The sequence below is a fragment of the Cryptomeria japonica genome, chromosome 10 (genome assembly GCF_030272615.1).
Source record: "Cryptomeria japonica chromosome 10, Sugi_1.0, whole genome shotgun sequence".
Classification (NCBI taxonomy): Eukaryota; Viridiplantae; Streptophyta; class Pinopsida; order Cupressales; family Cupressaceae; genus Cryptomeria; species Cryptomeria japonica.
In genome coordinates, this window is record NC_081414.1 from 625,823,939 (window position 1) to 625,896,027 (window position 72,089).

Sequence of the window (72,089 nt, forward strand, 5' to 3'; positions counted from 1 at the left end):
CAACATATGTGTCAGTAAAGAAGAAATGTGACTTATTACCACCAACTTAGGGTAAATGCATGATCTTCAATTATTTGCCTTACCCCTAAGGATTATTCCTAAGTTGGATGAATAATCTCCTGTCGGTGCAAGATTGCTTTGTTCTGCCAGTGAAGAGACAAAATCATCATTCCTATGATCTCTCTTCTTGATCCATTGTTTAGTGAATTCTTGCTTGATTTCATTCACCTTTTCTTTGCCTTTGTCATTAGATTCTTTGTTGTTTGTCAGTACATTCTTGCTTCTACAAAATTTTGCAATATGCCCAATCTTGTTGCATGGATAACAAGTTACATTATTTCTTTGAATAGCTTTTCCATAACCTTGACCGGTTTGAGTTCTGCATTGATTAGATAGATGTTCAAATATACCACAAACATAGTGTTTTACATTCATTCTACAATTGTCTGAGCTATGACAATTTTTATTGCATTTGGAACATTGACCAATGGGTAGGTTTGTATTTTGATTATTCTTAAATCTACACTGATTTTCTCTATGACCAAATTTATTGCAATTAAAACATTTGCCATTGAATTTATAAGAATTAGGGTGTCTTACCGGTTTGCTGTGATCATTATTGTTTACAGTTCTAGAACTTTCTCCATGTTAAAATCCAAGTCCAATTGTTTCTCCATCAGGTTTTTGACTTTTCTGCATATCATCAAGCTTGTTTGAACTCTTCTTGAATTTGTCTTTGTATTAATTTGTAGCGACCAACTCACTTTCCAAAGTACTAACTTGTCTCATAAGTTCCTCTTTGTCATGTTGCATGTGAATCAAATATGTTTTAAGCATATCATTTTCATAACTAAGCCTTAAAGATTCATCTGATCTTTCATTAAGTCTTTTGGCCAAATCTCCCTCATTTCTCTTTCTATCTTCAATATCCTTACACAGTCTCATGGTTAATCTTGCATCTCACTCCTCATGTTATTGTTATCTTGTCTCAGTTTCTCTGCAATATCTCTGAGAGTTTCCTTTTCTTCATCATCTTGGTTTTGTAATTGCACATGTAATTCTTTTGTCTTATTCTTTGCTATAACCAGGTTTTTTTGAAGTGCTTTGATGAATTCCCAAGCAGTTCTGAGTTCATCTTCTAGTTTGATATTCTTGAATTTTTCTACATCAAAATATTCAAGAGCTCCTTCCAACTGTTGTCTCAAACTTTCCATCGGTACCGGTTTCAAAATCTTCCTCAAGATATTACACTTCTACAAATAGAGGACTAGGCTCTGATACCAATTGTTAGATATTTGGTTAGTCCCAAAGACATGAGAGGGGGGGTGAATCAATGTCTAACCAGTAGATGAAAGATTTAAACTTATTTGCAACTTTATAACCCAAACTAATATATCGGTAAGCAAATAATAATGCAGTAAAGAGAAACAAAAGAGTAAGAATCAATGCACACGATAACACAAATAATTTTGGCGAGGAAACTCGGTAAGGGAAAAACCTCTGTGGGATTTGTGACCCATAATATTTACTCAGTGGCCAATATGAATAAATATTACTTAGTAAAATAGGGGCCTATGTATGCACGAAGGCTAGCTACCTAGAGCTCACTGCTCAACAACAAAATGGAGTCCTACTAACTACAATTGGATGGTTAAATCCAATAACAATGTACTACTCAAAATAGCATCTGCAATGCCGGATTTAGTACCGGTTTAAGCTCTATCTGATACCTCTACTAAAACATTTCTTTTCTCTGCTCGACTCTTATTCTGTCTTAAGATAAATACATTAGAGTGCATGAACAATTATTCACTATCATAACCTATCACATATTACCACTTCCTTATATTACCTATCATATCATATTCCTTGCTTACAAAATGATCTACAAGATCTCATACATATATGAGTCTTTACAATACACCATCTCGGCCATACAAATAGTTTTACATTACAATACATTTTGCATAAACAATATTATTTCCAAGTCGGCTTGGACTGCTGGTATAATCTACTGCCAGTGTGATTGGATGTCGGTGTGAATAAACCTTGTAGCGACTACTGGTGCCGATAGGTGAAGTCTGATGCCGGTATAACCTTTGAACCCTGTTACAAATTGGTTGCCATCAATGACAACATCAACCATTCTGATTTGAGTGTATAATGCCAACAAATTTCAAATGGTCTACTCCTTCTTGTTGTTGGGTGAAGGTTAATTTTGATGGGGTGGCTAAGGGGAATCCTGGGCCAACTAGTTGTGGGGGGTGTTGAGAGATAATTTTGGAAAGATAATTTTGATGGTGGCACTCCCATTGGGAATCGGGTCAAACCACATGGACAAAGCCTGAGCTGATCTTCATGCCATCAAACTGGTGAATGAACTTGGCTTCTAAAAGGTTTGGTTAAAGGGTGATTTTTTAAACATTATTAATATTTGAAAGGGCTCTCATTCCCTAGGTTGGTCCATTGAAGCTTTGATCAAGGATTCCTTAAACATCATTAAGGATTTTGATAATGTACATATATATCACAAATCCTTAGGGAAGGTAATTACCTTATGGATACTTTTACAAATATTGGTGCATTGCGGAGTGAGGGTTTTTATTAGAATGGGATTGACCCTCTTCCTCCTAACGTTGATTATATGATTAAACTTGAAATTATTCATGGGGTTTTACCTTTCTTGGTATGTGAGGGTGTTTATGTTTTTCACCCTATCCTTTATTGATATTTTGATATGTTTTAATTATTATAGTTGGGTGGTTTTGGTCTTGGTTCTTGTCAATTAATCATTTCCATATAGATTGTCGGTGATCTTTTACTTCTAGTTTCCTACTTTTTTAGATTTTCTTGTTTTACAATGTGATTTTTTGAGGGTTATGTTTGTGACTGTTCCATTAGGGGGTCTGCTAAAGGGTAGGTATTTCTTTAATATTTTGGTTTTTGGGCTCCATCATGGGTGGCAAGAGACATAAACAAGAACCCATTTCCTATGATGACATTCATAGAAATAAGGAAATTTGGAGGATTTTGATTAATGGTGGGGTTATGCCCTATGTGGAGCGTCTTCATGTCTACAACCCCAAAGTGACTAATCTCTTCTACAAAGGGTGGAAGGATGGAAAAATTTGCATTGGCAATAATTTTTTGGAGGTCACAAAGAAACTAACTGTAGACGTCACTAGGCTTCCAAAGGATGAACAAAATAATTTCAGGGAGAGAAAATCCTCTGAGTCCATGCTGGATACTTTTCTCAAACACAAAGAATAATTGGAGCTTGTCAAGAATTAAAATAGAGGCTATTAGGTAGATTCTTTAAACCCCTTCGGGATGGTGTGGTTAAGGTCCTTATGCAATATTTTACCTTGGATGGATGGTTTACCACTATTCATGGCTATCATTTTTCATTTCTTAGTCACTTTATGCATAAGCTTTTGGTTTCATTCCCTTTGTATCTTTTATTGTTCTTAGAAACTACTATTAAGTAGTACAATAAGTAAAAAAGTAACCCTATTCTTCATGAGCACTTGATTATTCTAATTATGGAACACTTTAGAACCCCTTCATCTCCCCCTAATGGGAAAGGACATGGATCCCCCCTTCCCAATTAGAAAATATTGGGTCTAAGGAGGATATGGAGATGGATTTTGTGGAGGGGGGTGATGATACATAGGATGTTTTTTAGGAAATAAAGGATGGGGCTTCATCAAAGAAGAACATTGTCTCAAAGGAGAAAAACAAGGAGAACAACTCTATTATGAATGATAAAGGGATATTTGTGAAGAGAAAGAAGGAACTGTATCACTCTATTTGTCAAGTTAATGAGGAGTTGGATGTTAATGAGTCTAGTGATAATTAGACTATGGAAGGGGTAAATATTATGGATGAAGGAGCAAATATTATAGGTTGACAGGAGGGATCCTTGGGAGTGGCTCCTTCCCCTCCATTATCTAATTATGTTGATGATGACAAAGCTAGTTTACCTCCCTTTATAATGGGCTTTATTATGGATTAATCCTTCCTTAGGAGTAATCATAAGAACCCCTTAAAATTTACAGAATTGCTAGGTATACTTTTGTTGAATAGTTTAGGATTTCTCTATGGTTGTTTCTAGAAAAAAATCAAATTAATGTCAACATTTGGCCCATAAAAAATTAGGACAGTTGATTTGGAGCAAGGAGATGGCCTGATAGCCTTTAGGGCTCACGGCGGGAATGTGATTTCTGATGAGGAAAAAACTAGGATGCTCTTTATGCTTTTAAATATGGCCAAAGACGGTGATCTCCTTAAAACTAACTATGAAGGTAGGTTGGGGGTTCTTGAAGCCAATATAAAGTGAATTGATTATAACCTTGCTAATCTGGTTAACATGAGTTATTGTATAAGTCACACTAGCACGAATGGGATCAAAACCCTTGTGAATCAGTGGTAGAATGTGCAGGAAATGAAGTCTAAGGGCAATATTGTTGTTGATATGGACTTAGCAGAGAAGGGTAAGCTAACTTATAGTGAAAGTGGTGGTTGATTAGCATGGACTTGTCAATGTATCAATAAGACTAGGGAGAAAGCAAAGATCTATTAGAGAAGAAGAGGTGGATAACGATAATAGATGCTTCCAATGAAGCTGTAAATCAGATCTAATAGTGTTTATTAAATGAAAGAAATCGGCTATAACATCGAAAGATAACACCACAAAACAATAAACACATAACACCATGATTATGTGGAGAAACACTTTCAGGAAAAAACTTCACCAAGAAAAGAGGGAAAATTTGTATTACTCTTAAAAGAGATTACAATACAAATCATTTCCCTAATCTTCCATCAATTTGGAAACATATGTGTACTTGTAAAACAACTTACTTATCTCCAAATCAACACCTCAATATCTAGACCCTTGGGGGCTTAATTTTCCACCATAAACATTACAATGGGCCAAAACAAGGTTCTTAAAAACATGCTAAAATTACATTCGACCCCTACATGCCAAACATAGCCTGTTACATGACATAACACCTTCTTATAGGTTGTCATAATAATCCCCCAAATAATAAGACATACTCTTACATGCATCATAGACTATTAATAACAAATGTAAGGATTCTCTTACGCATACATCATAATAACTTATTCCAATATCGAACATGATTCATCCCACTTTTATCCCTTACTATTATCATAGAACCTATCATAACGTCCCTAAAAATAGGCCTTAGATGCTATACCACTTGATGGGAATCTTTGGACAACTAAAAAATTGATTTTTAAGGCACCAACATGTGGGAAAAGTGCCAACTAATAAAACCCACACCCCTTATACTGGAGGACAATTATTTGATGACATAAATGTCAAATAACCATGTCAAAGAATAACAATACATAATTTGGAATTGCTAAGGTTGAGACACCATAATTCCCAACATTATCCCACTTGTCAAATACCTTGTTCAAGCTAGGGGAATCACACCATCATGGAATCAACAAGGAAAAAGAAACAAGGTCTGTGGCCTTACTGCACTAAGTAAAGTTTTTTGTTCTCATAGGTTTGGTTAGATAATCTACAATGTTCACCTAAGTGTCAATTTTCTTCAACTCAATATGTCCCTTTGCACTCAACTCGTGAACAAAATGGTATTGTACATCCACATGCTTAGTTTGTGCATGATACATGGGATTTTTAGCTAAATTAATTGAACTCTGCCTATCACAACCAATCCAAACTATTCTCCAATCAAAACCAGTACCTGCACACAACCTATGTAACTATATTGTCTCCTTAGAAACATGGGTAGCAACCATGTACTCTACTTCAGTAGTGGATAAAGCAACCGTAGGTTGCCTCTGACTCATCCAACTTACAACTATTCCAAACAAAGTAAACACATACCCACTTGTGGACCTTGAACTGTCCAAGTCACCTACCTAATATCTACGTAGAAAATCCCTATATCATGTCCAATGTCTTATCCACATTGTTAGACCGAAAATATTCTAAACGAAAATTAGAAGTTCCTCATAAATATCCAAACACTCTTTTAATATTATTCCAATGTTCTCTTCTAGGGTTAGACATAAATTTTCTTAAAACTCCCACTGCTTGTACAATATATGATATAGTGAAAACCATTGCATATATTAAACTTCCTACAACTGCTAGCATAAGGAAAATTAGATATATCCTCTAAATTGTCATCATTCTTAGGACACATATCTAATTAAATCTTAGTTCCAACCTGTAAAGGAATTCTTACGAGTTTATAATCTTGCATACCAGATCTGTTCAAAATACTGGCAACATTGTTACTCTATGACAATCAATGTTTTTTATTTACTTGATCTCTTTTGATTTTCATATCGTATATACTTTTTAGCTCCCAAATCTTTCATATCAAATGCCTCTGAAAGTTGACCAATAGCTCACTAACAATTTCCTTACAATTAATGATAAGATGCATAACATACAAGACACTTATTTGAATATGATCATCAATATACTTAACGTATACATAGTTATCTTCTTCACTTCTAACAAAACCCAGTTTCATGACAATTGAATCAAATTTCTAAGACCACATTCAAGGAGATTGTTTTAAACCATAAAGAGATCATTTTAACCTTTAAACCAAATGTTTCTTTCCTTTTACCTCAAACCCTTTAGGATATTGGATATTGTAGGCACCTAAATTTTTTGAGTCTAATTAAATAAATATTTTATTTATTTAATTATTTTAGCCTAATTCTTCTATTAATTGAATAAATCTTTATTTATTTAATTACTTCATTTATCCTCTTCTAACCTTATTTCTCATTTAAATAAATACTTTTATTTATTTAAATTATCCTTTTCTCTTAAATTAAATAAATATTTTATTTATTTAATTGATCCCATTTTTTCTATTAATTAAATAAATATTTATTTATTTAATTAATTCATTAGCCTTTTCTACCCATGACACATGTCATTAATCTCTTAATTCCTACACTACCTGCCCTCTCATTATTTTCTTATTTCCTCTACTTACCCTTTAATCATAGCCAACCATTTATCTTTTACACTATTCTCCTCCATTATTTGTTCTTAAAACCTTGATTTTACAATTCGTTTACCTTTCAACTAAGGCCTTAAATTTTTAAAATTAGTGAAAACTTTAGACTTATTCCTTATAAAATATAACCATGTATAGAAACATCATGAATGAAGGAGACAAAATATCTAGATCTTCTTATTGACTCAATGTCCACTCAACCAAATACATCTGAGTGAATAATTTCCAATTTACTCTCAAATTTACTACTCCATGAAGGAAATGGTTTTCTATTTTGTTTTCTAAACACACAATGTTTACAAAATTCAAAACTGTCATTAGAATAAGAAACTTCGTAATGATATCTTCTATCTATTCCTTTGTAGATGCATACTCCAATCTCACTTCTTTCTCATTCATCTTCTCTCTCAAGAAATCAAACTTGGTTGATATATATTATGTCTTGGAATGCAACACCAAATTCTTTGAGATATTGATAACACTTGAATTATCATGGTATATAGCAATAGGCTCCTCATAAATAACTCATATGTCCTTCAACATCTGCTTCATCCAAATTACCTAAGTACAATTGCTAGCAGCATCAATGTATTTATCTTTTGCAGTAGATAAGGAAATAACATTCTACTTCTTACTTGCCCAAGAAACCAACTTTTTTCCCAAAAAGAATGCACCACCTATACTACTTTTTTGGTCATCAACATCACCTACCCAATCAGCATCTATAAAAGCACTCAAAGTAAAGTCATCATTCTTAGAATACCACAAACCAAAATCAATTGTTCCTTTCAAATATTTGAATATCCTTTTTATAGCAGTAACATGAGATTCCTTAGGATCATCTTGAAATCTAGCAACATGACACATAAAATTCATTATATTAGGTCTAGTTTGAGTCAAATACAACAAACCACCAATCATAGATCTATATCTAGTCTAATTAGCTTTCAGAGAGTCATCATATTTTGTCAGGTTACATCTGGTCACAATAGCTGTACCAACATGTTTAGAATCTTCAAGACCAAATTTCTTCAACAATTCCTTCACATACTTAGACTGAGATATGAAAATACCTTTGTCCAACTGAGTTATTTGCAATCCCAGAAAGAATTTCATTTCACTAATCATAAACATCTCAAATTCATTCTGCATTTCTTCAACAAATTTATTACATAGATAATCATTTCCTCCAAAGATAATGTCATCAACAAATACTTCAACAATCATGATATTATTCTGATCAATCTTGAAATAAAAATTTATGTCAGTAGTACCTTTATTGAATCCAAGGTTCATCAAATATTTATCCAATCTAGCATACCAGGCTCTAGGGGCTTGCTTCAATCCATACAATACTTTATTCAACCAACAAACCATGTCCTTTTCTTCTGTTAGCTGAAATCCATCTAGTTGCTCAATGTAGACTTCTTCTTCCAACTCACCACAAGAAAGGTTGATTTGACATCCATCTGATAAACCTTGAAATCTTTGTGAACAACATAGGCAATACATAATCTAATAGCTTCAATTCTATCTATCAGAGCAAAGGTCTCCTCATAGTCAATTCCTTCCATATCGGAATAACCCTTACAAAGAAGTCTACCATTATTTCAAACAACTTCACCCTGTTCATTCAACTTATTTTGGAATACCCAATTAGTTCCAATTACATTTTTATCCTTAGGTATAGGAACAAGAATCCATGTATTATTTTTCTCAATTTGATTCAATTCTTCTTCCATAGCTTTAATCCAGTTTTCATCTTTGCATTCTTCATCAACATTCTTAGGTTCAATCTTAGAAATTGAACAAATTTCTTCAGCAAGTCTTCTTCTAGTCATCACAATTTATTCTCATCACCAATAATATGATTTTTTGAATGATTCAACCTCACATACCAAAGGGTATTAGGATTTTCTTGAATTCTTCATTCTCGACTACCATCTGCACCTTCATTTTTCAAACTTTTTCAGAGCAATCTCAACTTAACTTTGGGTTTGTATTTTCTTTCCTTTATTTGAACTGGCATACTGATCATCAAAATCATATCTGCAAGCTCTAATCTATTTCAAATTTCCTTCATCAAAATTTATATTACTACTTTAAACCATGTTTCTCAATATTTTAGTATAACATTGATAGGCCTTACTTTTAGTAGAATAACCAAGAAAGATTCCTTCATCACATCTAGCATCAAACTTTCCAAGATCTTCATCTCTTTTGATATAGCATGTACTACCAAAAATTCTAAAATATATAATCGTAGGAGCATGACCAAACCATAGCTCATAAGAAGTCTTACCAGTATCACCTTTAACATTTACCTAGTTAAGAGTGTATACTACAGTACTCACAGCTTCTGTCCAAAATATATGTGGAACATTTCCTTCAATTATCATGGTTCTATAAACTACATTAAATCTTCTAGTTTTTCTTTCCACAACACCATTCTATTGTGGTGTCCTAGGAGGAGATAACTATCTCTTAACTCCATGCTCTTCATAGTATGCACTAAACTCACTAGAAGTGAATTTTCCACTATTAGATCTCAAACACTTTAGCTTCAACCTAGTCTTAGTTTCAACTCTAGCCTTGAAAATATTGAGCTTCTGCAATGCCTCAGACTTCTCTCTTAAGAAGGTAACATAGATCATGTCCTTAAATAGTCATCAATCAGCAACATGAAATACTTGTTGCCCTACAAGCTTCTCACCCTAGAAGGACCACACAGATCTGTATGCACAAGATCCAACAATCTATTAGAATTATATTGTTTTCTCTTATAAATAACTCATGTATACTTCCCTAATTGACATTCCTTACATATCGGAGTAGAAGGATTTATTAAATTTGATAGATCTCTCACTACTTAAGTATAACTTCTCTTAACCATGCAATCAAAATTTAAATGACACTTCTTTTTAGGCCATAACTAACTTTCATCAATCTGAGAAATCAGGCAAATTATACCACCAGTATTCAAGTGAAATATATTACCTTTAGTCTTTGTCCCTAATGCAATCTCAGTTTTGAAGCTATTCAAGATCTCACATTTACCCGATTAGGAGTGTATACCAAACCTTACTATACCACCATCATACCTTTCCAAGTTTACAAATTTACTCTTATCACCTATCATATAATGAGAGAAACCACTGTCAATTACCCAATCATATTTCTCCTCAACTTTAGCAGCTATAACTTTCTCCTCATTAGTCCAGCTTGTAAAATCTGTAGTTATGGGATCATCCTCTTTGATAGAACTGAAAAACAAATCCTCTCCTAAATTACCCTTATCCGACTCATCATCTGTCTCACCTTCATCAACAATATAATAACACTTCTTCTGATATTTAGGATTATATGTCTTGAATGTCTTCTTAGGATTTCTCTTTTTGGATACCTTGATGCAAAATATCCCATCCTATTACATGAAAAACATATAAGAGGTAACCTCCCTTCATACTTACCAACACCTTCAGGCAATCTTATGGAAATAAGTGCTTCAAGCTTCTCAATCTCACTTTCTTCTTAATCCATCTCTTCCATCTCCTTCTCATATTTAGATACTCATGTAGAAATTTCTCCCTGACATATCTCTACTTCCCAAAAATAGTAGCTTTGAATGCAGATTCAGTCTTAAGAAGAGAGTCTCCAAACTCACTCAGCTCAAAACCAGTAAGTTTACCAATCAACATGTCTCTTGTCACAGTCTGGATCTCATCAATATCAACAGCTTTCTATTTTTAAGCAGGAGGTAAGGATCTCAACACTTTAGCAACAATCTCAGATTCTTCTAAAATTCCATCAGCGCATCTGATTCCACACACAAGCTAATTCACTTTCTGCATAAAAGAAGTAATGTTCTCATCTTTACTCATCTTCAAAATCTCATATTTACCCTTAAATCTCTACAACTTATCAATCGTCACATGACTATCACCTTCATGAAAGGTCTCCAATTTTACCCAAATCTCATGTGCGGTCTCTAAGTCCAATACATTAGTCATTTCACAATCTGACAAGGCACTCAACAATGCTTCCTTGGCTCTAATATTTAATTTTACTTCCCTTATCTCATCTGAAGTAGTAGGAGTACCATTCTATAGAGCATTATATACATTATTAGTAATCTTCTCCAATGCATCTCAAATGACATTGCATCCAACTCTTCTAGAGAGAGTAGTTCATTCCATCAAATCCTGGACTATCCTTCTTGAAATAAATGGTGGTCATCTTGGATCTCCTCAAGTGATCAAGATTCTTCTAGGAGATCTAGCTCTGATACCAATTATTCACAACATTCAAGCAAACTGAGAGGGGGGGTGAATCAATTTGCATAAAAACTTACAACAACTTAAACCACAAAATAGGTCTGATAATTAATAATTAAAGAATGAAAAAACACCACATCAATAGCACACATAACACAAAAAAATTTGACGTGGAAAACCCGATTAAGGGAAAAACCATGGTGAGATCCTACCCACAATGAGATAATACCCTATTAGGAGTAAATGTGAATATTACAATGGGGAATGCACATGCATTGAGGCACACTACCTAGAGCTCACTGCTCAAACTAAGAAACCCAAAAAGGATACAACCTTAAGGGAAGTCTTACTGCCTTACAAGAAGTCTCACTGACTTAGAAAAAATTTGGAGTACAATCCGGATCTCATGAACTATGAAAATAACATCTTCATATGCTTCAGTACAGTTTTAGTTAAGCACATAGTCTACTCTGCATCACTTCTCTTCTCCTCCACACTTGTTCGCACATACAACTCAATCATAACATCGCAAATACAAAGTAGACATTCGCAAACATACATCTTGCATGATTATTACATCTATTTATACAAACCCTCAACTTTAATTTCAAGGTCAGCTAAAGCCTTAATACAAATAACAAGATAATATCTTTACATGCTACAATAATACATACGGACCAAAGCGATGTTGGCTAAGACATATTCTAGATCCAAATCAATATCGCAAACAGGCAACACCTTGAACAATTGTGCTTCGATCATCCGCAACACACTACAACCATCAACAATGTTGCATAACACGAAGAACATCACCGAACAAGGAAAATATTCAATAACGCATACAATAATCAATGTGGACCACCAATAAAAATATAAAATAGTCTAGAGACATTCACAAGCAACATGAGTTGCATCAAAACAATTGCAACAACTTGGATTATCAAAATCATCATCATGTCTATACCGAAGCTCAAGAACATCAACATAACTATCTGTCAAAGTGAAATATTTCCTTGTGGATTTCCAGATCATGAACCAATAAAATTGAGGACACACATCAACATCCAAAATGCATCCCACACATCCAACACATCTGCAACTAAAGATATTGAAATTCCAGAGCAATACAGAGCACAAACCAGAATACCAAATAACACAAATAACTATATAACATTCACAATACCGGATCTCATAACTCGATCATAAAATCATGTGGACCTTTGCAAATGGGAATGAACCATCTATATATAGCATACCAAAAACCCTTTTAACTACATTAGCTCAACTACAACACACAGGCTAAACCAACTTAGGTAAAAGTATGGACCTATGTCCCACTTTTGGCTAAGTGGGAAACCAAAAATGAGTACCACTCGGACAAGTAGGACTCGACCGAGTGGTACCCAGTTGAATTTGCATGTAGATATGGAGGCTAGGTGGTAGGGGGGGCTCAGCCGAGTCCTACTCGGCCGAGTACCACTTGGTCATGTCCTCCCTTCATATATACCCCCCGCGATCTCTTAGCCCCTCATTTCCACAATCTGAAAAAATTGGAGTGGGTGAGGGGCTAGGAAAACCTTCGGTCGAGTACCCGCCTTTTTTTTTAATAAGTTTTAAATGTTATATATATATATATATATGTGTGTGTGTGTGTGTGTGTGTGGGTGTGTAAAATATAATGTTTTTTTCATGTTTTGTCAAAAAAAAATTATTCTATACAATCATTTAAGTTAAAATTTATTATTCTTTCGAATATTAGGAATAACTCAAACTTCTTGAAAACTTAAAACTTCTGCAACAACTTTCCCGTGGTCGAATTATACAAAACATAACTTGGATAGAACATGCATTTAAACCCCTTAATCTACCTCTTTGACCCCTAATAGGACCTACTATGATATTAAGACCCCTTAATCTACCCCTTTCACCCCTAATGGGACCTATTACCACATAATAGGCCATATTACGACATAATAAGTCCTATTATGTGATAATGTTGGTATTTTGGTATGGTTTTGTCATTGATGTTAACACCTACTATCACTTATCAACTCTGGCACTTTGAAGAATTGGCAATATTCACCGGCAAGCAATTGACTTATGCATAGTCACCGGTATCTAGTACACCGGTAGGATATAATGTTCATAGGCACCTCGAATGGAATGGAAAACACCTGGTTATGTCGAAGACATCGTTTGGACAATTTGTCTTGGAGATTTGTTCATTTCCATATTCGTATTTGCATATTTGCTGTTACCGGCAAATAGGTCTAGATCATTCACCGACAGGCTTATCTATTCCAAATCAGCACAACACGCTATGGAGATGTTTTATTAATGTTGTAATTGCATTGAGCCGACATGTTGAATCGGTTATTGCATCGGATATTGTTTTATTTGTAAAATGATTTTATTGTAATATCCTTTAGAGCCGACCTACTAAAATTGGTCTTAGGTTATGATATAAATGTAAGATCTTATTTGTAAGATCAGTGTGGAAAGTGAAAAAGGAATTGTGTGAAGGTATATGCGAGAATAAGCAGAGCTATACACACAGACATAATTTGAAGGTTGAAGAAAAGTTTTGTGAAGATAATCCGAACTACACCGGTACTGAATCCAGCATAGTAAGATGCTATTTTAAGTAGTACATCCTTATTGGATTTAACCATCCAATTGTAGTCATGTGACTCCTATTGTGTTTGAGCAGTGAGCTCTAGGCGCTTGGCCTTTCTGCATGTGCAAACCCCGTTTGTATACACATACTATCTATAGTAGTATCATCTGATTGTGGGTAAGGTTTCCCACCGTGGTTTTTCCCCTTACAGGGTTTCCACATACAAATATTGGTGTTATGTGTTGTGGCTGTTATTGTCTTTCTGTTTTATGCATTAATCTTTACCGATATTGTAATTAACTGATAAAAGTGTCTACCGACATACAAGTCTGGTTCACTGGTATTAAAAATTAAAGTTAGTTAAGTTGTTTTGGTTTGAATTTATTTGACAACTGATTCACCCCCCCCTCTCAGTTGTCCCCATGACCTAACAGTTAATAGGTCCTATTATGTGATAATACGACCTATTATCACATAATAGGCCATGTTATGTCTTAATAGGTCCTAGTATCACATAATAGGGCCTATCATGTTGTAATAGGACCTATTATGATATTAAGACCTAGGTTTGACCCCTTAAGACTACTAAGACCTCTTTGAACCTTTAAGACCACTATGACCTCTTAAGACCCCTATGATTGGGCCTAAGACCACTAAGACCTCTTTGACCCCATGTAAGACCCATAATAGGACCTATTATCACATCATAGGCCCTATTATTTTGTAATAGGACATATTATTATATAATAGGTCGTATTACAACATAATAGGACCTATTATGTGATAATAGGTCCTATTACGACATAATAGGCCCTATTAAAACATAATAGGCCCTATTATGTCGTAATAGGTCATTGCATCACATAATAGGATTATAGGCCCTATTATGTTGTAATAGGACCTATTATCACATGATAGATTGCATTACAACATAATAGGACCTATTATGTGATAATACGTCCTATTATGACATAATAGGACCTATTGTCACATAATAGGCCCTATTATGGCGTAATAGGTCCTAGTATCACATAATAGGCCCCATTATGTCATAATACGACCTATTATGTGTAATAGGACCTATTATGGCATAATAGGACTTATTATCACATAATAGGTCCTATTACAACATAATAGGTCCTATTACAACATAATAGGTCCTATTAAAACATAATAGGACCTATTATGTGATAATAGGTCCTATTTTAACATTATAGGACCCATTATCACATAATAGGCCCTATTATGTCATAATAGAACCTATTATCACATAATAGGGCCCATTATATTGTTAGACTCGTTAAGACCCCTATGACCCCTTAAGACCACTATGACCCCTTGAGACCGCTAAGACCTCTTTTAACCCTTAAGACCAAGTTATGACCCCTTAAGACCACTAAGACCTCTTTGACCCCCTAAGATTGTACTATGACCCCTTAAGACCCCTATGACTGGGCTTAAGACCACTATGACCCCTTAAGACCAAGTTATGACCCCTTAAGACCCCTAATAGGACCCCTTAAGACCCCTTTGACCACTAAAGACCCCTTTGACCCCTTAGGATAGATTTGTTTAGAATGTTCACTTAAAAGAACATACTTGACAAAGATCCAATACTTAACATTCTTGAAATGTCAATGAAAAATAAAAATATATTTTCTAAATCAAGTAATATAAATAATCATTAATAAATATGAATAATGCAATTATGACTAGTGCCTTGTTATTATTCAAGAAAAAGTCTTGAGTTTTAAACTACAAAAAATATGTACATAATTTCTTAATCAAGCAATATAAATAATTACTAATAATCTAATTCAAGTAATATAAATAATCACTAATAATCTAGTGTGACAAAGAACTAAATTTGCATGTGTGTGAGCTCATGAAAAATAAAATAACAATGTATATATAATTTGGCATGTGTACTTAACATAAGGGGATCTAAAGTTAGGACCTATTAGGATGTCTTAAGGGGATGTATAAAATAAAATAATACATAGAAAAGGTTTTCAACCAAGCATGCATAACAATTTATATAATTTAGCATACTTAACATAACGAGATCTAAAATTAGGACCTATTAGAATGTCTTAAGGGGCTGTCCAAAGAGGATGTCTTAACGGGATGGCCAAAGAGGATGTCTTAAGCGGATGTATAACATAAAAAAATACATTTAAAAGCTTTTCAACCAAGCATGCATAACAATTTATGTAATTTAGCATACTTAACATAAAGGGATCTAAAGTAAGGACCTACTAGGATGTCTTAAGGGGATGTCCAAAGATTATATATTGCATTTCAACCAAGCATGCATAACAATATATGCAAAACATTGTCCACCATGTCAAAAAAAAATACCTAGATCTGATCCAATATTAAAAAATCATCTATGTGTTTTAATATGGTCCAAATATATATATATATCCAGTCCTAGTTCAAATTAAACATGAGTTCAAACTCTAGTTGAAATATAAAAGTATGAGCTACAAAAATAAGTTAGACAGCCTAAGTTAGATCTTGATACATATAGTTTGGATCCTCTCTATCTTTTATTATCTCCAAAAAATTTCATGTTCTTCAAAAGGTAACGTCCACTTTTGGTGTCCACATCCTTTTTTTGGCAATTTCGCAAATTGTAGCTTTGTCGCTATAACCAAGCCACTGTAATATAGAACTATTTTTCCAAGCATGTATTCAATAAATTGAACAACATTTTTATCTATCTTTTTTTTCTAATAATAGGTGCCTTTTATAACAATTGAACCAATTGGATATGATTGACCATCACCATCTCCAGTTACTTCTGCTAATTTGAATTTTGCCTTCATGCATCTTAGTAGATATTAATCTACACCTTCCACATTTTCAGGATCTGCAACCATAACAAAAATATCACCTACGTATCTACATCCATATGACACCATATAAATTTGAAACAAAATTAAGATGTAGATTAAATTTGAACATCACTATGATCTAAATTAAAACTAAATAAAAAAACATGTATGCACGCACGCACTTGTAATGACTAATTTAGAAACATGTTCATAATCAGCTGAATATGTAGAATCATGAATGTCTATGTCATTATCATCATCTTCATAAGGAGACATTTTGATTCTCTTTCATATCCCATTGTGAGACATTTCCATTTGCAATATTTTCACATGGACTCATTGGATTGTCTTCAACACAGTCAATACAAAAACATTATTTTTCTCTTACTTGAATAATGGAGGCTTGTGGTGTCCTCTAGTCATCACTTGATACAAAATTCTAATACCAACAATTGTTTGACAATTGTAAGGATTAGATTGATCAATACCTATTACAAATATGAAATAAAATTTGCACATTTTAAGATCAACAACTTTAGGATAAAAGTGAAATGGAACTGATGAAATTTTTTAAGAATTCTTCAGAACAAAAATTTTTTACCTTTCACTTCCCAAAAATAACGTTTGTTGTATGGCATGTCTCGACTAGAAAAATAACTTTGACACCATTCAACAATTATTTTTGAATTCTCTATGCTATTACCTACATAAAATAACTTAGAGATGTTGTTATGTGCACTTCTTTTTTAAATAAAATTATATTAAGAAATAGATACAAACAAATTAAAAACAAAATTAACAGTACCTACAAGTTCATGTTGGTGAAGTGCACTCTTCACACATGCTCCTGCTCATCATGCTCTCCTTTTTCATGTCCACTTTCAAAGAAGTTCCACAAAAACTTAACATTGTGTCTAGCATGTTGCATGGATAGCCAATTAAAGGCTTTTGTAAATTTAAATTGTCCTGCTTCATAAAGTCGTATGTCATGTACATGTACAATTGAACATTTAAAATAAAATTTATCAAATTGAAATCAAATCATGTACAATTGAACATTTAAAATAAAATTTATCAAATTGAAATCAAATACAACTTTACATATAAATGAAAATGAATTGAAACTTATTTACTCACCTGCAAAACCATCTAACCAAATCTAGTGTTGTGAAACATTTATCCCACGTTTCGTAAGATCTTCAAAAAAATTGTAAAACAATGAGCTATATAGCTCCTATCATGAAACTTATCATCGCTAATATAGAAATGAACCTCCTTGATGATAATGCGTTCATTTAGATTAGTACAATTTTCTACCCCATCAAGATCAAACCGTGCGTGTCTATAGGTCACTTGCACAAATATTGCAACTTGATCATAATGATAATATTGAGCTTGAATCTATGATTGAGGGGCAAATATATAGTTCTCGGAGAAATCTACAATTGAAAGAATACAACCAGGCGGAAAACAATTTTTGGAATCACGAAAATTGTTTAGCTTGCCATCGTACACCATGACAATGTTGGATATGTAGATAAATCATAGTACAAAATCTGTTCATAACATCAAGGTCGGGAAATTCACTCTCCTTCAATGCAATTTTTTTGGATTCATCTCTTGTCTTAGTTCGATATGTATCAGATTGAAATCTCTTCCACAAAATTGGCATTGAAACATCAATATTCTCAATTTGTAATGGAAATTTTTGCAAATCTCCACAAACAATGCATGTACTTTTTATACATTGTACATTGAAGTCATCTAAATCTTCTGATTTATCACAAAAAATTGATTTCACAAATTGTCTCATACTTCAAAGGATGACCATATCTGGATTAAGTGTTGCCATAGCTTTTTTATGTGACTCTAGTATAGATGAAATTCAACATGATTTTGAGAGAAACTAGTTTCATGTACCTTATTTATGCGTACAAAGCAAAGGCACAACCTCTCAAACATTCTCTGACATATTTTCACATCTAAAAATTCTTCCTTGAATGCTTCAAATAGTTCACTTTGTGTCATATCTACAAAATGTTTAGGATGTGAAATATTTATACCGGTCTCTTCATCTTTCATCTATATAGTGTCCCTTCTATTGGAAGAAACATGGAAGTGGCTGGTCCAATATTCAATGACCAGTCTTCTTACATCTTCACATAATTTTGTCTTTTCGAGGAAGTCTACAAATATTCACCCAATTTATTTCAATGTTTTTATCTAACATATTTCTCCTCCTAATATATCTTTGAATAGTTTTTATAGATATATTTAGTAATTCATAAATTGCTTTAACTTGTCTTTTATGTGACAACCTCTTACTAGAAATCGTAGTCATCAATGTTGTATGTGCATAACTTGAATCAGCTCCTCGACTTGTGGTATTAATAAGGTTCAATGCATCCTGCAAATTTTCAACTATGATTTCTCTTACATGACCTCATGAGCTTTTCCTATTATCGACACCCAACAACTGCAAAACAAGAGTCAATTCTCTTTTCTTGAATAAATTGGCAAATAGTTGTGCTCTCCCAACCATAGATCTTTTCAAAATATTCCTCCCATATGTTTTTTCAATGCAATTTAATTGTGCTTTCAGGTACCATGTGTTCAGATGAAATTTGACTAAAAAGAGAATCCTCATTCATCTCCATCAAATTTCTCATGATAAAAGAGATATTTATCCCTTGACTACTACCAATTTCTTCCCATACTTGAGTTTCATCTTCTTCAACATCAACGGGATCTTCTTCAACATCAACAAGTTTCTCTTGATTACATTTTGTATGGCCTTTAGTTGTGTCATCCCTTATACGATCATACGTTTTTTCTCTATTCCTTTTATTCCCCATTACACAAATTACTGAAATTTTCTCTCCAAAAATTGCTGCAATACTCCTTAAGAAAAAAAAAAAATCACCTCCTTCGAAAAAAAATCGCTTTTGTACTCCTTCAACTTCAATAAAACTTGATTTACAATAATTTAAATATATTATTTTTTTATTTTTTTGTATGTTAAAAATAAAAAAATGACCTCAAATAAATATAAGGCTAAGGTGAGTGATTGCATACCAAGTGGTTGCCTACTCATCAAAAAATACATTTTTTCAGAACTTTCAACTTCTGCAATGAATTTCTCAGTAAAAACAAAACAATCTGATAAAACTGAAAATACCCTTTTGTAGATCTCGGAGTCAAAAATATCGTCATATACTTTTTATAGTATTTCAATAAGAATTAGTATATTAAAACTATAAAATACTGCGAGTAGGTATAGTAACATTGGAGAAGACTCTGATTCAGAAAAAACATAAAAAATAGTAAATCATATCTAAAAAACATTAAAAATTATATATTACACTAGAGGAGAGAGTCCTCTTCAAGAATATATAATTTTTTTGGGGATTGGTATAGATTTGATAGGGGAAATATGGTGGGAGACGAAAACTGTCGATTTCATGTAAGTTCGACTTTGAATTGTTATAACAGTGAAAATATACATCAAACACAAATATTTCTTTTTTTTTGCACTGGCTATGTATGTCATTTAAAACATATTTCAAAATAAGAGAAAAAAAAATTATTTACATATACTTTTTTGGTGGGAGGTGAAACCCCTGATTTGCAGTATTTTTCAGCAATTAAAAAATGGACTTTAAAAATTTAAAAAAACATATCCAATCTTGTTCAATTAAAAAATAATAGGCATAAACGTCATCCAGTTCTACACATTTCATCAGTTTACATCATCTTCAAATATGAAATAGAAATGCCACTTTTGTGTCATTGAATTTGAACAGTTTTAGTGTATGTTAGCCTTTTCCTTTATAAAAGTGGGACATAGGTTTGTACTTTTACCCACTCATCCAATCAACTTGCAATACTGGAATACACAAAAAACTTTCCAACAATATCCTCATCAGCAATCTCCACGTATGTTGACATAAATGACAACATATCAACCAATATCCAACAATCTGATCATAGCTATAGAAAAATAAGCAATGCACAAGAAGCCACAAGAGCAGATCGACGAAGATCACAAACCATTTTCATGATATTTTTCTATTAGGTAATCCACCCATGTTGAAAGGGTGAAGTAATTTTGAAGGCAACAATGTCAAGCCTACTTTCAATGCAGAAGCCACCTACTCAATGGGGTGAAGTCAACTCTCAAAAGTGGAGATTACAGTCTGGCATAAACTATAAGCTTAAAACCACCTCCAAAAAGGTGAAGCCCTTTGTTTATACGATTTTTTAAGGAGAAAAAGACAACTATCACAAATCATTAAAAATATTGATTTGTATGAAGATCGTGGATCTTGTAAATGCCAAAGAATTAGTCAAAGCCACCAACATGAAGTTGTGTGAGGAAGCCCAATCATGGTCTTTGAAGAGGCCATAGTGTTTTTTGGTCAAAAAAAGGAGAGAAGATCACAAATTTTATGAAAATTGGAAAAATGATTTTAAGCCACTAATATGAAATCATGTGAGAAAGTATAATCCAAATCTTAGAAAAGGATTGAAGGAGTTAAAATTCAAGAATTTTTAGTCCATACAGAGATCATTGCATGATGGATTATGGTAGGAGTTAAGCCCGTTGAAGCCAAAGGAATATAAAATTGTTCTTTGTCTTACATCGATTAGTAGTTGTTCAATTAAGGGGGAGATTGTTGGAATATTGTTTAGTGATTCCTCCCACTTATATATTTTTTATGTTTTTTTACTCTTTAGCTTTATTTGGGATGGCTACAACAAAAACTGTTTTAGTTTTTTAGTTTTAGTTTTTTGCTTTATTTCCAATAATACAAGTTTTCCAATATCTAGATGTATCGAATACCTCTATATAATGAGGTAGTTGTAATTAATTCTCTATTAGTTAGTTTGATCCTTGATTATTTGATCAAGAAGCTTTTGTAATCTCTTGAATCAATAGAATAGTTTATTTGTGTTCCAGTTTTATATTTCTTTCAGGTTTCTCTATATTTGAAATCTTCTATTAGTCCTATGTAGCACAATGAATCTTATAATTTGGGTTGTCATATCTAAAACAAACTAGTTGAGACATATGCCACAACAATAGGAAACATATTGAGAGGACCTATCTCCCTAGTACACCAAAAATTATCAGCATTGATCGAACTAAACATGGTAGAATATTTTTGTGGTTATTGCTATGCCCTTTTATTATGGAAGATTTTAATTGAATAGGTTTAAGTTTTTGATAAAGGTAAATGGGTTTTACATGGACCTGAAACCAAAATTTTTACAACAACCGGCCATCAGCCAAACAGACATGGACCAACATCAAAATAGGGGAGCATCCCCGAGAAGTCACGAAAACAAAGAAAACACAGACAACCAAGACAAAACAAAAGAAAAAACTCTCAATTAAGAGAGAGCACCAGATCTTTGTTCTTCTAGATGGAAATCCTATTGATTTCCTCCAGCTCCTCCATAATGAATCTGGAGGTACCCTTATTACTGCTTCTGCTTCTGGTTTTGGAACTGGGACCAGTGGTTTTGCTGTCACCAATAGCCATATCTTCCCCTCCAAGATCTTTCACCATTTCACTATGGTAGGATCTGTTATCAACAACCATGGCATTAATCTTTTCAAGCCCCTCAATACTATTGTTCATGGCTTCTTTGCTAATGTCAACGTCCTGGGAGAGCATTTTGGTCATAATCATGAGTTTCTCAGGTTTATTGGGCTCAGGGGAAGCAATGAAGATATCAATAATCTCTTTAACCTCCACTTTGAGGGTATCAATTTCACGCTCAACCCACTTCCAACAACTTTCTTGGCTTCTGGTGGCTTCCATAACCAGATTCATCAAGTTAACAGTCCTCTAATTCCCACTATTCTCTTTGTTGGCCATGGTCCCCTGTTTTTCTTTCTGGACATTGATAGGGATGTCCAAATTAATTCCCTGCTCCATAATCTTTGGACTATGGTCCTTGGTCACCAAATTTTCCTTTTTAGAGAGGGGCTTGGCCTTAGAGATCAGTTTACTGGTGGTTTTGTATTTTCTAGCCACCAATCTGGGAGGATTCTTGCTCCTAAACATCCTAGGGGTGACCATCATCTCCCCTTCCTCCGTAGGTTTATAGTCAGGGTCATCAAAAGGAACCCCAGTTTCTTCCAAGTCCATTTCTGAGTCAGAGACCTCATGGATATCAGTCTGATGGCCATTCTTAGAAGGAGGGGGCACAATTTCAAGGGATTTAGCATACTCCATGATGAGCACAATGAGTCCCTCATGGAGAACAGGGTTGTTAGGATTCTCCAGGCTATTTTCAAGAGAGGAGGCCAGACATAAAGGAAAATAAATAATTTTACCATGCCTAAAGTGATTTAAAATGGTGAAATGATAGGAAAAGATGCTGCCATATCTGCCATCGAGCATAATATACCTCATTATGAACTTGGTCATGTCAGCCTAGGGAGCCATAATATACCATTGAAGAGGTTTAAGTTAGTATTGGATTTTGGATAGGTTTTGCTTAGTATTGGAATATAAATTTCACACTTCATTTGAAATTGAAGCTATAGTATTTGTAGCCTCATTTATTGTTGGAGGTATAAAATCTATTTAGAATATTTGTTGTTAGCATTATCATTTGAATATTAATTCAAATGAGGATCTTGAAAAAATATAATTAGAGGAGTTTATAATAGTAAACAAATATAATTCTATTTTAGATCCTTTTTTTTCTATCTTGAGGTGGTTATTCATATCGATTTTGGTTTTATAATAAAATGGCATTTCATGTCATTCTTAATGAAATGGTTTCATAATCAAATATATTAATTGTAAAAAAGAGTCTATTTATGAAGTCCTCTAATTATCTATAGGCACATGTATTTTACATATTATCCCAATAGTATTATGTGACAATAATATACCTAAGCTACAACATATTAGTAGTTTAGCAAAGAAAATTGAATTCAAATAATCATTTTTCCCTCTTATTTTATGCCACGTTGTGTTGATGAATTTAATGTATGTTTCTAATATAAAGTTTTGGCTCTTTTTTTTTCTCTCAATCAGCCAATACCTAATAGAACACTTTCTTATGCTACATGCTCCACTCAAAACATCCACAAAATATTTCATAAGGCATTCCTTACATTTGAATTTATCATACATGATTTTTTCTCTAGGATAGGACTGTATCTGTCATCTCTTCTCACAATATTATACATGTTTCATATTCCATGTCAAAAATCTTGGACATGAACATAAGTCATGAACATGAGTACCAACAAGGTTTGAATTGTGTGTATAGGAAATAAATTTAAATAAATCATCCTAGGTTATTTTATCATCGTTTCATAGGACATCATTTTCACATTTTATCTCTAACATGGTTCATATTCAACACAACAACTCCTTTGTCTACATTAATATCCAAACAAGAAATTAATTTTACTTTTGTTGTATATTTAGTCATGATGTTCATCTAATGCATAGAGGAGTTGTAAAGTTCAATCCTTTCAAGCCATGTCCCTTGGTACTCCTTAGCACCATCATTGTTTTCCTTACCTTAGATTTTATCAACTAAATAGGTATTGTGTAAGTGTTATAATTCAATTTTACTAAGGAGAAAATAAAATTAACTAGGATAAGATCATACTTATAAATTAGCATAAACTAGACTCTTAAATTTATTCTTGATCCCATAATGTAACATCAATTTATCAATTTACAAATCTCTATCATGACATAAAATCATTTAGTGCACTTCCCACCAACTTAAAATACCAAACCCAAACCTATATTATTTCCATTTTAACATGTATTCAATTATAACCTAAATAAACTTATCAAAATTAATTTATCACATATTCAACTGCTATAAATGTGTCACTTATATTTCGTCAATCATCCACTTCACACATTTTAAATATATTTGATGGGTCATTTACTTTCACTCCTTTTATAGTAACAAAGTTGGCCCGAATTTATAATTTACGGTACGCGATCACCAAGACAATTAGTGGAGAAGGAAGAGTCCACGATATTTCAATAATTGTAACCACATATAAGCAAAGAATAAATTTCTCAAATAACCTTTATAACACGCAACCCATACAGCGGCAACAGCGGCGTACTCAAACCAGAGTTGAAATATAAGAGCAGGCTGAGACTGAAAACAAATGTGTCTCTACCAACATTCTACAGATTATTTATCACTACATTGAAATACATTTATTTTCTTCTTGACCGAACTCCTACGCAAACAACATAGGCTATTTTTTAAAAGAAAAGCCAATGTTAACGTAGTACAATGCAATAGAGCAAACATGAGGCGCTTAAGTGATGGTGGCTGCATTTTCCTGCTCCTCTGTATTCTTCCTTCATTCTGTGCAGGCATTGAAACCATTGATGGTAATGGCAAAATCCCAGCTCTCTTCACATTCGGGGACTCTCTCGTAGATCCAGGCAACAATAACTTCATTCCCACCTGGGTTAAGGCCAACCATCCACCATATGGTCAAGATTTCATGGGTGATGAACAAAATGGTCGCTTTTCTAATGGAAAACTTGCAACAGATTTTATTGGTAAACTTGTTCACCATTACTTATTTCTGTGTAAGTTTGATTAATTGAATCTGGGATTGCAGCTTCTGGACTTGGGGTGAAGGAACAATTCCGCCATTTTTAGACCCTAATCTGAACACCCAAGACCTTCTCACAGGCTTAAGTTTTGCTTCCGCTGGGACTGGATACGACAACCTCACCTCTGCGTTTACTGTGCGTTATTTTTTCTCTTCTAGTTTAAATTCCTTCAATGTTCTATTTAACTCCATATTATTTAGTAAAATGAAAATTTGTAGTTAGAGAATAATTTAAAATATATATTCGAATGTTTGTCCTCGAAATTGTATGAATTTTTTATTGACATTTTGAAATAGATTATAATTTTGAAAGAGAATTCAGGCTAATGATTTAGTGGTGATGTGGAAAGTTTTAGAATTAGTTATGACAGATAAAGTTCTGCTGAATTTAAGACAGCAATATCCTAAAGGATGTGGTCAAGATTCTTTTTAATCTTTGATAGTTAAAATGATAATTTAAATTTATATAAATTATTATAATTTAAATATAATAAGTATATTATATTTATAGTATCATAATGATAAGGTTTTCATTTTATGTAAGTGGGTAAGGGTACCAACTCATTATAGATCAGATTAGGTATGTCAAAACAAAGGACAAACATTACAGTTATATCTTAGAAACTTGACAACAAAGCTAGACAGTTGAAACAAAACAAAACACTCACAAATAAACATTAGAATTAGGACTAAGGAGTGAGCCCAAAGAAATAATCTGAGATTTTTGGGTCAATGATAATGATTCTTTTTCTTTCACCTTACAAAAGTCCATGCGGAATTCTTTTCTAGAGAAACAAGAGGAGAAGTGATGGCAGAACCTTTTCGAGCACCAATATAGTTTGAGAGTTGAGTTGCCAAGAACAACATGGGCACTTGATAGTCTAGAGAGAAAATTCAAACAAAGGAGGAGATCAATCTTGTAGTCGACAGGGACCTCAATGGAGCTGGAAGCATGTCGACATAATGCGAGGGATCAACAAGAGCCGGAGGATTTGAGGAATGAGTAGCACCAATTGTAGAAATAGGAAGCAACTGGGTAGTGGTCATAGGGGTTAAGCAACCATGAACTGTAGAAGTTGGGGCAGCCAATAGGCAGTGGGACTCCAAAGTTGAAGACATGTCTGAGCCCAAGACCATTAGCAAGATGGTAAGATGACTCCCTTCAACATATTTCCACCAAGTAGGAGAGGAGTGGAGTCGAGAACCACATAGAGAGGAAGAGACCAAGTGCCAAGTTGCAATGTACCAGCTACATCTAAATAGTATGCCGTCATAGTCCAAGCTCTATCTCCACAGAAATTCACCAACCTTAAGTGAGATCGGTTTAGAAAGGTCTAAATCCACTAGGAACCTAACAAAGAAAATATGCGAGAAGAGACTGGTATTAGGGTCAACTTTGATGAAGCGACCTAGTTTATTGCCAATGGATTCATAGGCAGTAGAGCACAAAAAATGAAGCGGGAGGTGATGGAATCTAACCCAACTGGGAGAGACCTTGATAGAATCCACAAGAAGATTGAAGGAGGAAGTCTAAGGCTAGAGGGAAAGAGCATGGGAATCCAATTTTCAGAGGCCAAAAGAGAGAACAACATACTTATCTTCCTTAATATCAAAGAAAATAACACAAAAAACCTAGCGTAAGGGTAAATCTCTTGCTTACCTAAAACTAGAGGGTTCCAATGTGTAGAGATCCAAGAATATAAAGCTGGAAGAGAAGGCCACAATCAGTTGGATCTATCAAGGAGAGCAATTTTTTCATAATATGCAAAGCAACCCAAAACCTCCTTGCTCGAAACCACCTTTGGAATAGAGAGAGCATGGGGAGGCATTTAGAGGATGAGTAAAGGAGCCCCTTTTGCAAAAAAATTCTTGAGTAGAGATTTAATGGATGTACTAGACATCGAAGTAGCATGTTGGGTATCTTGCAAGGAGGGGATATTTGGGTTAGAGATGTGTACAATGAGCTTGCAAACAAGGTATCCATCATTTGGAGGGCTATTAACAGGGGACTCATTGTGAGGTGAGAGAAGAAAGTTTAAATTTTGGGGATAAAAGACCATGATTGGGAGTTTCAATATCATAATAGTAATGTTAAAATAATAACAATAATAATTTTTAATATAATTATTATAATATTTTTATTTTTATACTTGTGATTATATATTTTTATTTAATTAAAATTTTGTGATTTTTTTTATAAATATTATCCTTTTATAATAAGAAGTATATATCATATCCTAGTTATAAAGGTAAGACCAAGCTAAATTAAAGATGTAAAAAACGTATATTTTGATTTATTCTTATGATATATGAGAATCATATGACCTATATGTTGTCGCGTAACAATAGATCATTTCTATTCTTTACATTTATCTAAAAATTGTAGTGGCTTCATCTACTTCATATTGTGTTGAAGAATGTGACTCAAATAAAATTTGATCAATGGTCATTAATAGAGATTCTTTAATATTCACATCTACCTCCATTCATTTTGATTTGAAAATTCACAAGAAGGGAAGGTTAGGTTGTATCGGTTGTAGTAAATATTTTGATACATTTTTTGAATTTATTTTCTTTTTCAAATCTACTATATTTTAAATTAGTTTTTTGTAAGTGATTCTTTTCTTTACTTTTTTCTTTAGAGATTGAGACTAAATAATCACATAATATTTTTCCATAAAGGAAGTATTTATACCTTATTCAAAATCCTCCCATATTATCTAGTAATAATAGGTACCTTACTCTACTTAAAATTTCTTAAGTAGGAATCAAGAATATTCTCTTTTGATTGATAAATTATTGAAATAAGTCCCTTGTCACCATGAAAATTTACTTTGTAAATATAAGTTAAATTATGTTTTGTTGTTTGGTGCTATATGTCTTACCTAAATATACCTATAACAATAAAATGAAATATTTTCATCAACTATAATCAACTTCGGAATCATCTAATCCACTTTTTTATTCTCTTTAGAATACAAGCCCTTCTAAAATATCTTTCCATCTCAACTATTCACTAATGTTAAGAGAATCAAAGCATCTATCATTGGATATATAGCCCAAAATCTCAATTTATGACTAAATATAAAAAAATACTAAAACTATAGAGGAAGACAAGGTATTCTTATCTAAATATGGATAATAAACAAATACTATCATTAGAATGAAAGAAAGAGATATTAGTAGATGAATAGGTACCACATGCCTAGATATTAGTAGTTATCCATCTTTGACACATCTCTTAACCATTATTCTATACTATGTAAGACCCCTTTAGTGTCTAATCACTATGACAAAAGTAGTCACAACTCATCAATACCACCAACAACAAGTACCTAAAGATTATCTTTTAGATAAGTGAGAGGATTCATTTTAAATAAAATTAGAAAGAGTTACAATTATTTATTTATATAATATTTACTTTTTTTTTAAACAAAAGGGGTAAAAATTTATTCAAGTGAAGCCAATAAATATGGAGAAAAAGGCCTTAGGCCCACACCAACCTCCCAACAGGGCAAGTACAGTAAGTTCCCAAAGGAATACCACTAAAAGGATCAATTACAAGTTTCTTGTTGGCAACTGAAACTCAATTGGTTGGTCTCATTATGTTGTCATTGATGGCAACATGGTATCTTGTTCTAACTTCATGTTTTCATTTAGTTGTGTACTAGCAAGCACTTCACAGACACTACACCGGCACCGACATCGACAGGATAAAAGGATTTCTTTGGTTACTAGCAATGCAGGCCTACATGGTTAAGAATAAGGTTATTGGTATTGAAGTCTGAAATCTCTTGATCTAGCATCGGAAATTGATTTTGATATTCATGCATTTATGTTATCTAGCCGACATGTAATTTGATATTGTAATAATCCTTGTAAGTCGACATAAGGCATGATAAGTTGTATATGATACATAGGCTAGTTGGATTAGATCATTTTGATATAGATATGGTGATGTATATGTGAATGTGATATAATGTGAAATATATCAGAGAGATTACGTATATAAGGATATTTATGTACGGGTTATTCCGGTAAAGGGTTTAGGGTTTCAGACTGGAACATACAAAGCTTAAACCGGAATAGTATTCTAGCATAGAAGATGCTATCTTAGTGGTTGAACACTTCTTCGGATTGTAGTTTGGATTTATATGTAGTCAATGAGGCTCCATTTGTGATTGAGCAGTGTGCTGCAGGCTGTAAGTCTTCCTGCAAGTGCAAGCCCTTATATTTTGTAATATCTCTTCATATGGCCAGTGGATTGATATTATGGGTCACAAATCCCTCTGTGGTTTTTACTCTTTGAGGTTTTCCATGTATAATTCTATGTGTTATGATTCTCATTTATGTGATTGACTTATTGGTTGCTTTACTTCTTTCAATCTTGTATCTACCGGTATACTAGTTGGTGTATGCATGTTTTAATAAGGCTAAAATTGATCATTCTGGTATAAGACTAATTCATCCCCTCCCTCTCAGTGTTATTGGATTCCAACAATTGGTATTAGAGCCTTGTGCCTCGAAGGAAGTTTAACAGCTTGAGTAAGATCCTGAATCCAGAATCCATGGACATGATTTTGGAGAAGCAACTTGAGATGGAACTTGAAGACTATGATGCTGAAAGGTTGAAGAACTTTAAGCTACAAGATGAATTGAATTCTTCTAAAGAATTCATTCCTGTCCTACAAGAGAGGCTATCATCTATTCAAGATAGGAGGAAGGAACTTTTGCAAAGTCAGGATGATGGAGAGAAGGATGCACTTAAGGAAAAATGTTAGAAATTAAGTCAGGAGAACATGGTTATGAGAAATGAAATACAAGTTATAACTATGAGAATGTCTAAGGAGATTGAGCACCAAAATAAAAAGGAAGAAAATCTTGTTGTATCCCTGAAGAACAAATTTGAAGAATATGGTAGGCTGGCTCATGAGAATGATATGTTGAGAGCTGATTTAGTACAATCCTCGAGTAATGAACAAGAGATTGAGAGACAAATGATAATTCAGAGAGAAGATCTAACTACTGCAAGTGAGTATAAAGAAAAATTCAATATTAGCTCAGCACAACTAGATGAGTTATTGAAGAGACAAAGGCAGATTGGAGATTCTAGTGGACTTGGATTTGAACAAGGATAGAGTTCTGGTACTGCTAATGAAGATCAAAACCATAAGGCACCAATAAGGCAATTTAATGCTTATAAATTTAGTGGTAGATGTTTTGTTTGCAATAGATTTGGTCACGTGGCTAGACAATGTAGAAATAGAGCAAATCAAAACCTTGATTTTGCTCTCGATAAATGTTCTAAATGCAATAAGTATGGTCATAAGACAAAAGATTATAGAATGAATGTTAAATTCTATGCATGTGAAAAGTTTGGACATATGGCTAATCAGTGCAGGTCAAGCAATTTCACCGGTTTTAGCAAAGAAATTGAAAGGAACAATGTTACATGTTATGCATGTATTGAGGTTGGACATATTGCTAAATTCTGTAGAAGCAGAAATCCATCAGTTGGTAATGGAGGATCAAATGAGAAAGGGAAAGAGAAGGTTAGGGAAATCCGACAAGATCATACTCAAAGATGGGTTAGGAAGACTGAAGAACAATCATTAGATGGAAATGCACTGGTTACTTATCTGACAGAGGAGGTTGCTCCTGCACTGACAGGTATCTCATCTGGTAACTGAGGTTGATGCTTTAGGGGTAGGAAAAATTCATGAAGATGTTGCATATGCCCCGGGAAGAAGTTTTGTAAAATGTTCCAGACCTTGGAGATACTTATTTGGCATGGATATGTTATGTTCAAGATTTGACATTTTTCACCAGCAATCATTGATGTCAATAAAAGATTAGGGTTTTTCTTTGAGGATAAAAGGTCGAATTCACTTCATTATTGATCACCTTGTATTCAGAGTGATTTTAGACTGATTAAAAGCAACTAAGAGTGATCAAAGGCATTTCAGAGCAGGAAGATTTCTTTTTGAATGATTTCACTAGCGACTGCAAGAATTTCTTAAGGTTTTTCATTGGAAGCGACCAACAAGTATTTATCTTTAAACATGGAAGTGAGATCATCATATATTCCTATCTTTGTTGCAAATCCGACTGTTGTAGAGGTCAAGGATTGTTGAGACATGAACCAGCTAGGACTCAAACCTAGGACCTTCCATACGCTGCTGGAGTGCTCTACCACTGAGCTACTGGCCCCTCTTGGACCAGTCCATCGTCGGTCTGGGTGTGGCTTATTTCCAACACCAACACACCCCTTTAAGCCACACCTCTCGTGTGATTGGGGCTCCTAGCCTGGACCTAGCTTTGATACCATGTTTAGACATGGACCAGCTAGGACTCGAACCTAGGACCTCCCATATGCTGTTGGAGTGCTCTACCACTGAGCTATTGGCCCCTCTTGGACAGGTCCATTATCGGTCCAATTGTGGCTTATTTCCAACACTAAGAAGGACCGCCCCAGGCCAATTTTCAAGTGGTATCTGCATGTGGCTACCCTGGAAGATTTGGTTGGAGCATTTTACTGTGTTCTAGAGGGAGTTGTCTATGTTCAACATGTTAGGGAATACATACATTGTCACATTGAGGACTTGGGAACATCTAAAATAAAGGGCATGTACATGAGCGAGCTAATGGGAGAATTTGGAAAGATCAAACTGGCATACAAGCACATTGAAGACTTAGGGTTTACCGGCATACTAGACATCCCAAAATTTGAATATGATATAATTAGGTATGTTTTGAGTAGAGTATATGGTGAGTTTATCTGGTTATATATACCTTACAAGATCAGCAAGGAAGCTATCAAGGCTATCATTGGTTTACCACCAATTGGTCAACATCCCTGGATAAGAAGGTTTCGAATGATTATGTCAACAAAATCTCTAGTGCGACATCTGACAGGAGATCTATGAGAATCAACACTATTATCGACACAGACATCAGATTCGGTAGCATGATCATCGAGTATAAGGTAACTTAGTTAAACTGACTGAATTATGTTTCCAGTTCCTGCATTTTCACTACATACAAAATGATGAGAGAGAATGTGAAATTGGATCTATGCGATTAGATGTTAGATGAGTTATTAATAAACCTAGGAAATATTAAGGGTAAAAAGAAAGGAACCTTCTGGTATGGAAACATAATTGTCTATTTAATGTTATTTTTCATGAATGATACTCCCAGTTTTGGTAAGAGACAATGGGCATTTGATATCCGGGTAGGGAGACAATTGAAACAGTCAATTGCTACTTTAGGCAGTCAAAGAGATGATAAAGTATGGGGATATTTTAAAGGGTTCTAGAAATTGATGAAGTCTAGGGAAAGGGTTCCTAAGGATATTGTAGAAAAATATTTAATTGACATATGATTCATGGTAAAGAAAGATGAAACACTTATGGAAGTAGTTAAGTCCCGAAAGATTTGGATTGAGGAAATGGGCTGTGAAGTGTATGTACAAATCCTTGAGGCTTATTGAAAAATGTTGATTGATGCACCTATTGATAAGACAGAGAATCCCTATGGTATTGCAAAACAGAAAACACAAGAGGTTGAAACAGAGTTAACCAGAAGAAGAGAGAGAAGCATGAAGGAAAATCAAGCCATTTTGCTGAGAAAGTTTGACAAGACATCAAAGCATTAATTGATGTTTTCTTGGAGAAAGTTAGGAAGAGGAAGAATCTAGAAGTACACATTGAGCCTGTTACAGCTAAGTCTGAATCTAAGGATGACACACCCTTGGCTTTCAAGAGGGTTATAAGGAAGAAAACAGGGGAAACAAAGGTAGAAGATAAAAAGCAACCGGTTAGGAAGGTTACATTCAAAATATCAGCACAAAAGAAAGCACCAAAGGCAAAACCTTCAGCTGCATCTAGTACTACAAAGAGGAAGAAGAAGAATGACACTGATACAACTATTCAGTCTCATAATGTTCCACCTAAAACTTGTTCAAAATTAGTAGATGAAATAACTAAGGATGGAATGTTAAAGAATGTACAATTTTACTATGATTGTTTAGAGGATGATGAACAAAGAGAGGTAGAGGAAGCATTATTATTATATTTGGATATTTATAAGAAAGAATTAATATAAATTGAAAAACCAAATACCGGTTGAATTATATTATATCTTAGATGCTAGAATACTGTTAGCTATGGAATAAGACAAACACATAAAAATTCAAGAATTGTTATCTGTTTGTGTTTCTATTACTCCAGAGGAATTGGATAGGACACTTGAGGTGGAAGATAGAAAAGTCTTTAATAACAAACATAGAATAACAAGTTTGATGCTAGGAAGGGTAAATGAGATAATAAAAGAGACTCAAATGGAATGGGTTAAGTTCTTTGGAGAGAACAAAGGTTTCTTTACTTCACCGGAATCAAAGAAGGATATTGCAGACATCTCGGTTGAAGGAAAAGGAAAGGGTCTTATGGGTAGTTCACCCTCAATTTTGAAGAACATTAATATAGTAGAAATCAAGCCCCCAGTAGATACAAATGTACAGATAGATATTGAGACACCGTCAAACATAGAAAGTATAAAGGTTGATATTGTACAAGATACTAATATTGAGGATAACAATCCTCTGGATACAAATGTACAGGTTGAGGTTACACTTCCTATAGAGGAATTGACAGTTACAGAGACTGCACCAAGTGGTGAAGCCACCGGTGCAAGTGAGGAAGCTATAAAGGATAAATCATCAGAGGGGAAGAAAGGGGAATCTGATAGGGAACCGGTAGTTGGTCCATCATTCTTGTCCATTGACACCTCATAGGTTGTAAAGAAAAACATAATAGAGATGAGTCCTATTGAACACATGATGATGGAAGCACAAAAATTAATGAAAGAGGGATCTATAGATAAAGGGATTATTGATCAGTCAATCACTATTTTACACAGACTAGTCCTGGAGTGCAAGATTGACAATGAAGCGAGCCCATCCAGTAAGCTTAAGACAATTACTAAGCACACTTCAAATTATTTTCAATCCTTACAGTATATTTGAAACCAACGAGCACTGGAGAGGTTCACTCAGGCTAAAAGACCTACATTTGATCAGATGATTGAATCTAAGAAGAAGAAGCTTGATGAAAAGTTAAAACTGATAGATAATTCTTTAAAGCAATGTACAAATATTTATAGGGTATGTTGTAACACAGATATAGTTATAGTTAATGTGAATAAGAAGATAAAAGAATTTTAGGAGAAAATTGCAAATATAGCTAATTCTTTTGATGGATTGACCTCATTGACTACATCCAGTGATGGTCAAATTTTGATTTTGTAGGCCCAAATTTTTGTTCTTGAGAAGGAAAGAAACAAAATCATAAGAAGAGCCAAAAGTCTGAGAGGCTTGGTGAGTCCTGGGTTGGATGCACTCAATGTACATAAGAAAGAATGTATGGGATATGGTTGGAAAGTCCACACCGACAGAGGTAAATGAGAAAGAGTCATTTGCACATATACTAAATGGACTTGTATCTATATCCAACACTTTTAAAACTGGGTGGGATACTTATCTTGAGCTATTGGAGAAGGCTTATCCCGAAATTTTGAAATTTGTTAAGCTCCGGTAAGATATTTTTGGGATATTCATTGTATAGTTTCTTTTGGATCTTTGACATTATTTGTTGGAATTTTTGATGGCATTGATGTCAAAGGGGGAGTGATATAGATGTGAAAACAATAGAAGGATTTGTATACATTAGGGGGAGATATGGAGATATGGGAGTATGGAGTATTTTGCATTAATGACTATTCAGGTCAGGGGTAGCAGGTAGGTTAAAACCAAAAGATGAAATCTTGACCATTTTTTCACATGAGTGTTGCCATCAATGCCAAAGGGGGAAATTGTTGGCAACTGACACTCAATTGGCTGGTCTCACTATGTTGTCATTGATGGCAACATGGTATCTTGTTTCGGCTTCCTATTTTGGTTCAGTTGTGTACCGACAGGCACTTCACAGACACTAAACCAGCACTGACACCAATAGGATAGAAGAATTTCATTGCTTATGGGCAATGCAGGACAACATGGTTAAGAATAAGGTTATCAGTATTGGAGGATGACATCTCTTGATCCGACATTAGAAATTTTTTTTGATATTCATGCATTAATGTTATCTAGCCAACATTTAATTTTTTTCTGTAATAATCCTTGTAAGCCGACATAAGACATGATAAGTTGTATAGGATATATAGGTGATTTGGATTAGATAATTTTGATATAGATATGGTGATGGCTATGCGAATGTGATATAATACAAAATATATCAGGGAGATTATGTATGTGAGGATATTTATGTAAGGGTTACTCTGGTAAAGGGTTTAGGTTTTCAGATCAAAACAAAAAGAGCTTAAACTGGAACTATATTCTGGCATAGAAGATGCTATCTTTGTAGTTCAATATTTCTCTAGATTGTAGTCTGGATTTATATGTTTTCAGTGAGGCTTCATTTGTGATTGAGCAGTGTGCTCTAGGCTGTAAGCGTTCCTGCAAGTGCAGGCCCCTTATATTTTGTAATATCTCTTTATATGGCCAATGGATTGATATTGTGGGTCACAAATCCCACCGTGGTTTTTCCTCTTTGAGGTTTTCCATGTATAATTCTATGTGTTATGATTCTCATTTATGTGATTGGATTATTGGTTGCTTTACTTCTTTCAATTCTGTATGTACCAGTATACCGATTGGTGTATACACGTTTTAATAAGGCTAAAATTGATCATTCTGGTATAACACTCATTCACCCCCCCCCTCTCAGTGTTATTGGATTCCAACATTTCCATCATCCCTAATTAAATTTCCTAACATGTCTCCAAATAATTAGGAGGAAGAGCCTCCTAGTTATCCACATCCCATCCCTCTAAGCTCTCAAAAGCCCACTTAGAGGCAATCAACAACTTTATTCCTCTCGCTAGGAATATGAAAAAAATAAATATAATCCAAGGAACCACAAATATTCAGGATCTATTTATCCACCAAGGCTAATTGTCAAGAAACCGCATCCAACTGATGATTATTGAACATATCAACCACAATCTATGAATCAAACGCATAAATAACTATTTTCCATCCTAAAGATCACCCTCTCTCAACACCATGTAAAATAGCTAGGGTCTCCATCAGATTATTATAATGTTGTCTCTTATAGATGGAGAAAAAGAACACATTACTCCCATCACTACTCCTACCAATGCCACCAATTCCTACATATCTAGGATTCCCTCTAGAAGACCCATTAGTATTAATCTTCAAAACTCCCTTAAGAGGAGGGAGACATCTCCCCTCTCTATGAATCTTCTATTTAGTTTTTTGTGGTCTCTTCATGTAAGAAAAATCTATCTCATTGCCAACCGAATCAAGGTTCTTTACCATATCCAGATCACAGGATTCCACATGAGAAGTCATATCACACTTTGCTGAAATAGTATCTTGAAGTTTGCTGACAATATTCCTCCATATGAGGAAGATCCTAATTTCAAAACTTTACAAGATTCTATTATTCTTTTCTAACCATAAATTTTGGATAATAAAAGTTGGAGTAAAAGCCCAAATAGATTAGAGAAAAGCAATCTTTCACAGGAGGCCTACCCAAACTTTCCCAAAACTTAAACATAGAGGAAGCATGAACACAAGCATGGCTCCATTATCTCCACCATAGATTGCAAATCTCCCATTCATAAGAAGAATGATAAAATATGAGAAGTACTTTCTTAGCTATTTATGCAAAGAACAGTAATTAACGGGCCTTGAAACACTCTCTTCCTCAAATTCTCTCAAGTGAGGCCTTGAAACACTCTATTCCACTCGGGCGCATCTACCCAACCATGCAACTTTGTTAGGATGACCGGTGAACAACTGAGAGGGGGAGGGGTGAATCAATTGTTAACAGATTATAACTTTTAATCCATAATACAACCTTAAACAAATCAAGTACTGGTAAAGCACATACAAATGCCAGTAGGAACAGATACCAGTAAACAATACAACTTAACAATTAATCAGATAATCAATGCAAAGAAACCATACCACATAACACCATGATTTGTATGTGGAAAACACGAAAAGGGAAAAACCATGGTGGGAATCCTACCCACAGTCAGATGATACTTTTCCAGAAAGTATGTGTTACAAGAGGGGCCTACGCTTGTAGGAAGGCACACTAACTAGAGCATATTGCTCATTACAAAAGAGTCTCATTGACTATAAAGAGGCTATAACCATCTCAAGATAAATAGACAACAATCCAATAGAGTGAACTGCTGGAAATAGCATCTACCATACCTGATTACAGTCCTGGTTAAGCTCAGTGCCGTAGGACTAAATCCTCTTCTAAATCCAATTTTATCACCAATGATCGACTAACTCCTCTGCCTGAATGATATTACAATATTCACACATTACATTCCTTGACCATGACCTTTCCAATAACCATAATACTTTACAAAGAGTTTCTACCTCTTATTTATACAAACCCTAAGGCCTAAACTGATTAGGTCGACCACCTAAAGATATTACAATAATATCATTACATAATTCCATTTACAATGATATGTGATGTCATCTTAATACCAAAACAATAATAAAAAATTCATAAATCATCTCCAATCATCCCAGTAACGTGTAGTGTACACGTTAGCATGATAGCAGTCCATAACCTAGATAGGAACTGGACCTATTCTAGGTGCACGACGCTAAAGAAAAGTCTGCAAGCATTTGAAGTACAATCAAAGAACATCTTCAGCATCCTAAAATCCTTGAAGAAGTTGCACCAACACCAATTATGCATCCTATCACAATTCCTCAATGAAAACTTTACCGGTAAAGCCTTAAACTAGTGTCGGTAAGGGTTTACTAGAGTGTATGATAGCATCTGATTACCAAGCCAATACCAACTGATCAAAACATAGACAAAGAGCATCTTTACTGATCCAATCATGCCGGAAGTGTTCAACAGATAGTCTCTTCTGTCGGTAACACTATAACTTCTATCGGTAACCAAAACTTGTTTGTCGATAACCAACCATAACAACTATTGTTGACATCAATGACAAAACATCAGTGCAACATGTAATCAGTTCAACTATAATGCCACCAATCTCCCCCTTTCGCATTCATGGCAGCACTAGATGTGAAAAACATCTAAGTACCAAGAGATGCCAAACAAGTCTCCCACTGTGGATGACAACCAGCAATCAATAGCTCTCCCCCTATGAATGATATCTCTGTAAGGTTTAGAATGATTTTTCACATTACTATCACTCCCCCTTTCACATCAATGCTAGAAATCTGACAAAAATACCAAAGCAATGATATAAACCTCTGAATCTCAAAGATGACTACTCCCCTTGAGTAGTAGCACCACACATCAGTGCCAGAATGAATAATTTCTCTGATAATACATTCCAAACTTGTTGGATTTTTATTGTTTTTTTCATTAATTTTTTCATTTTTATTTTTATAGTTTATAATAGAATACCAATCCCAAGATTAAGGATAGCTTATAAATTTATGTAGAATTTATTTAAAACTAAATTGTTGTAAGATTATTCTAGTGCATCTTTAATTTTAATGTGAGTGGCTTATAAGATAAGATAAATTATTTGATTAAGTATGATTTGGATCAAAATTTTCTATCAAACTTATATATAAAAATAAATTGTTAATCTAAAATTCCTTTTGACTAACATTCTATCTTTCATGAACTTGATGGAATACATGTTTAATACATTAAACTTGTTGCTACTTCTCTATTTGTTTCAAAAGATTACCCACGGTCTAATCTAGAAGCAACAACAAGTTTAATTTCATGGATTGTGGAAATCTATTAACACTTGTTTAATACATATTTTAATGTTATGTGATATCTTAATCTACTCCACACTAATAAGAATATAAAACATGCTAGTAGATGATAATTTATTTGTTGTAAGATAACAAAAACATATAGATATAATCTATTACAAATATAATCTCTTATGTGTACGTATATGTATGTATAATTACATATACATATACATATACATATACATATACAGATACATATATGCATACATATAGATACACAAACACACATATATATGGTTTACATTTTAGAGAAGGAATATTCAAATTATTCATAACCATTAATGTAGTACTTGATAGTAAATTAAAAGACTATAGCAAGAACAAATTAAATTAAAAGAACATAAAAAAAGATGATTTGAGAGAGACATTTAAAAAAACAAAAAATAACCATAAGAAAAAATCCACCATCAAAATTAGTTGTACATGCTTCCTTCATAATGACAATTAAAAATTCCATCAAGCATCATCTTGTCATGAATTAAGGTGTCTCAAACATTGTAAGTGCACTATTTAATTATTTTATTATTAGGCAATATCATATACTTATACATGTAACATTTTATATGTATTTTATTTAATATGTTTCTCTACCTCAAATGGGATATTTGAGGTTGTGTAAGGCATCTAATGTAATTGGCTAGTTCTTTGTTGATACGTTTTATGTCATCATAAGCTTGAGAAATATAGCTATGTTAGAGCATTCATCTTATATAGGATTCTTTTAATATAAGACATGATAACATATTAGTTTTACAAGAATAAGTATGAAAAGTATGAGGGATATAAGGTATACTTGAGTGATAATCCTTATTTAGCTATTTTTTGTCAAGGTAGTATAAAAATTTTAAAAAAATTATGTTAGAGCTGTAAAATTTGATATTGTCTTGCATATCCCAATATTATCATGCAGTATATTATCTACAAGAAATTCAATAGATATAAGTGCATAAGTTAATTTTTATAAGTACTTGTTAAAATAATAAGAGGTGCTATGGTAATTTGTAGAGGTAGTAGAACAAAAATTTCATTCTATCTTGATGCATGTATAATTGAGTCGAATAGTGTATCTATGAATTGTTTAAAGATACTTCATTGGGAAAGGGGACAATATCCTCTTTAATAGATGTTAATCATTGTTAGCTACCTAAGGGTATATTCATATTGGTTTTGATTTTCTTATTTAAAAAGTATGGGAAGGAACTTAATCAAGAGGTGCAATAAACCAATAAGAAGTGAGCCATATATGCCTCACAACTAGTCCTCAACTTTACGAACAAAGAGTAAAAAGCCATCAAGAAATGAAACTACAACTAGAAATGTTTTGAGAAATAGTGATTGCATATGCTGACTATAAAGCAACATAAACTTTAAAACATGAAAAATGGAATAGCTAACTAAGACATCAATGCATAGGAGCAACACCATTTCAGGAGTTTCTATTTTTTCTTGAGGGATGCTAGAGAATCACCTGGGCCTTACAATATATCATTGTATGATCCTCATTCTTGTTTTCAACAGTCCCAATACCTTAATTTCTTTTTCTTATTTTTGACATTGGGGCTCCCAAAAAAGAACCCCATGGTCACTATGTTAATTTTCTCATTAGTAATCTCAACAATAGTGTTGAGATTGGAGAAGGACCTGTGGGAATATGATGAAAAAGGCAGCTATCCAGAATGTGGATTACAAAGCAATGAAGACTGTTGTTGATACAATGAATGTCCTTGAGGATAAGGCCGACGAGACCCTCAAAAGCCTTATGTAACTGGGTTTATGTTGTTTTCTGGTTGATGGTTATGTCTGTGTTTGAGTTCGGTATCCTTGCTAGTCTTTTTATGCTCAGCTGGGCTTTCACTGTCTGTTTGGTTGTTGTTTCTAATGCTTTTTCATGCAGCCCATTCTATTTTGGATGTTAATCTCTTATTTTTTTCCTCTTAGAATAATTTTGTAAAGGGTTTTGGGGTCCCTGCAAAACCTGTTTTCCCCATAATCCAAAATAATAGTGTTGAAGATATGTTCAATTTTGCAAAACTTTTCGTTGTGCTTCTCTTCCAAATTCTCCTCAAGTTCTATCACCAATTTTTTAATATTTTGAATTTTAATATTCAATGAGATAAAATTAGAGTTATTTATGTTGTCGTTCTTACTCTTCAGGTTGTGACCAATGTCCAAATTATTCATCATTTCCCTATCCTCATGCAGAACCCTATTGTGACCTTCCTCCTGCTCTTCTTCAATTCATTCCTCTTCAATACTCTCGTCTTCTATTTTTCTCATAGTATCATCCTCCTCTATAAACTTCTCCTCATAGTCCTCATCGCTTTTGTTCAGCTTCTCCTCTTGATCATCCTCACTATTTATAATAATTACCTCATTGAGGCAATTTTTTGTATTAGTCGCTCTAGCAATTCTTGTCGAACATTGACCACCTTGATTGCCACCATTATTTATTTTTTCTTTACACATATTTTCTTTATAATAATTTGAGGTTTGGGGCTTATCTCTTTTCCATTTCACTGGAGCGGACATTGCAAATGGCCATTGGGATTTCCTCTTGTTGGGGTTGACTTTGAGAAGTTCAACATAAAAGGATTAATATTAATTTGGGAGTGATCCCCATAAAAGTGGTAGGATGTTTCTTTATTTCCTTTGTTGTTTTGTTTTATTTAATTCTGTTTAGGATTTATCAAACTTGAACCAAAGGGGTAAGGTTAGGACATAATAGATAATTGGAATTTATAGATGGCCATGATAAGGCCTTGGTGGAGAGGATGATTGTCATGTACCCTTTCAAAAAATAAAACATAATATTTGTAGTAAGTTGGATTGTCCAAAATAAGTAAGTCGAGTCCTAGATACAAATTAGGAAATAATGTTCTAAATGGTGAAATAAACAAATTAGATTTTAATGTAAAATTATTAAACTAAATTTTAAATTAATTGAAGCGAAAAGTTACATGGATTTTGGAGAAAGTCAAAATTTGCAATTATTAATCCTTTTGAGGTCAAATCAAAAAGTTGAATAAAATGGCAATTCCTATTCTGGTGGTGGAAGTAGAGATGCATATTTGGAAAGGTAGTTAGAAATTTTAAATTGAAAGATTCCTTCCTCTTTGGTGTGGGACGTGAACTCCCAAAAGGTTTTTTTTGAATATTAGTGATTTTAACTTGTTTTGGCACTGGTTGTATCTTGTTATTTTAATAAGTAATTGTTGTTCCCTTTAGAAGCTAGAATAACAAATAATGAGAAATCTTCTAGACTGATAAACAAGGGATATTGAGTCTCTTACATAGTCTTTTTCTGAGTCTACAAGTGAAATCTCATCTAGACATTGCCTATGAGCAAAAAATCTTTTCGGTTGTTCCATTTCCCTGAGTATTTTGTAGAGATTTTGAGGCCTTTTTGAGATCTTGGGTAGGAGTTTGGTTTGTCTAGAGTTTGTAGCATGTTTTGGTGTTCCTATGTTGTAATAGAATTTTATTTCAAAGGTTTTTTTTTAATAATAAACTAGGGTTTTGTCAGTTTTCTTGGGATTTCTAGGTAATTTTGTGTGTGATTGTGCTCAAAGTTTGGGAATATTTTCATATAATTTGTAGCAAGTTCTATGTATATTATTGGATGTATTTTGTAGCATTATTGAAGCAAAAAACATTAATATAAAAATCATTTTGGTTTTTTGTGAGTATTGGAGTTGAGGAAAAATCAACTCTATAGCTCCCAAAGATCACCTGCATGCAAACCTATCACAAAAAGGAGAGAAGCAAAATAGATATGGAGGCCAGAATTCAAAGATCGAGAAAAGAGGAGTCAAATTGATTATGCAACAAGAATGCAATTCAATAATTACACTTGTTATGAAATACAAATAGAGAATCCTTATAAAAGGATACTCGAAACCCTAAAGGTGAAAATCCTAAAGAATTATAAGATTCCTAAGTTTAGCTTAAGCGTAGAGTATAATAGACTAATAATTAAATAAATCATTATTAGCTAATAAAATATAAATCTAACACCCCCCCTTAAGATGAACTTAGGGAGTAGCTAAAAAACAACTAAGGACTTACAAATCATGTAAAAAATGTAGGAAAGCAACAATGGGTCCTGACAAATAGGTTTGATGAGGTAGCCAAGTACAATAAAATCGTTGTAAAGTGGAGAAAAAGGAGAAAACCCTGTAGGAACAAAAATCCTCTCCAAGAAGAGATGAAAGCTCAAGTGAAGGACTAAGAAGCCTCCAAACAAGAGTGTTCCAGAAGATATGAACAGAAAGAAGAGAATGAAGAACACCGGTGAAGCATGAAATAGCTGCAAACACTGTCGAAAAGTAACTACTGATCTGAAGAACCTCCACTGAAATAGAACATGACTAGGTAGAGAAGACTATAATCTGCATGAGTGTCCTCAAATTAAACTACTCGAATCGGATGGCAAACAAAAGGCAAACAACTGAACTCAAAGATACAAATTGCATGAAACACCAAAGCTTGAAGAGCTAACCAATCAAACCAAGGAAGCATTAGAGCAATAGGACACACCTCCACATAATGCTAAAAAGGGAGAGGGACAAGTACACTAAAAAAAAAATGGCCAACAAGAACTGCATGACAAAGACCAGGAACATCGAAGGTGCAGAAAAAGTAAATAGTTTCATGGAAGGAACACTCACTTGAAAAAGGTAGATGGCAAACAAAGGCAAACATCAACCCCCCCATGGCACTTTATAAGTAGTGCATGTACAATAAGGATATATAGGTGAGTTGGATTAGATCATTTTGATATAGATATGGTGATGGCTATGTGAATGTGATATAATGTGAAATATACTAGAGAGATTATGTATGTGAGGATATTTATGTAAGGGTTATTCTGGTAAAGGGTTTAGGTTTTCAGATTGGACCAGAAAGAGCTTAAATTGGAACTATATTCTGGCATAGAAGATGTTATCTTAGTAGATCAACATTTTTGTAGATTGTAGTCTAGATTTATATGTTGTCAGTGAGGCTTCATTTGTGATTGAGCAGTGTGCTCCAGGATGTAAGCATTCCTGCAAGTGCAGGCCCCTTATATTTTGTAATATCTCTTCATCTGGCTAGTGGATTGATATTGTGGGTCACAAATCCCACCGTGGTTTTTCCTCTTTAAGGTATTCCAACTATAATTATGTGTGTATGATTCTCATTTATGTGATTGGATTATTGGTTGCTTTACTTCTTTCAATTTTGTATGTACCGATATACCAATTGGTGTATGCACTTTTTAATAAGGCTAAAATTGATCATTCTGGTATTACACGCATTCACCCCCCCTCTCAGTGTTATTGGATTCCAACATTTCCATCATCCCTAATTAAATTTCCTAGCACGTATCCAAATAATTAGGAGGAAGAGCCTCCCAGTTCCACATCCCATCCCTCTAAGCTCTCAAAATCCCACTTAGCTAACAAATCAACAAATTTATTCCACTCATTAGGAATATGAAAAAAATAAATATAATCCAAGGAACCACAAATATTCAGGATCTATTTAGCCACCAAGGCTAATTGTCAAGAAACCACATCCAACTGATGATTATTGAACATATCAACCACAATCTATGAATCTGACTCATAAATAACTATTTTCCATCCTAAAGAGAACCCTCTCTCAACACCATGTAAAATAGCTAGGGTCTCCATTAGATTATTATAATGTTTTCTCTTATACATGGAGAAAAAGAACACATCACTCCCATCACTACTCCTACCAATGCCACCAATTCCTACCTATCTAGGTTTACCCGTAGAAGACCCATTAGTATTAATCTTCAAAACTCCCTTACGAGGAGGGAGACATCTCCCCTCTCCATGAATCTTCTATTTAGTTTGTTGTGGTCTCTTCATGTAAGAAAAATCTATCTCATTGTCAACCAAATCAAGGTTCTTTACCATATCCAGATCATAGGATTCCACATGAGAATTCATATCACACTTTGCTGAAATAGTCTCTTGAAGTTTGCTAACAATATTTCTCCATATGAGGAAGATCCGAATTTCAAAACCTTAGAAGATTATATAATTCTTTTCTAACCATAAACTTCAGATAATAAAAGTTGGACCAAAAGCCCAAATAGATTAGAGAAAAGCAATTTTTCACAGGAGGTGTAACCAAACTTTCCCAAAACTTAAACAGAGAGGAAGCATGACCATAAGCATGGCTCCATGCTCTCCACCAATGATTGAAAATCTCCCATGCATAAGAAGAATGATAAAATATGAGAAGTACTTTCTTCATTATTTATGCAAAGAACACAAATTAACGGGGCTTGAAACACTCTCTTCCTCAAATTCTCTCAAGTGAGCCATTTATTTTTTGCAACAACATAAAGAAAAAACTACACTTAGGCTAAGAGAAAACAGTTCCAAACCTTCTTCCGGTCGGGCGCACCTACCCAACCATGCACCTTTGTTAGGATGATTGGTGAACAACTGAGAGGGGGGGGGTGGTGGGTAAATCAGTTGTTAACAGATTATAACTTTTAATTCACAATACAACCTTAAACAAATCAAGTACTAGTAAAGCACATACAGAGGCCAGTAGGAACGGATATCGGTAAAAAATACAACTTAACAATTATTTAGATAATCAATGCAAAGAAAGCATACCACATAACACCATGATTTGTGCGTGGAAAACCCGGAAAGGGAAAAAACACGATGGGAAGCCTACCCACAGTCAGATGATACTTCTGTAGAAAGTATGTGTTACAAGAGGGGCCTGCACTTGTAGGAACACACACTACCCATAGCGTACTTCTCATTACAAAAGACTCTCATTGAGTACAAAGAGGCTACAACCATCTCAAGATAAATGGACAACAATCCAATAGAGTGAACTGCTAGAAATAATTTCTACCATGCCTGGTTAGAGTCTCACTTAAGCTCAGTGTCGAAGGACTAAATCCTCTTCTAAATCCAATTCAATCACCAATGATCGACCAACTCCTCTGCTTGAATCATATTACAATATTCACACATTACATTTCTTGACCATGACCTTTCTAATAACCATGATACTTTACAAAGAGTTTCTACCTCTTAATTATACAAACCCTAAGGCCTAAACTGATTAGGATGGCCACCTAAATATATTACAGTAATATCATTACATAATTCCATTTACAATGATATGCAATGTCATCTTAAGACCAAAACAATAATAACAAATTCATAAATTATCTCCAATCATCCTGATAACATGTAGTGTACACATTAGCATGATACCAGTCCATAACCTAGATAGGTACCGGACCTATTCTAGGTCCACCACGCTAAAGAAAAGTCTGCAAGCATTTGAAGCATGATCAAAGAACATCTTCAGCATCCTAAAATCCATGAAGAAGTTGCACCAACACCAATTATGCATCATGTCATAATTCCTCAATGAAAGCTCTATCAGTACAGCCTTCAACGAGTGTTGGTAAGAGTTTACCAGAGTGTATGATAGCATCTGATTACCAAGCCAATACCAACTGATCAAAATATACACATAGAGAGTCTTTACTGATCCAATCATGTCAGAAGTGTCCAACAAATAGTCTCTTCTGTCGGTAACACTAGAACTTCTATCGGTAACCAAAACTTGTTTGTCGGTAACCAACCATAACAACTATTGTTAACATCAATGACAAAACATCAATGCAACATGTAATCAGTTCATCCATAATGCCAACAAACTCCCCCTTTGGCATTGATGGCAACACTAGATGTGAAAAACATCTAAGTACCAAGAGATGCCAAACAAGTTTCCCCCTGTGGAAGACAACCAACAATCAATAACTCTCCCCCTGTGAATGATATCTTTCTAAGGTTTGGATTGATTTTTCACATTACTATCACTCACCCTTTGACATCAATGCCATAAATCTGACAAAAATACCAAAGTAGTGATATAAACCTCTGAATCTCAAAGCTGACTACTCCCCCTGAGTAGTAGCACCACTCATTAGTGCTGGAATGAATAATGTCTTTGATAATACATGCCAAACTGATGACAAACTTCATCAATGAAGTTTCTGTCAAAGGGGCAGAAACCCCTAACTTGTCTCTCAAATACTAAAATGATTCCTTAGATAACAGTTTAGTGAATATGTCTACAGTCTGTTCTTTAGTGTTCACATAAACCAATTTGACTTCCTTTTCTTCAACCTTGTCCTCCAGAAAGTTATAATTTATTGAAATATGCTTACTCTTAGAGTGAAATACCGGATTCTTAGACATGTGAATAGCTACAGATTTATCACAGTAGATAACAACCGGTTCACTACAATTTACCCTAATATCCTTCAACATTTGTTTCATCCACAAGACTTGAGTGCAATTAGTTGTTGCTACAACATACTCAACTTCTTTAGTAGATAAAGAAATGCATGACTGTTTTTTTTTTTTATCCATGAAACCAGTTTCTTTCCAAGAAAGAAAGATCCACCAAAAGTGCTTTTCTTGTCATCTGTATCACCTGCCCAATCTGAGTCAGTATATGCACATAAAGTGAAATCATCATTTCTGGAATACCATAAACCATATTCTTTTGTTCCTTGCAAATACTAGTATATCCTCTTTACTGCACATTCATGATTTTTTTTAGGATTAATTTGATATCTTGAAACAAGCCACCAATCATAGATTTATACCTTGTCGAATTTATTGGTGTAGAAGTATCCTTGATACATAATTTCTCACTTGTAGCCATAGGAGTACATACCGGTTTGGAATTCTCCATACCAAACTTTTTCAACAATTCCCTCAGATACTTAGTTTGACAGATAAAAATGCCTTTGTCGGTTTGAGTAATCTGCAAACCTCAAAAAAATTTCATCACCAATCATGGACATTTCAAATTAATTCATGTTGTTAGCAAATTCCATGCACAGTTTATCTTCTCCTCCAAAAATGATATCATCAACAAAAACTTCAATAATCTGAATATCATTATTAGTGATCTTATAATATAGATTATTATCATAACTGCCTTTAGTAAAACCAAGCTTCAAAAGATATTTATCCAACCTTGTATACCAAGCTCTAGGATCCTATTTCAATCTACATAAAGTTTTCTTCAATCTGAAAATCATGTCTTTGTCATCTGTTAGTGAAAATTCATCAGGTTGCTCAATGTAAACTTCTTCCTCAAGCTCACCATTCAAAAATGCATATTTGACATCCATTTGATAAACCTTATAGCTCTTATAAGCAGCATAGGCAAGAAATAGTCTAACAGCTTCAATTCTAGCTACAGGTGCAAATGTCTCACCATAATCAGTTCCTTTCCATTTGAGAATATCCTTTACAAACCAATCTAGCCTTGTCCCTTATAACTTAACCATCCTCATTAAGTTTAATTCTAAAAACCCATTTAGTTCCAATAACATTCTTATTTTTAGGTCAAGAGACTAAACGCCAAGTTTTATTCTTCTCTATTTGATCTAATTCATCTTACATATCCTTTAACCAATGTTTATCTTTGCAAGCTTCAATAACAGTTGCCAGTTCAATTTGAGAAATAAGACATACCTCTTCATTTGCCAATTTTCTTCTTGTCATAACTCCCTTGCTTCTATCTCCAATAATTTGATCTTTAGAATGATTTAATCTTACATACCTTGGTGTCTTTTGAACTTCAGGTTCATTGCTCTGATCATCAATCACAATTGAATTTTCTGATTGTACCGGTGTAACTGTCTCAGCTTCCTGTACCGGTTATGGCATTGTCGGTTCAGTTATGATCATTTCTACTGTTGATACCCTATCATATGATATATAATTATTTTTGTATTGTTCATCCACTTTCACATTAGCACTTTCCACAATTTTCTGCAATCTTTTGTTATAACATCTATATGCTTTTCTTTGAATTTAATAACCAAGAAATGTCCCTTCATCACATCTAGGATCAAAATTTCCAATTGAATCATCTCTTTTGATATAGCATTTACTTCCAAAAATTCTTAAATATTTAACAGTAGGTGTATGTCCAAACCACGGTTCATAAGGGGTCATACCGGTTTCACCTTTGATGTGAACTCTGTTGAATGTTTAGATTGTCGTACTCACTACTTCTCTCCAGTAGATATGAGGAAATTTGGCTTCCATCATCATAGATCTAGTTGCATCCAAAATGATTCTGTTCTTTCTTTCAACTACTCCATTTTGCTGAATCCTAGGTGCAGATAGTTGTCTCTAGATTCCATTTGTCTCACAATAACTGTTAAATTCATGAGAAGTGAATTCTCCACCAAGATCTGATCTTAGACATTTTGTTTTGAATCTAGTTTGTGTTTCAACCTTCGCTTTAAAGATCTTGAATCTATCAAAGGCTTCAGACTTATCCCTTAGAAAAGTCACACACATCATTCTATAATAGTCATCAATTAACAACATCAAATACCTATCACCTTGAAATTTTCTAGTCCTTGATGGACTACATAAGTCAGTGTGAATCAAATCAAGTAGATCATTAGATTTATCAGGTATGCTCTTAAAAGAACTTCTAACTTGCTTACCCAATTGACATTACTTACATACCGGATTATGAGGCTTCATAATCTTAGGTATATCTCTAACTACCTTAGTTGAACTGATCTTAACAATACAATCAAAATTAGCATGACACAACCTCTTATGCCATAGCCAACTCTCATCATTATGAGCAATCAAACATGTCTTATTACCAGTGTTCAAGTGAAAGATATTACTTCCTGTCTGAATACTGGTTGCAATCTCCAAACCAATTTTGTTAATGATTTTGCATTTTCTATCTTTAAACTAAAGTTGAAAACCCTTATCAACTAATTGAACAACACTCAAAAGATTATGCCTTAAACCTTCTACATAATAGACATTATCAGTGTTATTCTTGTCATCCAAAGAAATAATACCTCTACCTTTGATCAAACATGCCTTGTCATCTCCAATTCTGACTTGACCACCATTATATTCTTGCAGGGACAAAAATTTCCCTTTATCTCTAGTCATATGATGTGAACATCCACTATCAATTACCCATTCATTCTTATCTTCAACTTTTGCTGTCAGGGCCTTTTCTTCATTCATGATAGCTAGTTCTGTTTCATCTTCCTTCAAAGCATAGAACACCCATTCCTTTCCATTTCTAGATCCACTAGAAGAGTCTTCTATCGGTTCATCTCCAGAGTCATCAGTTACTCCTTCCTCATCTTCTATGTAGTATTGTTTACTTTTCTTGAATCTATATCTATTTGGGTTAGGCTTAAAAGATTTTGTAACTCTTTCCTCAAACCTTGCATTCCTTTCAGGACATCTAGATGCAAAATGACCAATCTTATTACATGCAAAACATTTAAAAGGTTCTTTTCCTTCATACTTACTTCTAGTTGGTCCTTTAGGTTCTCTTCTAAAAAATAAGTCTTCAAGTTGCTCAAGTTCTTCATCTTCTTTCCTCATGTCTTCCAATTTTTTTGCATATAGAGCTTTCCAGTCACTTTTGTCGGTAGCTGTTGATGATGATGCATGAAAAGCAGGTTCATATTTTACAGCTCTAGAAGATCCAAATTCTTCAAGCTCAAAAGCAGATAATTTCCCAATCAGAATGTCTCTGTTAACTGAGGTGTTTGATATTGTTCTTAATTCATTCATAGCAGTTGCCTTCATCTTGTAAGCCGATGGAAGGGCTCTCAAGACTTTGGAAACTATTTCATCTTCACTTAGAAATCCTCCACAACATTGAATTTCGATAACAATCTCATTCTCTTTTCATAAACATAGCAATTCTTTCATTATCTTCCATTTTCAAGTTTTCATACCTTACTCGGTAACCATCAAGTTTAGCAATTTTTATAGTAGGAGCACCTTCATTCATATTTTGCAATTTGTCCCACATAACATTAGTCGATGATTTGTCAGTCAATCCCATAATTTGCTGATCAGTAAGTGCATACAAGAGGGCTTCTCTAGCTCTACAATCATTTTCAATCTTCTTATCCAGGTTTGCAGAAGCAAGATTGCTAGATGCCGGATCATAGGGTTTATATCCTTTCTCAGTGATCTCCCACATATCCTTGCTAAGACATCTGTGATGAGTCTCCATTCCAATTTTCCATATCCCATAATTTGTTCCATCAAGCTTAGGGATTTCTCTTCTGAAAATAGTTGATGGTGGATTAGAAGTGTTAGTTGCCATAGGATCTACCTCAAGCAGTTAAGCTTCTACAAAAGAGGACCAAGCCTCTGATACCATTTGTTAGGATAATCGGTGAGCAACTGAGAGGGAGGTGAATCAGTTGTTAACTTATATAACTTTTAATCCACAATACAACCTTAAACAAATCAAGTACCGGTAAAGCACATACAGATGCCAATAGGAATAGATACTGGTAAACAATACAACATAACAATTAACCAGATAATCAATGCAAAGCAACCATACCACATAACACCATTATTTGTACATGGAAAACCCAGAAAGGGAAAAACCACAGTGGAAAGCCTACCCACAGTCAAATGATACTTCTGCATAAAGTATGTGTTACAAGAGGGGACTGCACTTACAGGAAGGCGCACTCCCTAGAGCATACTACTCATTACAAAAGAGTCTCACTAACTACAGAGAGGCTACCACCATCTCAAGATAAATGGACAACAATCCAATAGAGTGAACACTCCCGATTAAGCTCAGTGCTGGAGGACTAAATTCTATTTTGAATCCAATTCGATCACCAATGATCAACCAACTCCTCTGCCTAAATGATATTACAATATTCACATATTACATTCCTTGACTGTGACCTTTCCAATAACCATGATACTTTACAAAGAGTTTCTACCTCTTATTTATACAAACCCTAAGACCTAAACCGATTAGGTCGGCCACCTAAAGATATTACAATAATATCATTACATAATTCCATTTACAATGATATGCTATGTCATCTTAAGACCAAAATATTAATAACAAATCCATAAGTCATCTCGAATAATCCCGGTAATGTGTAGAGTACACATTATCATGATATCAGTCCATAACCTAGATAGGTACCAGACCTATTCTGGGTCCACTATGCTAAAGAAAAGTCTTCCAGCATTTGAATCACAATCAATGACCATCTTCAACATCCTAAAATCCATGAAGAAGTTGAACCAACATAAATTATGCATCCTCTCACAATTCCTCAATGAAATCTCTACCGGTAAAGCCTTAAACCAGTGTCGGTAAGGGTTTACCAGAGTGTATGATAGCATCTGATTACCAATCCAATACCAACTAACCAAAATATACTCATAGAGCATCATTACTGATCCAATCATGATGGAAGTGTCCAACGGATAGTTTCTTCTATCGATAACACTAGAACTTCTACTGGTAACCAAAACTTGTCTGTCGGTAACCAACCATAATAGCTAGTATTGACATCAATGATAAAATGTCAATGTAACACATAATTAGTTCATCCATAATGCCAACATAGCTTATCATCCTAAGGTAGGTTACTAGAAGCAACCAAACATTTACCCTTTGGATCGGGACTCCAAGCCAAAACATCCCTACAATTAAGGGCAGTGCAAAGTCTACTAGCTAGAATCCCTGCTAGGTCTTACATAGTGACTTCCAAATGTCCCTTGAGTTTGGTGGTTTTAAAATTTGGCATCTTATTCTAACTAGCCTCACTCAAATAATTACATAGGGGTTGAAGATGAGGAAAATGAGAAATGATTGAGGGGTGGCCATCCCAAGGGTCATGCCAAAAATGAGCATTAATACCTCTATTGTGGATCCAAAAGAGACCCTCTTTGATAAGTTTTGCACCTCTTTTAAGAGTGACCTAGATCATGGATCCCTTCCCCAACAAACTACATCGAGACACATTTGTATAATTAAATCCCTTGAGATACTTTTGGGTCAGATTTTTGGCCCAATATTGATCCTGGCAATTGAACCATCTCCATTATGACTTTGCATCTAGAACATGTCCAATCATTCCCGCAAGCCATAGACCAGGGCCACCTTCCTTCTTAGGCCTACTGACTGAATCCCATCTAACCAAACTCCATTTAGAAGAAAGAAAACTCCTTGTCCAAAGAAATTGATGAGAGAGGGTATCAAATTCATCAAAAAAGCTAGAGGGGGAAACTTGCACAAAACATATGTAAATAGGGAGAGCTTGAACCACTAACTTCAAAAGATTCAACCTGCCAACATATGAAAGCCATCTACAAGTCCAATGACTAACTCTCTTACAAAACTTATCCAGAACCTCTTACCAAAAATCCCTAAGTTGAAATCACATACCAAAGGGAATCCCTAGATACACCAAATGAAGAGACCTAATTTGAAATTTAAGAATCCGAGCAATCCTGTTCTAGATAGCGCAAGGAGTATTGAAGAAAGAAATAGAAGACTTTTCTTCATCAATTTTTTTCCCCAAGGTAGCCAAAAAATTATCCAAGGTTCTCCTAAAATTAACATCTTCATTGATTTTGGCTTTGCCCATCAGAGCAGTGTCATCCACAAACTAAAGATGAGAATAAGGAGGCAAACTATTGCCCCAACTCCATCCCTAAATCATGCCCTGTCTAACCCTATCATTTATAAATGTACCAAGCCCATCAGCCATGATGATGAAAAAATAAGGAGAAAGAGGATCCCCTTGCCGAAGACCCCTAGAAGCTTGAAACAACTGAGAAGGCTCTCCATTGACTAAAACTAAAAAGGAGGTTCAAGAGGCATAGCTCATGACCCAATCCACCCATTCCCCATAAAATTCAAAAGCTAAAATAATTTTATGTAAAAAGGCCCACTTTACTTTGTCATATTCTTTTCCCATGTCCAGTTTGATAAAAATTGCTTTTCTTTAGACTCGCCATAGAGTGAATGGTTTCCACAACAATCGCAATCCCATCCAAAATTTGTCTACCCAAAATATAACTACCCTACTCATTAGAGACCAAATCTTTGAGGTACATATTGAGTCTTTCAGCAATTAGTTTAGTAATAATCTTAAAAACCACATTAGAAAGTGAAATGGGTCTGAACTGATATAATCTATTCACATTCTCTTTCTTAGGAATCAAACATATAAAATTATAACATTCATTGATCTTAACATCCACTTATTTCTATGTGAATCCTGAACAATTACTAAAAGATCACGCTTAATAATTTCCCAAAATTCTTGAAAAACAACATCTTCCACCTTCTGCAAAGAAATAGGACAAATGAGATCCATATTCATTTCATTGGAAACCAGTGAGGGAATGTAAGAAAGAATAGAGGATTCATCCTCCCTAGTAGGAAGGGAATCATCTATAAACAAGAAAGAGAAATACTAAAAAAGCTTCCTAAGATATATCACCCTAAGAGAAAGTTGAGCTCCATTTGAAGACATAAGAGAAGTAATGATATTCTCATTTCTCCTAGCTCAGACATAGTTAGGAAAGGAAGCAATATTCTTATCTTTGTCCTATAGCCAATAAATTCTAGACTTATGTTAACAGAAGATCTCCTCTCGAAGTTCCCATTCCTCCAGTTACTTAACTACCATAGACTCCTCTCTATCAAGGTCTTGGGAAAGCTCTTGATCATGAATTACATGAGTGATAGAATCAAGCTAGGATTGTGCTAGTGTTTTATTGAAGTGAAGATATCTGAAACATTGTCTACTCCATCTCTTAAGCTTATACTTCACATATTGCAGACTTTTGACAAAAGTATACATAGTTGTGTCATAAGAACTTGCTTCCCTTCATACCACCAATTAGTCATTAAATCTTAGATAGAAAGATCTCACAACCACATAAGTTGAAACTTAAAGGAGGGGATGTTTGATATTTTAGGAGGAAGTATGGAGATTTTAATCTAATCCAAGATCTATGAACTAGTGTGCCATATAGATCACTCAGCCAGAAGCAAGAGACAAGAAATCTATCAAGTCTCTTAGAAATTTCTCTCACTCCCCTTCTCTTATTATTCCAAGTGTAGATACCATTATTTGGCTTCACATCAATTATATTTAGGAACTATATATTATCATTAAGGAGAATTGTCGAAGGATCTAGCCTAGCCAGACCCCCTATTTTCTCTTCCAAGCTACAAACTGCATTGAAGTCTCTAACAATAACCCAAGGGAGAAAGGGTACTAGAGAACAAACAAATCAAATATGAAGCCATAGCTATGATTTTCCCAAGATATCAGTGGGACCATAAATATTAGTGAGAAGATAAGTTTCACCTGATTCCAAATTAGTGGAAACCATGGAGTGAGAGGATTGACTTGAAATCCACCATTGACGGATAACCTTTCTAGGATCCTAGAAGAGAGCCATTCTACCTGAACTATCATGGGCACCAATGCATTGTAGATCACCACGATACCAAATACTAGAAGCTCTATTTACCATATTTTCTACAGTTAACTTAGTTTTCTTGAAAAAGAAAATATTAGGAAAATGAGAAGCAATCAAATCTCAAACAACCTTTTGTCTATGAGTGCAATTCTAACCCTTTACATTCCATGATAAAACAATCAGTTATGGGGATGGGAGAAGTGGGAATCAATGGGTATCATAAACCCCAAATCAACCAATGTAACCCCAATGATCATGACTTCTCTTGATATGTCTTTTATCCATGACTACAAGATTTCTCCAAAGGTCATTTCCTTAGGTAATTTTGTTGTAGGCCTAAAGTAGGAGAATCTTTGTTGCTCTTCATCGATTTCAAGGCCACTTTAGCTAAAGATGAAGCTAAAACCATCATAATTGCATCATCTTGCAAGACCTGAGTCTCATTTAAATATTTGGCATCCAGAACCTAAGGATGAAAATTTGTAACCATCTACCCATCTTGTTGGTCCCCATTAGATAAACATTGATCTCCCTCTCTATGTCTTCCTCTAATACCACACCTTGCAACTTAGCACCAGATAATAATTGAACTAGAATACCTTCGTCTTGGACTAAATCATCCAAAACATCAAACTTGTTAAATATTCCATTATTTTGTCTATCCATTCATGTTCTCTTTTGTCCCCTAGCCTTATTGTTAGGATTTACAAGAATAAATCCTTATAACCTAGCCCTTCAGAAAAGGGGCCTTCCCCAAATCCTCCCTAGGGGAAGAGTGAGAAGGACCAAAATCTACCGAGGGGAATGACTTATTTCTAGAACATGTTCACTGCAAATGACCATACTCACAAAAAATTCTATAGATGAAGTGGAGAACTCTCATAATCCAGTTGTTGAATCCAAGGCGAAGATCCTAAATAAATCTCCATAGAGTTTGGTAATGGGAAGCTTATTTAAATTAACTTCCACACAAATTCATGCATAAGAAATTACCTTTCGATCTCGAGTTTGTGAAGCCACACCCATAGGTTTTCCAAGAAGTAGCGAGATTAAGTGAAAAATGTCATCCCTCCAAAACCCCTATGGAAGATCTGGTTGTTGAATCCACATAGATACCCTCGACAGGAGCTCCTCAATAAAATTGAATGCAACATGCCAAGGTTTGATAAAAAGCCCCACTTGATTAAAAAAATAAGGACCCCCTTCAAAAGTCCTATTTCTATCCATAACACAAGAGAAAATCACTAGAAAATAATTATTGGTTGCCAACATAATCTCCATGTCTCCTCCCAAATTCCAAATTTGGCATGTCTAGGATTCCAAGACTGGTAAGGAAAGTCAAAGACACATAAATTTCCATATGAAGACATGATTACAACAATATGAAAGATTGTCTGAGACTTCTTCAAGTTGAATAAGTGGAACAGGGTGCTCTAGATACCTCTCTGACAAACGTTCACTTTCTTGATATGAAGAGCCCCTTTTGACGAGAAAACCCCATCCCTAGTTTGATACATGCTTAAATGTGCCTTGGCACTGTCATGCAAAGAAGAAGACAGATCAACCATCTCCAAATCACTAAAGATCTCCTGGTTTGAGGATACACCCAAAGTCTCCATTAAAAAAACAAATAGAAGAAAAACCCCAAGGGAAACACATAGACCAAATCCACTCCCAACTCTCCAATCTACGAAGATTTCACTGCTAGAAGCATAAAAACTTGAACAAGGGGACAAAACAGGACCAAGCTTAGAAAGAAAAGTAAGCAGCCCCAAAAGACCCATGCCCCAATGCAGTAATACAAGGAGAAGAGCATGCATAAGCAACAAAAAACAATGCCACGCACCCACAGATCCACAACCACCAACCGGTTACACCCCGAGAACAGACAACGAACACCCCCCCTCGCTTCAAACCTCCAATAGCCACAAAAACAATGGTGGCTAGGGTTTCCCCTTGTGTGCCCTGCACATCCCACCCCCCATTCTTTGTTCCATTTTTTCAATCTGATTATAATATTTATTTTAATATAATTTTAACAATTATAAAATTCTCCAATATATTATTATATTCTAATTTTATAGTTATTAATTAACGCTAATGTTATTAACAATTTATTATCTTAGTAAAAGTATTTAATTTAATTTTAAGGTTTATTTTCTAGCAATTATATCCATAGTATGGTATTAATACTACAATAATTATTAATAATTTCATTTCTTTTTACATTAAATTTTCAATTTTCCAATTTCTTCCATTTAGATTTTAGTTTATGTTTATAATTTATCTCTTCATTTCACCATCTTATGACAAATTCTTGATTATTATTTGAATGCTCGCAAAAAAAATTCTTATGGAAACATTATAATTTATTTATATAAATTGTGGAAATATTATGTTGATAATTTTTTAGAAATTTTAAACTTATTTAAGTATGTGAAAAATTTATAAATAAATATTTATCAAGATTTTAGTAAACAATCCATAGCATTAGTTTAGCAAAGATAAAAAGATATAAATATTATGTTTTTGATTAATTTTGTTATCTTTTGGATAATTTGGTCTTTGGATGTTGGCAATTGATTTGGTTGAAATGTAGTTTAGAAAAGATAGAAATATATAAGAGTTCATAAGATTGATTCAATTTTTGCCGAGTCTTGTATTTGGTTATCTCTTACTAACTTGTTGTTTTGTCTTTGTAACAACCTTTTCTTTTGAAATTTTTTAATTTTTAATATATAAGGAATTAGAGGCTCTTCCTTAACTTATATTAATAAAAGCAATCCTTGACATGAATTATCAACATCTAGATCATCTACTTCAATGATTTAAAAGTTTCATGCTTTAAATGATGTAGGTTTTTATAAAGTTAAGGGTGATGCATCTCACTAACATTGTATGTAAGATTTTTTCTTTCATCTTTATATTAAGAATTGAAACTTTTAACACTTATATTGTTAATCTTAAAAATTGAAATTTTAACAATTATAGTATTAACATTTAGAATTGAGGTTTCTTTTGCATTTCCTTTCATCTATCCTAGGATATGCATGTTGACATGCTTTAGTTTAGAATAGGAATTTTAGGGTCCTCTATGATATCAAACCATTACATCACCTTTAGATAAGTGCCAAGAACAAAAGGACGTCAGCCTACAATTCCACGACTTTATATACAACAAAGTCTGATTCCAAATTTAATATTTTAATAAATTAAAGATTTCCAGCAATAATTCGTGAGGATACACCTCACCGTTTTTCATTACTTTTGTTGCAACCTTTGATTTTTAATTTATTCTTCTTCACATGCATGCTATTGACTGATAAGCTTCTCCCCATTACACTCGTCTAAGTAAATTTTAGACAAAATCCATTCTCTTCTTGCAGAGTTCGATACCAATGTGGAAACAAGTTGAGCTATTCAAGACGTATAAGGCGCGCCTGGAAAATATTGTAGGAGTGCAAACTTCATCCAGCATGATTGGGAAATCAATCTTTCTGGTATTCGCAGGATCCAACGATTTCATAGAGAATTACTTGTTTCTTCCCAATAGGAGAACTCAATTTACTGTCCAACAGTACCAGGATTTTATACTCAAGATCTGCAGCAATTTCATCGAGGTAAAACCAATTCCATTTTCAATGAACATATTTTCCCATAACACAATTTTAAAACCCTCTAATTCCATTAAACAGGAGATCTACAAGCTCGGTGTGCGTAAACTGGGCATGGCTGGGCTCTCCCCACTAGGATGCGCTCCCGCTGAGAAAACATTATACGGACAATCATTACTGAAAGGATGTATTGAAGAAATCAACGATATTTCAATTTCTTACAACCAGAAATTTGAGGAACTGCTCAAAGGATTGGAAGTTCGTCTTCCAGGTATTAGAGTGGAGTACATGGGCATCTATGACAAGCTTTTAGACACCGTGAAAAATCCTTCGTTATACGGTAAGATATGCAAAAGCGAAACATATTTATTTTGGTATCGTAACAGTTGAAATCGTTTAATACTTAGTATATTAATTATGGGCTGTGCGCTGCAGGACTGGAGATAACAGATAGGGGTTGCTGTGGAACAGGAGTAATCGAGTCTGGGCCCACTTGCAATGCTGGAACTCCAATCACTTGTAGAAATACATCATCCAGCCTTTTCTGGGATGCTGTTCATCCTACGCAAGCTGTATATCAGATAGTTGCTGACCTAATCCTGCGCCAATATATACCGAAACTACTATAATTAACAACCCTAAAAATATCAGCTAAAATGGAATAAATCTATATCCAGCAGTAAGGACAATTAGCTGCGAAGATCAGGTGTGGCTTATTCATCCATGTATTTATAGAAAGATGGTGAAGACCAAGAACAAAAATGGGGAATATGAATGCTCATTTTAGAAGTGACCGTGTCCACATTTGGGTCCTGCAAATTTAAATAAAGTTCAAATAGCCCCGGTTTCGTGTTATTTGTGATTTTTGAAAGTTATGTTTTTTGTTGTTGTTGTTGTTGTTGTTGTTCAAATGGTTATTATTTAATTTCTATTTTGGGGTGAAATAATTAATGTGGTGGATCGTAAGTGAATTTTGATATAAATGATTTTTAAAATTTGTTGGATTTTTTTTTTTTTTTTCATTAATTTTTTTATTTTTATTTTTTATAGTTCATAATAGAATACAAATCCCAAGATTAAGGATAGATTAAAAATTTATGTAGAATTAATTTAAAACTAAATTGTTGTAATCTTACTCTAGTGCATCTTTAATTTTTATGTGAGTGGTTTCTAATAGAAGAGAAATTATATGATTAAGTATAATTTGGATCAAAATTTTGTATCAAACATATGTATAAAAATAAATTGTTTATCTAATATTCCTTTTGACTAACATTCTATCTTTCATGAACTTGATGGAATACATGTTTAATACATTAAACTTGTTGGTAGTTCTCTATTTGTTGCAAAAGATTACCCACAATCTAATCTAGAAGCAACAACAAGTTTAATTTCATGGATTGTGGAAATCTATTAATACTTGTTTAATAAATATTTTAATGTTATGTGATATCTTAATCTACTCCCCACTAATAAGAATATAAAACATGTTAGTAGATGATAATTTATTTGTTGTAAGATAACAAAAACATATAGATATTGTAGTCACATAAATCTGTCCACTTAATTAAAATGAATATTTAGTATTTATTTGATTATTTAACCATCAATCAATAATTAATTAAATTAATATATTTAATTAATTCATCTTAACCCTCTTCTCCTATTAATTAAATAAATTATTCAATTTATTTGATTTAATTCACTTAACCAAATTCAGACCATTAATTAAATAAATAAATCATATTTATTTAATTAAATCTTCTCTCACATTTAAATAAATTAATATTTATTTAAATTCCCCCAAAATCCCACCTCTCACATTTAAATAAATTAACATTTATTTAAATCACCTTTATCCTCCACCCACTCGTATTTTCCTACAAATGCAAGTTGCACAGCTATTTTAGATAAATCATTTATTTAAATCACCTTTATCCTCCACCCACTTGCATTTTCCTGCAAATGCAAGTTGCACAACTATTTTAAATAAATTATTTATTTAAAATCCTATTTATCCTCACCCACTTCAAACCTTTAATGGTTTCCCTTAAAGTCTTCAAACTTAATGGCTTCCTTCTAGAGTCTTCTCAAACCTTTAATGGTTTCCCTTAAAGTCTTCTTAAAACTTTAATGGTTTCCCTTAAAGTCTTCAAATTTAATGGCTTCCTTCTAGAATCTTCTCAAACCTTTAATGGTTTCCCTTAAAGTCTTCAAGCATTTAATGCTTTATCTTCCTTTTTCTCATTTAAATAAATTAATATTTATTTGAATATTTACCCAAATGCAAATTACACCATTTAATTGAAATAAATAAGTTTATTTTAATTGAAAATACCAAAATTCCTCCCACTTGCATTTTCCTTCAAAATCCACTTGCATGCCTAAACCCCTTCTAGATTCTTCTAAACCTTTCCTAATTAACCTAATCCATCCCCTAAATGTTGTCACATTCTTAAGCAAATTGAAGTCACTTCTCAAAGACTCCAAAGTCTTTGAAAAGCAATTAATGCTTTGTGTGTTCAACAAATTAACCTCTAAAGTCTTCCAAACCACTTGTGGCTCTTACATGACCATTAATGGTTAATTCCACTTGCACCCATGGTTAAGGACCTTGACCCCTAACTTAACCCTCATGTAACCCATGTGTCTCTTCAAAGCATTTATTTCTTTGACTAGGGTAACCACCATGTCCCCTCAAGCATTTAATGCTCCTTATCTCTCCTCTCAAGCCTCCTCATGGTGACACTTGTCAACATGGGATTGGGTTGAAAGTCTCACATGGATTGAATATCTTTCAATCCTAACCCTTGTTAATATTACTCAATCTTAACCCTTCATTTCCCCATTTCTTCTATAAATAGAACCCTTCTCCTCAAGCAAAGGGAAGCATTAGAGTATTGTTGTTATACTGGTATTAGCATAGAGTTTTTTCATAGCATCACTATCTACACTTGCATAGCATTTGCTTATCATATTCAGCCATCTTGAATCTCCATATGGCATCCATGGCTAGTGCTAAAAGCTGAGAGCTACACTCATTTGGGACTTGGAGAGGGGAGAAACAAGGGAGAAGCATCAAAAGGCATCATGGAAGCATCTTAGGGAGGCTCTTCTCCTTTCTTTTATTTTGTTAAACTTCTTTCATGCTTTTTGAAATCTCTTTTGATATGTTTGGAATGGTTTTTAGTTCTTTGTTTTGTTTTTATGGTTGAAACTAACTTATTAACATTGAACTTTGTTGTTACCTTGTCCCCATTTCCATGACATCAGATATAATCTATTACAAATATAATATCTTATGTGTATGTATACGTATGTATAATTACATATATGTATACATATACATATACATATGCATAAACATATACATATGCATATGCATAAACATATACACATACATATATGCATGTACATATAGATACACAAATACATATATATGGTTTACATTTTAGAGATAAGGAATGTTCAAATTATTCATAACCATTTATGTAGTACTTGATAGTAAATTAAAAGACTATAGAAAGAACAAATTAAATTTAAAAGAACATAAAAAAAAGATGATTTGAGAGAGAGACATTAAAAATAAATAAATAAAAAACCATAAGAAAAAATCCACCATCAAAATTAGTTGTACATGCTTCCTTCATAATGACAATTAAAAATTCCATCAAGCATCATCTTGTCACGAATTAAGGTGTCTCAAACATTGTAAGTGCACTATTTAATTATTTTATTATTAGGCAATATCATATAGTTATACATGTAACATTTTATATGTATTTTATTTAATATGTTTCTCTACCTCAAATGAGATATTTGAGGTTGTGTAAGGAATGTAATGTAATTGCCTAGTTCTTTGTTGATAAGTTTAATGTCATCATAAGCTTGATAAATATAGCTATGTTAGATCATTCCTCTTTTATAGGATTCTATGAATATAAGATGTGATAACATATTAGTTTTGCAAGAATAAGTATGAAAAGTATGAGGGATATAAGGTATACTTGAGTGATAATCCTTATTTAACTATTTTTTGTCAAGGTATTATAAAAATTAAAAATAATTATGTTAGAGCTTATCTACAAGAAATTCAATAGATATAAGTGCACAAGTTAATTTTAATAAGTACTTGTTAAAATAATAAAAGGTGCTACGGTAATTGGTAGATGTAGTAGAACAAAAACTTCTTTCTATCTTGATACATGTACAATTGAGTTGAATAGTGTATCTACGAAAAGTAAGTTTAAAGATACTTCATTGGGAAAAGAGACAATATCCTCTTTAATAGATGTTCATCATTGTTAGCTACCTAAGAGTAATATTCATATTGGTTTTAGTTTTCTTATTTAAAAAGTATGGGAAGGACCTTAATCGAGAGGTGCAATAAACCAATAAAAAGTGAGCCATATATGCCTCACAACCAGTCCTCAACATTACAAACAAAGACTAAAAAGCCATCAAGAAACAAAACTACAACTAGAAATGTTTTAAGAAATAGTGATTGCATAGGATGACTATAAAGCAACATAAACTTTAAAACATGAAAAATGGAATAGCTAGCTAAGACATCAACCCATAGGAGCAACATCATTTGAGGATTTTCTAGTTTTTCTTGAGGGATGCTAGAGAATCCCCTGGGCCTCACAATATATCATTGTATGATCCTCATTCTTGTTTTCAACAGTCCCAATACCTTAATTTCTCTTTCTATTTTTTGACATTGGGGCTTCTCTTCCAAATTCTCCTCAAGTTCAATCACCAATTTTTTAATATTTTAAATTTGAATATTCAAGGAGACAAAATTAAAGTTATTTATGTTGTCGTTCTTACTCTTTAGGTTGTGACCAATGTCCAAATTATCCGTCATTTCCCAATCCTCATGCAGAACCCTATTGTGACCTTCCTCCTACTCTTCTTCAATTCATTCCTCTTCAAAACTCTCATCTTCTATTTTTCTCATAGTATCATCCTCCTCTATAAACTCCTCCTCATAGTCCTCGTCACTTTTTATCAGCTTCTCCTCTTGATCATCCTCACTATTAATAGTAATTACCTCATTGAGGCAGTTTTCTGTATTAGCCGCTCTACGAATTTTTATCAAACATTGACCACCTTGATTGCTACCATTATTGATTTTTTCTTTACACATATTTTCTTTACAATAATTTGAGGTTTGGGGCTTATCTCTTTTCCATTTCACTGGAGGGGACATTGCAAATGGCCATTGGGATTTCCTCTTGATGGAGTTCACTTTGAGAAGTTCAACATAAAAGGATTAATATTAATTGGGGAGTAATCCCCATAAAAGTGTTAGGATGTTTTTTTTTGCCCTTTGTTGTTTTGTTTTATTGAATTATGTTTAGGATTTATCAAACTTGAACCAAAGGGGTAAGGTTAGGACATAATAGATAATTGGAATTTATAGATGGCCATGATAAGGCCTTGGTGGAGAGGATGATTGTCATGTACCCTTTCAAAAAATAAAACATAATATTTGTAGCAAGTTTGATTGTCCAAAATAAGTAAGTCGAGTCCTACATAAAAATTAGGAAATAATGTTCTAAATGGTGAAATAAACAAATTAGATTTTAATGTAAAATTATTAAACTAAATTTTATATTAATTGAAGCAAAAAATGACATGGATTTTGGAGAAAGTCAAAATTTGCGATTATTAATCTTTTTGAGGTCAAATCAAAAAGTTGAATAAAATGGCAATTCCTATTCTAGTGGTGGAAGTAGAGGTGCATATTTGGAAACGTAGTTAGAAATTTTAAATTGAAAGATTACTTCCTCTTTGGTGTGGTACGTGAACTCCCAATTTTTTTTTTTGAATATTAGTGATTTTAACTAGTTTTGGCATTGGTTGTATCTTGTGATTTTAATAGGTAATTGTTGTTCCCTTTAGAAGCTATAATACCAAAGAATGATAAATCTTCTAGGCTGATAAAAAAGGGATATTGAGTCTCTTAGATAGTGATTTTTTGAGTCTATAAGTGCAATATCATCTATACATTTCCTATGAGTAAAAAATCTTTGCGCTTGTTCGATTTCCTTAAGTATTTTGTAGAGTTTTTGAGGCCTTTTGGAGATCTTGGGTAGGAGTTTGGTTTGTCTAGAGTTTGTAGCATGTTTTGGTGTTCCTATGTTGTAATAGAATTTTATTTCAAAGGGTTTTTTTGTGATAATAAACTAGGGTTTTGTGAGTTTCCTTGGGATTTCTATGTAATTTTGCATGTGATTGTGCTCAAAGTTTGGGAATATTTTCAGATAATTTGTAGCAAGTTCTATGTATATTATTGGATGTATTTTGTAGCATTTTTTGTAAATGTAAATAGACTATTATTATTTTCTGAGCAATCAGAATTCTGAGACAACTAGTTTAAAGTTTTAGCGTGGGATATAAGGAATGTAAAATCAATTTTATTAGTCTTATCGATTTGCCTCTGCAGATGAAAAGCAAATGATTATATTTACTACCGATCACAGTATATTGTTTTCTCCTATCGAATGTGTTATCAATGGAGAGGCTAGTGCATATATATCTTTTGTTTCATTGGCTCGTGCCTCCACAGGGGGTCACGATCCTATGTGGAACCACGTGGTTCCACATAGAGTTGTGACCCCTGTGTGGAGCCACGATCCTTCTACACCGGTGATCATTTCCTTTAATAAACTCCACGATGCATTAACTATAGCATAGCAATTAAATTTAGTTAATACTAACTAAATTTAATCTTAAATAAATCATAAATGATAGACTTAGTTTCTGTGCGTTGATAAAACTAAGGAGATGGATTTATTTTGTTGAGTGTTACGACTGAGACTATAATTAACACTCCCTCTTAGTCTTAGGAGTATAGACCTAAAACTTAATTTATCTCACCACTAATCTCATGAGAATTACATCACCTAGGTGTGAAGTATCATCGTGTGATACTGAGGCTATACTCACTTTGATATCCAATTTTAAGTATCAGCTTGTGATACTAAGGATATACTCACTTTGATATCCCTGTTTTAAGTATCAGCATGTGATACTAAGGATATACTCACTTTGATATCCCTTTTTTAAGTATCAGCATGTGATACTAAGGATATACTCACTTTGATATCCCTGTTTTAAGTATCAGCATGTGATACTAAGGATATACTCACTTCGATATCCCTGTTATAGTATGTGCACTGACATTAATCCACTTACATAATGTCTACTATAACTTATCATATTACTTATATTCAAGTTGTCTGATTTTTAGTTTATATGATCTTTCAAACATTTATAAGATCGTCACCTTACAATGTTAAAATACAAGTGTTCATTAGCTAAAGAATCGTCATCCTTTAGGAGTGAACATAGGGAAAGGTTACATACTTCATATACTCAAATATATGACCAAGAAGTTTACATAAATTTTAGACATCAATTACATTTTAACCATACCAAGATACCTCCTGAAGTGATCAATTTTCACTCTTGCTAGGGGTTTGGTGAGAATGTTAGCTGTCTGATCTCCTATATTGACATATTCCAGTCTTATTACCTTTCTCTTTGTCATGTCTCTTACATAGTGATATGGGATCTCAATGTGCTTGGATCTATCATGAAAAATTGGATTCACTAAAAGTTTAATGCAGCTCTGATTGTCACAATGAATGATAGTAGGCTTCAGAATTTCACCAAACAGTCCTACTATCAATTTCCTCAACCATACGGCTTCCTTAGTTTCCATGGATGCAGCTATATATTCAGCCTATGTGGAGCTCTGAGCTACGGATCATTGTTTTCTGCAGATCCAAGATACCATAGCTAACCCTAAGTTGAAATAGCATCCTGAAGTTCTCTTCCTGTCTATCACGCTTCCAGCCCAGTCTGAATCAGAGTCTCCATGTAGGTTCAATGCAGTGTGTTCATAATACAGTCCATAGTCCAAGGTATCTTGTAGATATCTTAATATATGCTTTACTGCAACCAAATGTATTTCTTTGGATTCAACCATGTGTTGGCTGAGTGCATTTACTGCATAACATATATCAGGTCTGGTATTGACTAGGTACATTAATGATCCAATAATCTATCTGTATAATGTTGGATCTACAAATTTGGAATCTGCTATAGCTTCTTTTAGTTTATGTAGTTTTGTTTCCATAGGAGATGACATTGGTTTACAATTCATCATTCCAAATCTCTTCAAAATGTCAATGGTGTATTTACCTTGATTTAGATAAATACCATCTGGTTTTTGCCATACTTCTAATCCAAGGAAATAATGGAGTAGACCTAAATCCTTCATCTCAAACTCTGAAGCTACTTCTTGTTTGCATTTTGCAATGAGATGATCTTCGCCTATAATTAATATGTCATCTACATATAATATGAGTATCAACATTTCACCTTTGATTATTTTGAAATATAGATTTGGATCAGCAATGTTTTTAGCGAAACCTATCTCTAATAAGTAACTGTCAATTCTTTCGTACCATGCTCTGGGAGCTTGTTTTAATCCATACAGTGCTTTCTCTAACTTGCATACATGTGTTTTAGCATTATTTACCTCAAATCCCTTAGGTTTTTTTAGATATAGTTCTTCTTCAATTGTTCCATTCAAAAATGCAGTTTTTACATCCATTTGATGAACTTTCCATCCTTTAGATGATGCTATAGCCAGGATTGTTCTGACAGAAGTGTATCGTGCAACAAGTGCAAATGTTTCTTCATATTCAATTCCTTCCTTCTAAGAGAATCCTCGAGCAACAAATCTTGCCTTATGTTTTTCTATACTACCATCAGCAGCATGCTTAATTTTAAAGAGCCATTTAGAAGATACAATTGATTTTCCTTTAGGTCTAGGCACAATTTTCCACACATCATTCTTTAAGATAGATTGATATTCCTCTATCATGGCATCCTTCCATACTTGTTTTTTCAGAGCCTCTCTAGCACTTGAAGGTTCAACATTTATGAGATCTATCATTAGAGTAACATAGCTAGAAAACTTTGAAGGTCTTTTGCTTTCTCTAACTATTCCTCTAGGTGTGCAAAGGATTCTACTTCCTGTATTGTTTTAGTGGCCCATAGTGGTCTCTTCCTGGGATTCTCTGTTGTAGTGTTCTCAAGTTCCAAGGTGTTATCCTCAGGATGCTCCCTCTGAGTTTTAGAAAGAGAATCTTCTTCCAAATTAATGGAATTAGTTGGGATTTTTGGTGTGATGGAACTCCTTGTTTTGTTAATAGCTATATCTTCCTCAAATATGACATCTCTGCTTAATTCTATTTGTCTTTGACCAGGGATGAATATTCGGTAGGCTTTAGATGTTTCACTATATACTAAAAAAATCCCTTTCTATCCAGTAGGTTCTAATTTAGTTCTTTTCTCCTTAGGTACATGAATATAAAGAGGACATCCAAATATTTTGAGATGGCTAATATCAGGATTAATTCCAGTAAAGACTTCTTCAGGATTTTTGTCACCAATATGAGAGTGAGGACATTTGTTTTGAATGTATACAATGGAATTAGTGGCTTCTCCCCAAAGTGCACTTTCTAGGTTATGATCTAACAACATAGCTCTTGTCGCTTCTACTATTGTTCTATTTTTTCTTTCAGCAACCCCATTTTGTTGAGGATTGTAGGGTACAGTGAACTCCCTCTTAATCCCAGCATCTTTACAAAACTCTTTAACTACTTCTGATGTGTATTCCCTACCATTGTCAGTCCTAAGAGTTTTGATTTTCCTACCACAGTGATTTTCCTTAATAGATTTGAACTCTTTAAATTTCCTAAGAATATCTTCAGATTCTTTACTTTTAAGGAAATAAATCCAAGTTTTCCTAGAAAAATCATCTACAAAGATTACATAGTATAATGCATTTCCTAGTGATGGTTCAGACATAGGCCCACATAAGTCAGAGTGAACTAGTTCTAGTACTCCTTTAGTTTTTCTAGAACTGCAAGGAAAATAGCTTTTAGTGTTTTTCCCTAGTGCACATCCTTTACAAACATCTGAATGAATTGGCTTTAGTTTAGGTAGTCCCGTGACTAATTTCTCCATAGAGGGTAGAGCACGAAAATGTAGGTGCCCTAGTCTTCTATGCCAAATGTCTGCTTGATCTATGACTTCATGAAGTAAGGTTTGATTTGGCTCATTACACAATTCATATAGGTGCCCTTGTCTGTAACCAATCACTTGTGCTCTTTTGAAGGTGGCTATTTTTGGCCATGCCATTACCTTTCCTTCTATGAATGAGACTCTATATCCGTTGTCCTCAAGTGCAGAGATAGAGACTAAGTTCCTTTTGATGCCTGGTACAAATAGTACCCCGGTGAGTTGGATTGAGATTCCAGACTTCAGTCTAATTGTACATGTCCCAACACCTTTTACAGGATGTGCAGAGTCATCCCCTATTATTACCTCTTCATTTGATCCCTTTTCCATTGAGTCTAGTAATTATCTGAATCCGATGACATGTCTTGACGATCCACTGTCTATCACCCAAGTGTTAGACTTGTTTGAATCTTGACTTGATAGTGTTGAATATAATACAAACTTCTTAGATTCAAGTTCTGTGTTCCTCTCTACTTTGGCAAATGATGCTTGTTGTTTTACTTTGTCAGGACAATTAAATGACATATGTCCGTACTGATCACATCTATGACACTGGATTTTTGACATGTCTTTCTTATGAAAGCTTTTCCCATGATGGGATTTCCTCTTCTTGAAGTTTCTCTTCTTGCCTTTCTTACAGGAGTCATTATTCAGAATGTGGCGGTCCTCATCTTTAGTTTTGTGATTTCCCCCTTTCATTTGCCTTGATTCTTCAAGGAGACAGTCATCTCTTAGTCGATCAAATTATGTGAATTTATCCCTTGCATTTACGCCTTGTTTGAATGATTCCCAGGATTCAGGTAATCCGTCTAGGGTAATCATTGATAGTTCTTGCTTCTCGACATGATAATCAAGCTTTTGCAATTGATCTCTGAGTGAACCTATCCTCATGAAGTATGAGTTTATTGTTTGACCTTTATTTATACTTATGTGGTTCATCTGTCTTTTTAGAGCTAGGGTTTTGCTCGGATTGTTTATTTCATACGTCCTTTCAAGGGTTTTGAACATTTCATATGCGTTGTCATATTTTAATATAAGTGGTATTATGTGATCCCTTACTGCATCTATCATGATTTTTACAGCTTTATCATTTCCCTCATTCCATACAATTTTCTCAAGTTCATCTTCAGGTTCAGGCTTGTCTTCTTTTATGAATTTGATTACTTTGTTCTCTTTTAACACTATCATAATTCTAACTTTAATCTGATTGTGTTTGCCATTTTAGAATTCTTCAATTTTGTAAACTTCACTTTTAGTCTATTCAGATCTTAAGTAGTTAGGCTTTGATACCATGTAAATGTAAATAGACTATTATTATTTTCTGAGCAATCAGAATTATGAGACAACTAGTTTAAAGTTTTAGCGTGGGATATAAGGAATGTAAAATCAATTTTATTAGTCTTATTGATTTGCCTCTGTAGATGAAAAGCAAATGATTATATTTACTACCGATCACAGTATATTGTTTTCTCCTATCAAATGTGTTATCAATGGAGAGGGTAGCGCATATATATCTTTTGTTTCATTGGATCGTGCCTCCATAGGGGATCATGATCCTATGTGGAACCACGTGGCTCCACATAGGGTCATGACCCCTGTGTGGAGCCATGATCCTTCTACACCGGCGATCATTTCCTTTAATAAACTCAATGATGCATTAACTATAGCATAGCAATTAAATTTAGTTAATAATAACTAAATTTAATCTTAAATAAATCGCAAATGATAGACTTAGTTTCTGTGCGCTGATAAAACTAAGGAGATGGATTTATTTTGCTGAGTGTTACGACTGAGACTATAATTAACATTATTGAAGCAAAAAACATTAATATAAAAATAATTTTGGTTTTTGTGAGTTTCTCATACATTAATGGTATCTTTTGTGAAATTCCTTTAATACGTGGTTTCACAGTTTGTTCACAATTTGCATAGATTTGTGTTAATCCTCAAAATAAAAGTTAAATGTGATATATAAAAACAACAAGTGTTATTAGAGTGGTATTAGAGTTGTGATCTTGCCAGCATGAGGGTTCATGTGATTGATGCTTCCTAGCGATAAAAAGATCATATATTTAAGATTAGAGAGAAATAAATCTTTAGTAGAAGGTTGTATTCCAAAAAAATAAGAATGGCTAGTGACAGTTGGGGAAAGTCAAAGGAGAATGAATAAAAATATTTTTTTTTGCAGCATTGGATAACTTGGCATTGATAGTGGAGAAAATAAGGTCACAACAAAATAAGAAGAATATTGAAGAAAATGGATCAATGAGAAGTAACTTTGAAACAATGAGATTGAATCTTAACTCGAAGCCAACCAAGGACATCATCTTACCTGATATGATGGAGATAGACCTACCCTTAATATTGCATAAAAAATATCTCTAATTGAGTTTGTTGCTAAATGGTATGAGGATTATGTAAAAAAAAAATTGATGCCTTTAAAATAGCTATTCCATTTGAGAAATTTAAGGAGATTCAAGAAAGCGATTCGAGGAGGGGAGAAGAAGATTAGAGTGGAAAATAGCTTACAATAAAGTTGAATAAAATTTCATCTTCGACCTTTAATGGAAATGATAATATATTTGCTAGACCCTGGTTGGAAAAATTGTAAAAATAGTTTGTCCTCAGTCCCATGAAAGAGAAGGATGCCATACAATATTCCACATTGCATCTTAAAGGATTTTCTTATGTTAGGTGGTACCCTCGTATGATCACTTAAGGTCATAACCAAGTAAATTCA

General features: G+C 33.8%; 1 protein-coding gene across 1 annotated transcript; it reads left to right on the top strand.

Moving 5' to 3' along the window:
- Positions 1 to 24,934: 24,934 nt before the first annotated feature.
- On the top strand, positions 24,935 to 60,097 carry LOC131036167 (GDSL esterase/lipase At2g42990). The gene is made up of 5 exons (XM_057967987.1): positions 24,935 to 25,350; positions 25,487 to 25,542; positions 59,015 to 59,248; positions 59,324 to 59,582; positions 59,678 to 60,097. Exons 1-5 carry the CDS (start codon positions 25,092 to 25,094, stop codon positions 59,869 to 59,871), a joined length of 1,002 nt encoding a protein of 333 aa, XP_057823970.1. The 5' UTR covers positions 24,935 to 25,091; the 3' UTR covers positions 59,872 to 60,097.
- Positions 60,098 to 72,089: the final 11,992 nt, after the last annotated feature.

Bases quoted from the DNA above. Each gene is read 5' to 3' on its own strand.
- LOC131036167 (XM_057967987.1), top strand. From the start codon at position 25,092: ATGAGGCGCTTAAGTGATGGTGGCTGCATTTTCCTGCTCCTCTGTATT. The intron at 25,543-59,014 runs GTGCGTTATTTT...CTCTTCTTGCAG, and splicing joins ACCTCACCTCTGCGTTTACT to AGTTCGATACCAATGTGGAA. The intron at 59,249-59,323 runs GTAAAACCAATT...TCCATTAAACAG, and splicing joins TCTGCAGCAATTTCATCGAG to GAGATCTACAAGCTCGGTGT.